Source organism: Polyodon spathula, chromosome 5 (assembly GCF_017654505.1).
Source record: "Polyodon spathula isolate WHYD16114869_AA chromosome 5, ASM1765450v1, whole genome shotgun sequence".
In the NCBI taxonomy this organism is placed as follows: domain Eukaryota; kingdom Metazoa; phylum Chordata; class Actinopteri; order Acipenseriformes; family Polyodontidae; genus Polyodon; species Polyodon spathula.
In genome coordinates, this window is record NC_054538.1 from 28,556,129 (window position 1) to 28,613,472 (window position 57,344).

The 57,344-nt window shown below is 39.4% G+C and overlaps 1 protein-coding gene across 2 annotated transcripts; it reads left to right on the forward strand.

Moving 5' to 3' along the window:
- The first annotated feature begins 1,816 nt into the window (after nucleotides 1-1,816).
- LOC121315800 (probable E3 ubiquitin-protein ligase RNF217) lies at nucleotides 1,817-36,834 on the forward strand. 2 transcript variants are annotated; one of them, XM_041250225.1, is made up of 6 exons: nucleotides 1,817-3,032; nucleotides 21,769-22,002; nucleotides 28,123-28,287; nucleotides 30,483-30,684; nucleotides 32,837-32,908; nucleotides 36,264-36,834. In XM_041250225.1, exons 1-6 carry the CDS (start codon nucleotides 2,130-2,132, stop codon nucleotides 36,341-36,343), a joined length of 1,656 nt encoding a protein of 551 aa, XP_041106159.1. In that variant the 5' UTR covers nucleotides 1,817-2,129; the 3' UTR covers nucleotides 36,344-36,834. The 2 variants fall into 2 exon arrangements, with proteins under 2 accessions (XP_041106159.1, XP_041106160.1); XM_041250226.1 differs by lacking the exon at nucleotides 32,837-32,908.
- The last annotated feature ends 20,510 nt before the right edge of the window (nucleotides 36,835-57,344 follow it).

The window sequence follows — 57,344 nt, forward strand, 5'->3', positions numbered from 1 at the left end:
CGACTGCCCATTTTACTGCGAGACACTCCTTCTCGATAGTACTGTATTTTTTCTTGCGGGTGAAGGAGCTTCCTGCTGATATACAGGACCGGGTCCTCACTTCCCTGCACCTCCTGAGACAGCACTGCCCCGAGATATCTCTGACGCATCCGTCTGCAGGGTGAACCTTCTACTGAAATCAGGAGTGCATAGCAGCGGCTTGCTACACAGCCTTCAAAGCGAGAAAGGCTCTCTGGCATGGATCCGTCCACTGAACCGTATTTGGGGCAGCCTTCCGGGTGAGGTCTGTCAAGGGAGCAGCGAGCGTAGCGAAGTTCGGGATGAACTTCCGATAATAGCCCGCTAGTGCAAAGAAAGAGCGCACCTGGGTTTTGGTTGTAGGGACCGGCCAGTCAGCCAAGACTTTCACCTTAGCAACCAGCAGTCTGATCTGGCCACTCCCTGTTTGATACCTCAAATAATCTGACTCACTCTTACTGTATCACTCCATTCTCCTCTAATTGGGTTAGCGTCTCTTTCAGTTTGTCTGTTACAGCATATGGTGTTTTCCTACAACTGATGATGGGGTCTGTGTGAATGTGGTGAAAACCAGGAAACTCACCCAGTCCATCAAAAACTGTGCTGTATTGACTGAGAAGCTCTTCTATAGTTCCTGGAGTGTTTTTAGACAGTGTGTCCACTTTTCTAATCGGGTCAAGTTCTGTGCATGCTGCTCAGTAGAGCTGTTGTGGAGCCACTGGTGATGAAGAACTGTAAGCTAGCCCGCTTGTGTGGACCCTGCACATTCAGTGTCACTTCTCTGTCTGGCTTGACCTGCGCACCACAGAGAGTATTAGTGTGTTTCACATTCAGCTTTCTTGGGAGCTGGTAGGCTATTACTTTAGGAAGTACGCTTGCTTTTTCCCCGGAGTCCAGCTTGAAGTATACTGACTGTCCTCTAATCTGCAGCTTTGCCACACCAGCCTTCATTGCTCACAACATATCTCTGTGCCTGTGTGACTGCTCCAATAAACAACACATTTACATCTTTGGTTTTCCTGTTTATCAGAGTGTATGTCGCTTGCATCTTGCACATGTTTGCAAAGTGATTTTTCCTGCCGCATTTACGGCACTCTGCTTTACACACTGGGCATTCTCTAGGCTTGTGCATTTTGCCACATCTCCCACATACAACTACACAATATTTCCAGCAAGTTGGGCACTGTTTAAGTGAGGCATTTCAGAATGATGTGCTTGCCTTTTTTCCTTTTTTTTTAAACGCATCATGAAATATGTTTACTTAAGAATGTCATTCTGATCATCCATCAACGCTTTGTACAGCCAAACTGTGATGCCCTGAGAGAAATATATTCATGGGTTTAACTTAATTGAACTGGCACTTGATTTGCTTGGTTATTACTGTAAATGTTATGCATAGATAGTCCTTTTCTTATTCTTTACACAGCAGTTCCTCACTGTTTACACACACTAGTATTATAAATCGACATGACTCTGTTTAAGAACAAGCATCTCTCATTGGAGCAGCAGAACACAAATTTTTTAACTTGTCACCAAAAAACACTTTTTTGGGGGTTTTGTGTCAAAATGATGCCACTATTATTCTAAATGTCAGTTTATTGAAGCTTACAGTATATACATAAGTAAACATTTAATACAACTATATATCTATATGTGTGTGTGTGTGTGTGTGTGAAATATACTGCATTATTATTGCGAGCGCTTATATTATAGGTAATACGACCAGGAGACTGAACAGCACAACACACAGAATTACCTTGCTGAATACTGAAATACAAAATTATGAACGTAACAGGAACTCCCGGGATTGCGGAACATTATATAAAACTTCTCCACTTTAATTATCTTGTACAAGATGGAGAAAAAAAAGGTATCTGAATATTGAGATTACTTATTTTAAGTGCTCAAAGGTCTATGTTAATTTTGGAAAATTAAATTATGGTCGCTTAAAATCAGTTTTTTCTTTCGAGTAAAAAAAAAAAAAAAAAAAGCTCGGAGTGGATTGAATTTGTCATAACATAAGAGGGACCCGGAAGCAGACGCAGCATTGCTTTTTAGTGTGTTGTTCTGTGTGTTTATATACTCAGCTGGAGTAACTAGGCAGAGCATACATGGGAAGTTACACATCAGGAATGGACGATGGGCAAATCTCTGTAAACGCTGTGGAGGAAGAAATGCCGAGTATAGGCTCTAACGATTTGGACCCGGAGAGAGCCAGGAACTCGAAAGACGATTCTGTCGACGTTGGTTTAGAAAATGCACACTTTGTTAACAACGGCCAGCAAAGGAAAGTTATAAAAACCGATGTTGTTCTGGATGTGCACAGGTTAGAAATTTGTGTTGACCAAGATGAACCAAGTGATCAGGAAATTGTAATGAGACAAACAGCTGTTGACATTTTAAAGAAAGGCTTCGGAACATCGACACCTATAACAAGTAATAATATTAATGAGAACAGTCAAAAAGAAAGCCGGGATGCCTCTTCGGATTTAATTCTTAAAATAGGAACAGACCAACATGGAAAATGTAGAGAAAGTGGAATTAAAAACGAATTTTGTATAGAACAGCATCAGGACAAGGTAGAAAATGTCACACTGACTTCTAACGATTACGTGAAATGGACTTGCACAGACTCTGATAATGACTGTGTTACCAATAAGGAACATATTTACTGCACCGTGTATTGTATGGCAAACGACAATTACAGGAGATCTCCATTGTTAGACAGTTTAAGAGAACAAAACAGTATGTCTGAGGAAGGGCAAATAATCTCACCATCACCCTTGAGCAACCACACAAGTGGGAATTTGCTGCAAACGGAGTCGGACTTGGATCTTTATTACAATGAGCCTTTCAACATATCGACTGTGATTGATACGAATTCTTTGGGGGACTACAATCCCTTTATTGTGCTGACTTGTCGCGTTTGTCTGGAAGACAAGCATATGAAACCGCTTCATTGTTGTAAGAAGGCAGTGTGTGAGGAGTGTTTAAAAAGGTACCTGAGCTCACAGGTAATCACGATTTAAGTCACGCTTGTACATTTGGTGCGATACAAGTATGACGATTGTTAATGTGAGTTACTCAGATTTCATAATTCATCCTATTAGTGTACATTAGACGTGTTGATTGTGCAGGTCAATATTTTTAATGCATAATTATCACTCCCTTACCGTTAAACTGTGCAACTTTGGACCCCCAGCTTCACACAGGTCACCAGTTGGTCCCAGCATTTCCTTACTTTTCAATACTACTGGTGTCTGATAACGAGAGTATTTTAAGTACCGCCACATACAATTTGAGGAAACTCAGCAAATTATTCTATGTGAATATACTTTGTCAAAGTTAACTACTTTTACAAACTACTAACTTACGATTGGTTTAAGTATTGCAAGTGTTATCTTTGGTGGGTATCCAGTTTTGGTGAAACAGTAGCTACTGGGTTCTTCTGCTTGTCTTGGACAAATAGTTGTACTTGCGGTACCCATAAAACTGGCCCATGCAGGCTGTGAACCTTAAACACACTCTTTAGAAAAATCTGTTGGCCTCAATCCACTGAATTATGATACAGGTACAGGCTTGCTCCTGAGTGTCAATGTTAATTATGGAATAAGACATTGCATTTCTTTTTTTTTTTTTGTGCAGACAAAATGAAATGGCATATGTTTTCTTAAAACAACAAACCGATTTAGTTTTTTAACACTCCATATGGAACTGATTTTATGAAAACAAACCTAGTTTTAAAAAAAAGTCAATTTCACCCAGAAAGTTTTATGTCTTACCTGGGCCCTGTATTAACTTTTATTTATTTTTTGGATTGTGATTTAATAAATACCTGAAATTGCACACTGTAATCAAAATAGAAGCATCTCTGGGGTACTGAAGCATATAAAAGTGATACTTGATATGGGTTTTCAACTGCAGTGGTTTGCTTTACATCCTTGTTATGTAGCTTTCATCAGCTTGTATCAAAGGTATTCCCAGGTTGATCAAGATCAATTGAATTGGCCTCAGTGTGTCAAAACTTAGGGTTTCTGGGAGTAAATGTGTGAGCCTGCAGCTGAGGCTTCTTTCAGTGAATCTCACCAACTGGATGAAGTGGTGCACAGATTGTGAACAATGGAACAATTGGAAATAGCCAGCCTGAACAATATTTCACCTTAACTTTTGTTAAATTATGAATGTTAGGGAAACCGTGAATGGCTTGACGTCAGTGTAAGGCAGAAAACGGGTTGTTTTTTTGAGGTTTTTTTTAGACTGCATTATGTTCATACTCTAGTCATGGTTTGTTATTAATTAAAACTGAAACAAAACCCTAACTGATGCTGCAGGTTGTTTGGAAGCAGACGTGAATAGTTCTGCAATAGCTGTTATGCCCGTTTTGCTATAGTGTAGGAGTTTTTTTATAGTAGTTGTCCATGTTTTGTGAGCACTGTAAATTCAGTGCTGTTATTGTTCCAGGCTTCGCTGTCCTTTATTTACACAAAGGGAACCGGCAACCGCCTAGCTTTTACCAAACATTTGACTTTTGTACCATTTTGTTGTGCTTTTTTATTTTTTTATTTCATTCTACTTTTTCCACACATGAAAAGGCTTAAAATACAGTGCATGCACTGTTATCAATTTTTTTAAATGTAAACTATGTACTGTGCATTACATACTAATGATCCAAGAATACCGTTAAAGTATGTGATGCCAGCTTTTAAGGAAGTCAAAAACCTCTTGCTGGTGGTGTGTTAACAGTAATACTCTTAAAATGTTCTTTTGAAAGCCTGTGTGTTTATGCCAAGACCCTCATTTGACAGTCTTACTGTAGCGCTCTCATCTACAGTACAATACATATTTATGTACACTTAGAAAAATGCTGTATAGTAGAATAGAACACACTGTATCTCTTCCTGTGTCCTGTCAGTGTTAACATCCTGAGCTGCTACATAGGAAGATATTCCAACACAAAACTCCAGCACTGCTAGCTCAATAAATTGAATATATTTCAATTTATGTCGACTTCAAATGTACATCCAACTGTTTCTCCTGTGATCATTCTTGGCTAAGTTAGAGATTTAATTACAAGTTCTTTAGGATTTTGTACGTCTTACACAGTGGACACTAGAATAGTTATCTTGTATTAGTGTCTGAAAACGGAATCTCTGTTCCAGCTGGTCGCAGGCTGGATTTCCAGATTGTCAGTTCATAGATTTTTTTGTGTATCAGAATCTTGGGTTTTGTGTCGAGGGCCCTGTTTGAGTGTCGTGCTCATGCTTTCGTAATCTTCTCTTTACCCCTGTGATTGGGTAGTTTGGTTATTTTGGGCATTGCTTGAGTCCACGTGAAGTGTTTACCATTGGTTGTTCTCGTTCCTAGTTGGCATCTTGTTCTCAATTGGTCCTCTATTCCGCCCCCTGTCGGCTGGATTTGTGAGATGCACTGTTTTCTGTCCTGGGTGTCAAAGCACCCCGAACTGTTTGGCTTGCGGTGCCAAAGGAGTCATTCAGCGATCGTGAAGATAAGCCATTTGTCCAGCAGTTAGTTTATGACTCTTTTTAAAAGCATTCTTTGTCAGTGGGGGAGTTTGTAACCAGAAACCAAGTAGACACAGAGAATGGGCTTAACCCCCCCCCTCTGTATATTTCAATTCTGTTACTTTCACACACAGAAGGATATTATGACCCACTCTGATGATACAACTGAATTGTCAGCTCTCTTTAAAAACATACTTTCTAAGACAACACAAAAACGGTAAGGGTCAGATCAGAAGCCTCTATTTGGGTGTTATGACACTGTGAGTTTTGATTGAAAGAGGGCTGCCTGATTGTCTGAATACACCCAATTTCTTTCACTTTGTCAATACTGCCGTGCTCCATCTCATCTGCAGCCAGCCTGAACCACAGTATATCTGGCGGTGATGAGGCTGACCTAACCTGTCACTAAGACATTTTGAAAAGATTATTTTTCTGTTTTCTGGGTTAGATTAAGATTATAAGCTATTAAAACTGGGCTCCCTAAGGAGCCTGATGGTTTATTGATTCAGTTTGGTGCAGCAGGGTCTTTCATTTTACTAGGGTAAGAAAAATAAAAAGAAATTGTTGCATGACCTAATACTGTCAGCATGCCTTTTTGAGAGGCATTGTATAGGTCTTATGTAGTCAGAATTGGTAGGCTTATATCTACAGTATTTATCTACAGCAGTGTTCTTCAGTTGACGTCCTGCAGGTCCAATCTGGCCCACGAGAGCCTTCCATTTGGCTCATCGAGCGTCAGCTGTCCTTAATTACAAAAGCTGAGACTGCAGAAACATTGCTGCTACAGTATCTACAGGGCATTTGTGTCCCCTAACAAGCTGTTTTTTGGCAAACACGTCATAGTGCAAGTCAGCATTGCACTTTATCTGGTAATAATCCTTTTCCTTGTTTACAATTCACTCTGTATGTAAGCTACCATCAATCAATAAACTCTAGTTCACTATTTTAAAGTTTACTGTTATGTTAACTTATCCAAATAATTACTCCTCTCCTGTAACTTCTATCTATCCTTAAGGTCCCTGACTCTGCTGACTTACTGAGCTAAACACTTAGTTTGGTTACCTAGAGAACCACGATTAGATCTATGCTTTTTATTTTAAACATGCACATTTGTGAGGTAAAGAGTAATTCAGCGTCAGTAACCCCAGAGAGCGAGAGATATACAGACAAAACAAACGACGAGAGAAAATGACAGAGTAAAAAAAACTATTCAAGCACAGTAAGTTAGCCAAAGAAATCAAGCGTGCCAAAGATATTGTATTTGGGCTTTAAAAAAAAAAAAAAAAAACTTTGGCAAAAGTAAGAAATTCTACTATATGGCATGCTGGTCAAAGATGCCATGTTGGATATGCATAATTTACCCTCGGTTTGCTGACATGCCATGCATTTAATTTAGAAACTTTTCATTCACATTTAAACACACTGGAGTTAGTTGATACATATTTAGACTTGCAATGCTACACTTAATCAGGGGCTTAATAAGATGCTTATGCAACATAAATAAAGCGATGAAGAATTGACAGGCTTTCATTAGTTAACGTGAATACTTGCTGCGCAGTCATTTTCCGAAAACGCAGAATTTTCCGAAGACGGTGGAGGCAAGTGTCAAATTTCAGGCAATAAGAAAGGGAAATTAGATGTCCATTCATTTCTCATGAATTTAACCTATAATTTTAATAGTTTTAATAAAATAATTAATAGCTTTGATAGATTAATGGGATTTGTATAATTAGTTGTTTGCAAGATGCTGTTTGAATATTGTAAGGAACATATCAGGAAAAATATATTTTGTATCTTTTATTATTAAATAACGATCAAATATTGTATCATTGTAAGTGGTTATTTATGAAATGCATTAAGCCCCTTTCACACTGCCATTCTCTGCCCCGTTTGGACCCAATTGTGGTCGCGGGTCGGCTACGTGATTTTAGACTGCTTTTGAAGAAGCATGGTCGACCTGGGTGACATAAGCAAATGCACAACACTTGATGCAATACCCCAGAAGCAGTTTGTTATGGAGGCGTCCATCCAAGCTTCCCTGGATTGAATCGCTGTACCAAATGTTGATTAGAGCAAATTTTTCTTCGTCCCTGCTGCAATCTGGCTCATGGTGTGTCTCAATCGACAAAATAGGGCTAAACATAATGAGCAGAAATGCTCCTTGTGGAAGTGAAACCTTCACGCAGGCGTGGCTGTTTGTTATTTCATCGGCTTATGAACGGCCATCATGCATTTTGTCTTGCTTGACACTGGTCAAAGCGTATTGACCCACATCCTGAGGTGGGTCGCAGCAGACCCCGGTACGACCCAGGTATGTGATTTCACACTACACAGGACTGTTACCTGGGTAAGAGTGCCAGTGTTAAAGGAGCCTTAGTTGTTTGGTGCAAGTGTAGTGTTGCAACATTTTGTTATGTAAAGTGTGATTTGCATGGCCGTTTAAACAACCCCCCACCTCTATGCACCTCATGAGTGCCCTGTGGCCCCCATGGTTTGGACATTGTCTAATCTTGTCCGCCAGTGAATGCATTTGAATACCACTGATCTGCTGGTTCTATGAGTAGATATTATTAGAAAAGCATAAATACATCATTAATTGCAAGACCAAAGTTTACACAGTTTTTGGATATGTAACCATTTATGTTTCTTATGTTTGGTTCAACAGGCCCAAATTAGCATCTTGGGCCACCTACAGATACAGTAATATTAGCTTATTCATTGTTATTATTTATTTCTTAGCAGACACCCTTATCCAGGGTGACTTACAATTATTATAAAATATCATATTACAGAATATTACATTACAGATAAGAGTAGTTATAAGGTACAGTAAAATCAGTAGAAAATAAGATCGAATTCAAACAGGAGCAAAATGAAGAATACTGTAAATAATTACATGTAAGAGTGAATTCGACTAAGAGCAGTTCACTTATAGTAAAAATATTTGCTTATACAAGTAAAGTCCTTAACATGTAGTAAGTACGATAAGTGGATGAGAACGATTTCAGATAAGGGCAATTGCAAAAAAAACGTTAATATGGATACCTACTACAGTAAAATCAAGTACAAGGTACAGGAAGTAGTTATAATTAACGGCAGCAGTTGAATATGGCAAGGTATGGAGTAGTTTAGTGCAAGTTCAAGCTAATACAAGTACTGGAACAATTGGGTGCCATATAGTCCAGTATAGTTGAGAGTTGTGAGGTTTACAGATGCTGTCTGAACAGGTGTGTCTTGAGGATGCACCGGAAGGTGGTCAGGGACTATATCCATGGGTAGGATCTGGAAGCGGGGGAGCAGAGGGGGGTACAGCTAATCTGCTGGTGACAGGGAAGTGGAGGGGGCGTAGACAGAAATAATAGTCTGGAGATAGGAGGGAGCAGAAAGGTAGAGGCAGCAATAGACGAGTACAAGAGTTGCATGCGAGCAGCGATAGGGAGCCAGTGGAGGGAGCGGAGCAGCGGTGTAGCGTGAGACAAATGAGGACAGGAAAAGACAAGGTGAGCAGCAGAGTTTTAGATGAGCTGGAGCAGACGGATAGCAGAGGCAGGGAGACCGACCAGGAGGGAGTTGCAGTAGTCAAGGCAGGACAGTACCAGAGCCTGAACTAGGAGTTTGGAGTAGTCGTAGAGGAAGGGGCGAATTCTGCATGTGTTGCTGAGGAAGAAGCGTCATACGTAAGGTAAGGTGCTCCAAGATTGGTGTGAATTGCTGTCTGTGAGACCAGCCAGGAATGAATTATGGTTTATTAAACTGGATATAATAAATTCTGTACTGTATCTGGCAGAAAACTTTGTGTTTACTGTCTGTGTTGGTCAATATTTTACATTCTTTATTGATAAAATAAGACATTATAGGTAGGGCCCTGTGAAATTCACAGGAAAATTAGAACGACATGTCTAACCTGCAATTCTGTTCTAAACTGCAAGATGTCTGTGTAGCCACTCTAGCTAAACTGATTAAAAGAATAATTAAGTAATCAATCCATTAAAATCTGGCTAATTACGAGGGACAATTATTGACATTCTAGAAATTGAGGTGTTTAAAGAACAAATAGAGGCACCAACAAACTCAAAAAGCATTTCTTTGAGAGATCGCACGTAGCTATATCCACCTGGTTTGCTGTACCCTGATGGGTATAACTTATGCTGAAAGCCATAACATTTAGAAATTCATCAAACATAAAAAAAAAGTTGCAGAATTAATAAGTACATATCGAGCACTGGCATAAGAGTTGGACAGAATAAACAGTGTGTTGTTAAAACTTTCCACGAAGTTTTGAAATACTGACAAGTTACTACCACCCTAATCAATACGGAATAAAACTCTGTTTTATTTAACCAGCTCACAAGTTTTTAAGGGTGTGAGGATTTTAGACCCACAACATGTTTGTAGTTTGGATAAAGAACCCCTGCCATTAGTATATTCTAGGGTTTGATGCTTACTGTAAATCTGAAATGGAGGGATATCAATGTGCAAAAAAAGACGGTAGTGGAATTTCTTTGACTGAATTTTGGAGAAATGCAGAACTGTTTTCCAATTTAGCAAGAAAGGCTAAAATTTGTCAGTTGTTACCAATTCTGTGGATGCTGAATGAAGTGTTTCTTCATATGGACACATTTTCACAGAGCAACATCAATCCATGAAAGAAGACCGGCCTAACCAACTGACGATGCTTCCGTTTAATAGCAAAATTATTAATGCACAAGAACTGAGAATGGCATTTTTATGTCTTTCATGCAAACATAAGTAACACTTACGGGCTTTTTTTTTGTTTGTTTGTTTGTTTACATTATATTCAAAGAACAAAACAAAAACAATTTAAAAAATAGATAAGTAAACACAGCTTACATATGTTACAGAATCTATCAAATGCACAAATTCCAATAAATGGGTATAATATCTATAGTGTTCAGGGATTATGCCAGAAACGGGAAATCCATAAAAAAAAAAAAAAAAAAAAAAAAAAAAAAAAACAATATCATCCCTTCTGTTGACGAAATATATATTTGTGCCCGATGAGATACAGATATAAAGAAAATGGAAGTCATTTTTTTAGGAAATGATTTGCGTAGAAGGGTACTGGAAAATTAAAACCTATAAATAATGTATGACACTTATATTGAAAGAAACGTCCTTTTAAAATCCTGTTATACTTATTCACAGGGATGTAAGGGTTACATAAATGTCAGTAGCCATCTACAGTGTTCTGTTTATGAATCTGCTAATACATACTTTTTAGTAATGGGAGGAACAATTCAGATAGTTAAAGTAACGTACTGGGATGATGTTTGTTTAATGATTTCTCATTGTGTGGCTTACAGTGGAGGCTGTATCTTGTGGCTGTAGGACAAATTACAAGTTAAAAGACAAGTCTATAGGACAGTACCCTTTGAGTTCTTGTCCTAATGTTTGGTACACAACTGTGTTCTATGGCTGTATATGGTAAGTTATGTTTTGGTTTTGTTTAGTAATAATTTCTTTCAACAATGGTGCTCTGTATTTTGTGCTGCTGTTTGATGTTTCTGATTATATGCACCTTTATAAATATTCAACTTCCAGACATTTAATTCCAGTTTTATTTAAATTTGCAGTATTTATTGATTTATTATTTTTTTTGAACAGATGAAAGCTATGCAAATACAGTAGGTTGTTTTAGGTATGTATCTTGCATTCAACCTTAACCTTTTGAAGGGAAATACACATTTTAAAATTAATTCTTTCTTTTTATTCCATGCAGAATATGATTTTCAAAGGGCATGTTTTAGATGGCATGTGCAATAGTTAAAGTGATTGCAGCTAACAAAATGATTTCTATAAACCTGTTTTGCACTTCCATTCATTGAATAGATCCCAAATACTGTATGCAGCTTTGAAACAAATTTAATCTTTCTCGTCATTAAGCCAACCAATCTCTTCCCTTATTGATTGGCATGCTCCAAGGGCACAGGAACTAGGGGTGCTGCGGGTGCGGCTTCCATCATATGCAGGGTTTACAGTGTTGTTCAATGGCTTTCAGCACCCCCACTATAAAACTTGTTCCAGCGCCTCTGGTGTGCTCTCAGACCCAGAAAACACTTCTGAGGTGAAATGACCCGGGTATCAATTTAACCTAACGCAGTATCAGGTGTCGTGTTTTGAAATGAATGTTTGGATGTCTTTCAAAACTGCACATTTAAGATTACAGGCAGCATGTACAGTAGCTAGCAGAAGTGAAAAACAGGTATGATTTAGAAAAATGCTAAAAACAGTTCTTAATCCCAGGAAACTAGACTTCAAGGATTGGAATGAATTAACTTCCTGTGCAGTGGGAGTCATGATTTCCTTCCCTGGAACTCGCCATAAGTGGGAAGGCAAAGGCCCTATTCAAATCGAGCAGAATAATAGAGTCTGTCTCTGCAGCAACATTTCACCATTAAACCTACAATGTCTTCAGTTCTGATCTTTCACTAAAATTGGTATGAAATCTGGCTGTGATGGGTTTAATTTTCCTTAGTTTGTGCTTTGTGGATGGTTGATTCCTCCACCCTTGCAGTAAAGGGGCAACATTTAAAAATCCACCTGGTGTATTGCAGATCCACGTGTTCAGATGTTGCTGTTGAACCTAATGAATTAGTCTGCTGTTTTTAAATACATTACCACTTGTCTTCAGCGCTCAAAGGGAGGGTAGAGTCTGAATTATGATGTTATGCAAACGCAGTCTGTAGAAACAGACACGCTGGAATTGCGTTCTAGTTAGTCACCGTAAATGTAATTACTGTGATTTAAAAACAATCTTTGGAGCTCAAATGGCTGCACACAATACCCTTTGCATTAAGTGAACAGTGGGTTGAATACTCTTTCTGTATGCAGCCACCTGGGTTGCCAACCCAAGACTTCATTATAAATAAAAGAAAAGCACTCAATAAAACATCTGAGTAGACTGTCAAGTAATTGTCACTCATGCATGGTTAACTAACTCACCGTTGTCAAAAGCAAGTTTCTCACAGGGAGCTTCCAGCAGTTTAGGCTCTGTAGTGCTTCTTTATGTTGAATATGACCTGCTGTACAGTATGTTGGGTTTTACAGTTCCTCCAGGAACAGTCTCCACGACCATTTAGTATGCCAGCCACTCTCTTAAAAAACAACGAGGCTGTATTGTCTACATTGTTCCTTTTTTCCCTTCGTTCTTCCCTTTTTTATTATTAGTGCACATTTCTGTATTAGAAATGGCTTAATATGTAGAGGAATACTGATGTCCTTCCCCCTCAAAATCAAGGGAGTTCTAGGTGTAGGTAAAATATAAGTTAGCTGATTGGTAATTTTAACGAAGAGAATTTTTCTTTTTTAATCTAGTACTATCTACAATGTAATGGAAAGGGTACTGTTTTTAAAATATGTTTTCATAATACAGACAAGTCTCAAAAGAGTGAATGACCGTACTGTAAAACTTAGCAGAGCTGTTAATGGGATCTGGTAAATGGGATCTGGTAAATGCCTGTTTATTCACATACCCTACATTTCACATGCCAGCTACATTGTCTACAGTACTGTATGTGTATTTAACTGCTAAAACAAAGTAGCTGTCGATTTGGCTGTATTGTATAAAAATTTTATTTCCATATAATGTTCCTTGGCTAAGAATGTGGATAATGTTTTTTTTAACCATGCAATAATTTGTGCTCCAGGATTCTGGATTTTTACAGGGAACTGTACAGTCCTCAGGAGTTTACCAAACTAATCTTAAACGGTTTATAGCAATAGACTGTAGGTCTAATTATTATTCTATATTTAAATTCATTTATTTGGTTTCAACTTCTCCCTTACTACCACCTTTGCCCACAGTTGTACTGTAGTGCAGGCTTTTCAGAGGTGAATTAAAAAGCGAAAATCTATTTTCTGCTCAGGCAAGTGTTACTGTTCACAGTACATTAGTATCGCTTGTCATACTCCAAGTTAGTTACAGCATAGCTCCTGTTACTGCAGAACACGGAAGCAGAAGTACAAAACACATAACCCAGCCATTTTAATATATTTTCAAGTTGAGAAATTCTAATTGATTTTTTATAATTATTATTATTAAGAATTTAGAGTGCCTTCTATTTCTCACTGCTACTGTTCACTAACATTTTGAAAGAACAATATTACATATCTTTCTGTACAGTAGCTCAGAGTTTCCCCGAATTACTTGGGTTATAACCTATGGGAGGTTCCCTTAATAGTGATAAGAAATGTATACTCACAAATGCACAGTGTTTATTTAGTTTTTTCATACAGGCTGCCAGCTGTTTCATTTAGCTCTTGGTGTACTGTAGGCAGTTTTGTGGCATTACTGGTATGTCCTTACGTATCCTAGAAAAACTAGACAAAGTCCATGTTAAGTATACCACACTTAGCCTGTTGACTAGTGGCCTCTAAGCAATCTCTGACACGCACCAGATTCAAAGCATATAGAGATTTATTGTATGTATATCACTGCTGCTATTACAAGTTAAGAGTTTCAATAAGGCATGTTGTTTTTTTTTAGCTGATATTCTGTCCTAATTTATGTCTAAAGCCAATCACTGTATGTTTGCTGACTGACAATATTGGGTAATCAGCTTTTTTATGTTACTTTTATTGTTGTGTTACTAAAAAAAAAAAAAAAAAAAAAAACATCAGCATTAAAAGAGAATTTCTATCATCTGTGCTGAATATTTCTCAACTGTACACTGCTTTGAAGTCCTGCCCAGGAGAAGCAGAGGTGATGCCTGGTGCCACCGTATAATCACTGTGTTCTATAACGCTTGCAGCATATACTGATTTTGTTCAAGGAACAGGCCATTAGGGGAACTCACGCTGTAGGAAAGCTTTATATGTTTACAATTTAGCCACAGGGACACCAGGACCTGCCTGCTGACACCACTCTGAAGTAACATTAAGTGCAGTAACCAGACTTTTTCCCATCGAATACAGTGAGTACATGTTTACAAATGTTACTGTAACTGTGCAGCAACATGTGAAGGCTGTGGCTGTACACCGCGGTGAAAAAAATACAACCACAAAAATAAAAGAATCCTGCTATTTAAAACTTTTATATATTTTATATTGTATTGCACTGTTACCAGACACCAGCGCTATCCCTGCACCCAGATTTCAGGCTACGTTTTGTCCTTCATTTACAGCAGGTATGTTATTTAATTGGTCATGCTCCTGGAAATTAGACCCTAGCATACAGCACTACAGTATCATAAGAGTGTTACAGAATCAGACACTTTGGTCTGTAGGTGATTTTAGGTAGCTGCTGTATGAAGAGTGGAGGGGGCAGTTTATTAAAAAAGTTGAGGATTGATTGAACAGTGATCTGATTTCTGGACACTGGTTCATTGTAAACACTATACCTACTGTAAAATCCAGTACAGTATTTACCATATGAAAGACTGGGTGCAGGGTTTCACAGTGGTGTTTGACAGTGTAGCAAAACAGTAGCTTGTAATGCATTTTTTTTAGTTTTTGTTTTGTTTCCTGTCCCTTATAGTACCTTTTTAGAGATTTGAGTTGGGTTGCTTCAGTATAGATTTATCTCATTGTACAGTAGTTGTCTTTAACCACAGTAGCTTTTAGCTAAAAGAGATGACATTCTCTACTGTAGTAAAATGTTTGTTTTGGTTTAGCTCCAATATATTCACTCAGTATTTGAGTTTTTGTCCTTTTTAAACAAACACAATATACAGTGAGTACAGTGTGGTATCTGGGAAATCTAACTAGTCAGACATGCATCAAGAATCACCTGTAAAGTGACCACTATAACAGTACCCTGTGTATTCTCACAAAATTGCTTTTCTATGACTTGCTGTCCATACTTACCTGTGTACTGTATTGTTCCTAACGCATTCAAGACTGCAGTAGTAAAACCACTGCTCAAGAAATCTGCCTTGGATCACAATGAACTGTCAGGTTGTGTTCTGTCTTGATTTTGATCCTATCTCTCGAACAGGCTACAATTTGTTAAAATAGAGGAGGAGACCTCTTTTTTGTCAAAGGTTATATGCAGGATCTCGCAGGGCTCAATTCTTGGCCCAAGTGTGTTTTCATTGTATATGGTGCCTCTGGGCAATATTATGCATAGCTAGGGGGTTTATTTGTATTGTTACGCTGATGATACACCGCTATATTTATCTATGAAACAGTGTGACTCCTCGGCTGTAAATATTTTGAGCACCTGTCTTGATGACATAAAAAAATGGATGCTTGAAAACTCAGATAAAATAGAAGTGATGATTCTGGGATCTCAGAAACAACAAATTAATATGTCTGATTAACTCTTGGTGGCTTCTCTTATGAACTTGCGGACAAAATGAGAAATTTGGGTGTAATCTTCAACCCAAATCTTTCTTTTGAGACACACATCAGGAATATTGCTAACATTTATTTTTATCATCTAAGAAATATCACCAAATTAAGTATCCTTTTCCATTCCGATACTGAGAGATTGATGCATGCTTTTGTATAATCTAGAACTGATTATTGTAATGCCCTATTCTCAGGTACTCATAGCCATGTTATATCTCAATTGCAAGTTATACAAAATGCTGCAGTTAGAATTTTAACCGGGGCTAAGAGACGTGATCACATTACTTCAGTGCTAGCATCTCTGCATTGGCTTCCGGTCCGATTCAGGGTAGTTTTTAAGGGCTTGCTTTTAACTTCTAAGGCATTAAATGGCATTGCACCATCGTGTTTAAATAATCTTTTTTAATACCATATATTCCTAGATGAAGCTTCAGGTCGCAGAATGCCATGTTGCATACTGTCCCACAAATTTAAAAAAAAAAAAATTCACAAGTAGTAGAGCATTCAGCTATAGGGTCCTGAGGTGGGGTACATAAGAACATAAGAAAGTTTACAAACGAGAGGAGGCCATTTGTCCCATCTTGCTCATTTGGTTGTTAATAGCTTATTGATCTCAGAATCTCATCAAGCAGCTTCTTGAATGATCCCAACAATATTACTGGGGAGTTGGTTCCAGACTCCCAAAATTCTCTGTGTAAAAAAAAAAAAAAAAAAAAAAAAAAAAAAAAAAAAAGCCTCCTATTTTCTGTTCTGAATGCCCCTTTACCTAATCTCCATGTGTAACCCCTGGTTCTTGTTTCTTTTTTCAGGTTGAAAAAGTGCCTTCAGTCCACATTGTCAATACCTTTTAGAATTTTGAATGCTTGAATCAGGTCGCCATGTAGTCTTCGTTGTTCAAGACTGAACAGATTTAATTGTTTTAGCCTGTCGGCGTATGACATGCCTTTTAAACCCAGAATAATTCTGATTTCTCTACTTTGCACTCTTTTTTTTTTTTTTTTTTTAGCGCAGCAATATCCTTTTTGTAGCGAGGTGACCAGAACTAAACACATAATTCTAGATGAGGTCTTACTAATGCATTGTAAAGTTTTAACATTACTTCCCTTGATTCCCTTTTCACTATATATCCAAGCATTTTGTTGGCCTTTTTTATAGATTCCCTACATTGTCTAGATGAAGACATTTCTGAGTCAACATAAATTCCTAGGTCTCTTTCATAGATTCCTTCTTCAATTTCAGTATCGCCCATATGGTATTTATAATACACATTTTTATTGCCTGCGTGCAGTACCTTATACTTTTCTGTATTAAATGTCATTTGCCATGTGTCTCCCCAGTTCTGAATGCTGTCTAGATTATTTTGAATGATCTTTGCTGCTACAACAGTGTTTGCCACTCCTCCTATTTTTGTATCATCTGAAAATTTAACAAGTCTGCTTACTGTACCGGAATATCATTAATGTAGATTAGGAAGAACGGAGGACCTAATACTGATCCATGTGGTACTCCACTGGTTACCTCGCTCCATTTTGAGGTTTCTCCGCTAATCAGTACTTTCTGTTTTCTACATGTTAACCACTGCCTAATCCATGTGCATGCATTTCCTTGAATCCCTACTGCGTTCAGTTTGAGAATTAATCTTTTATGCAGGACTTTGTCAGAAGCTTTCTGGAAATCTAAATAAACCATGTCATATGCTTTGAATTTATCCATTGTCGATGTTGCATCCTCGAAAAAGTCAAGCCGGTTATTTAGACACGATCTCCCTCTAAACGATAGCCCCTATCCTGTGCATATTTTGTGTTGTATATGGTGTGTTATTGTTTACATGTATGTATACAGTGGTGCATGGAGTGTGGGTTATGTAGCACACGTGATCTTAAAATATATATTTGTATTTAGGCACTGGATTCCACAATCACTTCACTTGCAGAGCAAAGTGTGTATTTGAGTGTGGGCAAGGGGATTGCACAAATTAGTTCCCATGCAGACTGTGCCTGAGATTCAAGTGAATGATTAATAGCCAGCAAGCCCTGGAACAGCTGTAGATAAAAGCAGCACAGATTACTCAGTCAAGGCTTCAGTGAGGAGAGAACAAGAGTCAGGAGGTAAAGAAAGAATTGAAGGAATTAATAATAATAATATCATGCATTTGCTTTTGTTAGCCTAATAATTAGCGGCTTACATGCGTAGGGTAATGCAATCACACGACAAAGAAGTTCTTCAATGAATTAGTTCTAGTGGAAAAACACATAAAGCATTGCAAGTAAAGATAACACAGTTGTGTCGCTCCAGCTCCAGCGCAGAATGAGTGAGTGATTTCACTGTCTAAAGTAGGGCAGCCCAGCTGCCTGCTCAACTCAGTAATACTGTTTATTTAAAAACATAAACTTAGATAAAACACTGAACTGATTAAACTACAAACACTGAATATTTAAACTCCAGAAAGTAAACATACCTAGTAAATACTACACATTTTTTAATATAAAAATTATATATTTTTTTATTTATTTATTTGTTTGTTTATTTCTAGCCTACAGACTGCAGAACCACAGCCCAGCGATTTATGTAACTTAGCCATGTATGCGCTCAACGCTCATTCATTGTCAGCAGTTGGCTGGGTGTTTATAGAGTAAACCTCGCCCAACAGAAAGGAAGCATACACCAGTATGCATGTGGTTTTATTTGAAAGAAGATTCTACATTGTTAATTTGATTGCTAAGTCTCAAAGTAGTTCAGTGTGGTAAAAAAAAAAAAAAAAAAAAAAAAAGTGTTCGCCATTACAGGATTTTTCTCGCGTACCACCTGAAGAGAGCTCAAGTACCCCCAGGGATATGCGTACTTCAGTTTGAAAACCGCTGCTGTCCGGTAATGAGGATTGAGAACCACAATTACCTTGTTTTCAGTGTTTACACCAGTCTTGAAAAAGGGTGGTCTACAGTAAAGCAAAACAGAACAACCCAAATGCTCAGCACCATTGTAAGTGATTAATAACAGTATAGTGTAATGGGCTGCTCTTGTTTGCCAGTTATGATTCATCCCAAGGTATTCTGACTCCAAACGGTCTTAATCCTGGCTGGATCTCTGCATCGTTTGTTTGAAGGCATTTTTATGCTGCTCTAAACTGCATTACATGAATTGGATGTCTGGATCCTTGGCAATACAGACTGCTTTCCTTTAATGTCGGTTGCTAGGAGCCATCAACGGAGTGACCTTTCCAGCATCTCCTCCATCAACAATTTTCATTCTACAAGGGCTGCAATGTGACCAGCTCAAAACGAAATGCTTATCTGTATTGTAGGTTATTAATTAAGACTTGTTTTGTATAGGTGGGGAAAACATTATGATTACAGTACACTTTAAAGTGTGGATGGGTCATTCCATGTCAAATCAACCAAAATCCAGGAAAACCGAGCCTCAAGATTTAGATTTTGTTTATATTTTATGTAGAGTAAGGTACAGGTCAGGTATGAAACCAGACCAAATATTTCAGCTCAATGATGAAGATTTGATGAGATACACCCCTTTTTGTGATGGTGGTGGGGGTGGGGGGGGGGGGGGGGGGGTATACTTGAAAAGCATCTCATTGGGGGTGATTTTGAGGATCTAAAAATAATACTTAAAATGCCAGTAGTTCTATGAATGCTTATGTACAGATAGCCAGGTAGGTCTTCTGTAGAAATGCAAAATAAATACCACCTCTGTAGTATTTCAGTGTTGCTGGGGGCCTTAAAATTGAAACATTGTCCAATTGTCAAATTCCTGAGTGATTTTTAAGTGCATGTTTCTTCTAAAGTAGAAGATATATCACTTTCAAATTGCTTAGGTGTGCTCATAATTTAAGTGCCTTTCTGTGTGCAGCTCTGCTACTATCTGCCTACTTTACTGTCTGATTTAATGACCCTGTATGAACAATCCTCCCTCCTCCTGGTTCATACAGTTGTACAATACTATTGCACACATCTCACTTGTTTTGATGCCTGGATTGACAGTTTGTTTGGGCTGATAGTGTGATTTAAAAAAAGACCTAGTTAGCACAGACATTTCGCAATAGCTTAGAGCAGATGTTTTCAAACTGTGGGACGCCAATACCTGACTTCGTGGCGATTTGTAAAAGCTTCTTGGTAAATGGCAGGCTTGGTGGGCCTCCAGGATGATAAACTCAATCAGCTACCCAAGCAGGGATCATGTTTAATCTGACCAACCCCCTGTTAAATCTGACCAATCCCTGTCCATAGAGTTTGTGTCGTTACAGACATATCGTAGCTCAGCAACTCTATCACCCAGCCCTCCTTCCTTTGAAAGTGCAACGGTGGCAGGTTTTAATGTCAAATACATTGTGTTCACAAATAAAAAATAAATAAAAAGTTGTAATAGTTATATTTAAAAAAAATAAAAATAAGCTGGTCAAACCATTACAATTACTATTTGAAACATCCACAGAGCTTTAGACTTTAGTATTAATAGGTTTAAAAGATACTGCATAGCAAAATGACATCAGTACTGCATCTCCAGCCAAGCCCCACCCCTTGTTCTTCAATACCTCTTCATAGTAGTGCATACTGATAAATCCTCTCCTGATCCCTCGCTTTATCACTGAACTCCTTAATAATGTGATCCAAGTCATTATTTTATTACTACAACTCAAAAAGCTCTGCAAATGCCTGTGGTATTCTTTGAGCGCTGGATGCAGAAGCAGCTACCTCCTTTGTTTGTGTCCGTGTTACCTCTGTGGTGCAGGGGCTATGTGTATTGCTCAGATACGCCCCCCCCCCCCTTTTTTTCGGCTTCATTCGGCTTTTATCGGTCTCACTCAGCCATTGCAAGGTTTTCTCTGCTTTTTCCAGAGAAAAAATGATTAGAGACCTGTGCTTGACATCTTTTTGATGATGTTGGACAGGGTTCGACATCGGGCTGGATAGGGAAAATTCTAATCTCGGACCTGGTCCAACAGGACCGCAAAGGGTTAAAAGAGAAGTAACCGGTGACTTAAAGTGTTAATTGTCAGGCCGTAGGGCAAGAATCCAAAGTGTTCAATCAGAAACATTTCATTGGTTCCTGACCCCTCTGCCAAAGATCACAACATGCACTTTACAAATCCCTGCCCGGTTAGAGCTGCAGATACAAGATGCACAGGAGGTGTACCTCCAACCATATGAATATTTATGTTTCTATTCAATATACGCATAATGCATTGTCACACTGAACACTTTATAACCTAGGCAGGGAAATCTGCCGTCTGTGATATTGTGTTGCTTAGTGTGTAGAGTTCTCACTTAAGGTTTTATTACTGGTTCTTATTCCATCCTAACCCATCAAAATAATGTCTTTACTTATTTATTGCCATTATATGGGGCTTGTCATATATATTCATAGACCTGTTCCCTCCCCTCTGAACCTGTACTGCAATGAGCAGATAGGACAGGTGAACCAATGACAATGCTGAACTTTGTTGGGAACCAATGAAATGTTTCTGATTGAACAAGTCGGATTGAAGCTGTCTGAGTTAAATTTTGACAGGAAGACCTGATGCTTAACCGCTGTAAAATGAAAATAAGCAGTCAAAACTGATTTTTAAACAACTGGATATGCTAATGAAAATATCAAAACCATTACGATTATAAAGATATTGTAGTAATACAGTACGTACAACAAATCTGAAAGCTAGGGAAAGTAATGCCTTTTGTTTCAAACCTACAGACTGCTCAGTGATATCTTAAGTCATTCGGTTTATCACTTTTTGAGGAAGTAAACTATTGTTTATGTGGTGAATATGTTTCTAGCACTATTATTTCATTGTGATTCTACTCACAAATGTCAGCTTGTTACAGTATATGCTAAAACACACTTTGCTGTGCAATATTTACTCTCCAGGAAACACAACACACGGTTTGAAAGTTTCTCTTGTCATCTGCAGGTGCAGCTTGGGCAGACGGAGGTTAAGTGTCCAATCACGGAGTGCAGTGCACACCTGGAGGAGAGCATGGTGGTGGCTCACCTGCCTAATGAAGATGTGGTGAAGTACAAGTACTTCCTGGAGCTGAGCAGGATGGGCTCCGGCACCAAGCCCTGTCCACAATGCAAGCACTTCACAACCCTCAAGAGAAAAGGCAATATTCACAGCCCTAGCAAAGCTGAAAACAAGTACAAAGTGAGCATGCCTCCTTGTAACAAAGTGCCCGCCCCTGTGTATATTATCTGTTATGTGTTGCGTGTGGTGTGTTTAAATGTTGGTGTATAGACATTGGTACACGGGATATAAACGGGTCTGTGTAACACGAGTGTTTAAAAATGTATATGTGTATTTAGGCACGAGGATTGCACAGCACTTCACGTGCAAGTAAAATGTAGTAATATGTGAGCACGGGGAATTGCACTTTATTAATTCACGTGCTGGGATTCAAGTGAATAATTAACTGGTAATTGAATCCCAGCACAATAGTATATATAGATGCACGTTGTCACATACTGGCGGTGGGGTGTTCGGTGAGCGGAGAACGGGATTGGAGACGGAGGAAATAAGTAAAGTAATAATAATAACGAAGTATCTGCTCACCGTGTTTGTTAAGTTTAGTCTGTTTTCGTTTGTCTATTTATTTTGGCGTAGAGTGCCGTGTCCTGTGTTTTTCGTGTTTGTGTAAACCTTTTATTTTGTATTAAACCGGCGCCAACAGCCGTCTTCATCACTTCATTTCATCCGTCCTGTGTTTTGTGTATTTCATTACCTTTCCTGGCTCTGACGCCGCCCACTTCGGCCGTCTCTGTGACACGTGGTGTCAGAAGTGGGATTTAACAGCGCCTCCAAGCGTCAGACCAGGAGAGGTTTTTTTTTGTGTGGGAGAAAAAAAAAAAAAAAAAAAAAAAGGGGCGTCTTTGGATTACAAAAAAAAAAAAAAAAATGGGGAGAAGCAGGAAACAGGATAAAGAGGTGAGGGACAGGGAGGAGGAGTGCCGCCTAAGGGCCAGACATCCCCGACGATGTAACCAGTCCTTGCCGGGGTGCCTCCTCTGCAACCAGGACCATCTCTTTGCCAATTGTCCCTTCCGCTGCCCCTACCAGGAGGGAGAGGAGGAACTGCCACAGGAAGAGGAAGGCAGAGGTCCCACCGCTGTCTCCACAGCCGCACCAGTCTCCTGCAAGGGAGGAAGAGCCGCACCAGTCCCCTGCAAGTGAGGGAGAGCCGCACCAGTCCCCTGTATCAAGGGGAGACTACACACCGCTCTCACCTCCACCACCAGGAGACTACACGCCGCTCCTACCTCCACCGGCAGGCGCAGAGCAGCAGGAGCTGCCTCTGCCTCCGCCACCTCCACCGGCAGGCGCAGAGCAGCAGGAGCTGCCTCTGCCTCCGCCACCTCCACCGGCAGGGGGAGAGCAGCAGGAGCTGCCTCTGCCTCCGCCACCTCCACCGGCAGGGGGAGAGCAGCAGGAGCTGCCTCTGCCTCCGCCACCTCCACCGGCAGGAGCAGAGCAGCAGGAGCTGCCTCTGCCTCCGCCACCTCCACCGGCAGGGGGAGAGCAGCAGGAGCTGCCTCTGCCTCCGCCACCTCCACCGGCAGGAGCAGAGCAGCAGGAGCTGCCTCTGCCTCCGCCACCTCCACCGGCAGGAGCAGAGCAGCAGGAGCTGCCTCTGCCTCCGCCACCTCCACCGGCAGGAGCAGAGCAGCAGGAGCTGCCTCTGCCTCCGCCACCAGCAGAGGGTGAATGCCTGCTGGGTCCCTGTCCACCAGCAGAGGGTGAATGCCTGCTGGGTCCCTGTCCACCAGCAGAGGGTGAATGCCTGCTGGTATCACTTCCCCCACCAGCAGAGGGTGAATGCCTGCTGGTATCACTTCCCCCACCAGCAGAGGGTGAATGCCTGCTGGGTCCCTGTCCACCAGCAGAGGGTGAATGCCTGCTGGGTCCCTGTCCACCAGCAGAGGGTGAATGCCTGCTGGGTCCCTGTCCACCAGCAGAGGGTGAATGCCTGCTGGTATCCCTTCCCACCAGCAGAGGGTGAATGCCTGCTGGTATCACTTCCCCCACCAGCAGAGGGTGAATGCCTGCTGGTATCACTTCCCCCACCAGCAGAGGGTGAATGCCTGCTGGTATCACTTCCCCCACCATCACGAGGAGAGGAGCTGGAGCTTCCTCTGCCTCCACCTCCATCAGGGGGAGAGGAGCAGGAGCTGCCTCTCCCTGCACCACAAGGGCCAGGACTAGATGCTGGCGGTCCTCAGCAGCCCTTGCATAGGCTGCTGAGGGAAGCACGGGGAAGAACCTCCCGGCTGCAGTGGCCGAAAAGAGGGCCAACACCCGCACCCCAGCTTGTCCTGACTGCCAGCCTCGCTTCGCCCAAGGATGCCAGCCTCGCTTCGCCCAAGGATGCCAGCCTCGCTTCGCCCAGGGATGCCAGCCTCGCTTCGCCCAAGGATGCCAGCCTCGCTTCGCCCAAGGATGCCAGCCTCGCTTCGCCCAAGGATGCCAGCCTCGCTTCGCCCAAGGATGCCAGCCTCGCTTCGCCCAAGGATGCGCCTGGCTTCGCCCGCCGCCTCTGCATCGCCTGGGGTTGCCCGCCGCTCTGCATCGCCTGGGGTTGCCCGCCGCTCTGCATCGCCTGGGGTTGCCCGCCGCTCTGCATCGCCTGGGGTTGCCCGCCGCTCTGCATCGCCTGGGGTTGCCCGCCGCTCTGCATCGCCTGGGGTTGCCCGCCGCTCCGCATCACAGCCGGAAGTACTGTGGCCGGAACCCCACGAAGGGGAGCTGCCGGCCACGAAGAAGGGGGAGGAGGTCTGGAGACCGCCAACCCCAGCAGCAGTTTCGCTGCCGGAGGAGGGGGAGGAGGTCTGGAGACCGCCAACCCCAGCAGCAGTTTCGCTGCCGGAGGAGGGGGAGGAGGTCTGGAGACCGCCAACCCCAGCAGCAGTTTCTCCGCCGGAGATCGTGGGGGAGGTCCGGAGACCTGCTCCCTCTGCAGTTTCTTCCCTGCAGGAAGAACGGTGGTTGAAGCCCCACCAAGGGGAGCTGCCGGCGCCGAAGGAGGGGGAAGGTCAGGAGACCACACCCCAAGCAGCCTTTCCGCTGCTAGGACTACCCTGGCAGGAGAATGCTACCCTGCTGACAGCATTACGACCTGTGGGCCCCTGGAAGCCTCTGGTCCTGGCCAAGGACTTTGGGCGGGACTTTTGGGCTTTTAAGGGGGGAGGTGGCCATTGAGGCCATGTGTGCTTTGCACAGGAGGGGGTATATGTAACAAAGTGCCCGCCCCTGTGTATATTATCTGTTATGTGTTGCGTGTGGTGTGTTTAAATGTTGGTGTATAGACATTGGTACACGGGATATAAACGGGTCTGTGTAACACGAGTGTTTAAAAATGTATATGTGTATTTAGGCACGAGGATTGCACAGCACTTCACGTGCAAGTAAAATGTAGTAATATGTGAGCACGGGGAATTGCACTTTATTAATTCACGTGCTGGGATTCAAGTGAATAATTAACTGGTAATTGAATCCCAGCACAATAGTATATATAGATGCACGTTGTCACATACTGGCGGTGGGGTGTTCGGTGAGCGGAGAACGGGATTGGAGACGGAGGAAATAAGTAAAGTAATAATAATAACGAAGTATCTGCTCACCGTGTTTGTTAAGTTTAGTCTGTTTTCGTTTGTCTATTTATTTTGGCGTAGAGTGCCGTGTCCTGTGTTTTTCGTGTTTGTGTAAACCTTTTATTTTGTATTAAACCGGCGCCAACAGCCGTCTTCATCACTTCATTTCATCCGTCCTGTGTTTTGTGTATTTCATTACCTTTTTTGGCTCTGACGCCGCCCACTTCGGCCGTCTCTGTGACACTCCTCTAACAGTACAGTGCTGTACATGTATTTCTATAGGCTGCTAGTTCTGTTGACACTTTTTTTTTTTTCAAAGGGAATTGTAAAGATTCGGTACAATTGTAGGTTCAGGAGAAATTTTTTGTCCTCCATTAAGAAAGTTATATTTATATATATATTATATATAGTACACCTGCTTGAAACCAGGTTTTTCATGATTATCTATGCTTTTAATTGTATAAACTTGTCTATAAACACTTAATATTTCATTATATGATACGTGTATTTATATAAGCTGATAATCATAAGTGAATTGCATTCAAAAATTAAATTTTTAAATGAAAATGTAAATCTTGTCAATTTCAATGAAATGGTCACCCAAAGCAAGGTGATTTCAGTCTGAAGCCCAAGTCAGTTAAAAGTCTGAGATGTGTATAACATGGTGTTAGAACACTGGCCTAAGTGTAAAAGTGTCTTTGTTCTCTGAGTTAACTAGCATGTTATCTAATTAACCTTTTGTCACCATTTATTGTTAACAGGTGAGGGTCCATGATTACTATAAGTATAGGTAGCATAGGCACAAGTTTGTCATTCCTGAATGTAAACAGAAAATGGCAAAATGCATTCAGTTAAGCAATTACTTAAGAAATTAAGGTCAATCTTTAAGACAGATCGCAAGAACTTTGCAAGTGTCTGTAACTGCTGTGGCCAAGAACATCAAACAATTTGAAGAAAATGGCACTCATGAGGACCGAACAAGATCAGGCAGGCCAAGGGTGACCTCAGAATCAGAGAACAAGTTCATTCGAGTCACAAGTCTACGAAACCGGCGATTAACTGCCCCTGAAATACAAGCTCAGCTAAATGCTACTAGAAGTATAGATGTTTCAACATCAACTGTTCAGAGGAGATTGTGTGAAGCTGGCCTAACTGGAAGAATTGCTGCAAAGAAACCATTGTTAAGAGTGCAGAATAAGAGGAAGAGACTTGCCTGGGCTAAAAAACACAGAAACTGGACGTTTGAGGAGTGGAAGTCGGTGTTATGGACCGATGAGTCAAAATTTGAAATATTTGGGTCCAAACCCGAGTATTTGTAAGACACAGAGAGGGTGAGAGCATGAGTTCTGTATGTGTGGTTTCCACTGTCAAGAATGGAGGAGGCAGTGTCATGGTCTGGGGTTGCTTTACTGGTGACAGAGTTGGTGATCTTTACCAAGTCCATGGCAAGCTCAACCAGCATGGCTATCATAGCCTACTTCAGAGGCATGCCATTCCATCAGGATTACGGCTAGTTGGGCAGTCCTTCATTCTTCAGCAAGATAATGACCTGAAACACATCTCAAAGTCAAGAACTATCTGGCGAAGAAGGAAAGTGAAGGACAACTCAATCTAATGATCTGGCCTGCCCAGTCTCCAGACCTTAATCCCATAGAACTTGTATGGGATGAACTGGACAGGAGAGTCAAAGCAGAGCTACCCACAAGTGCTCTACATCTCTGGGAATTGCTGCAGAAGAGCTGGGAAGACATGTTGGGTGATTTCCTGCTGAAACTTGTTAACCGAATGCCTCGTGTTTGTGAGGCTGTTATTAAGGCAAAGGGTGGCTATTTTGAGGAATCCAACATTTAGAGACAATTTTCATTTCTCGTGAACATTACTTTGATACTCCTTATGTTTTTTTCCAACATGTGTTTTCATTTTCAAGTATTTACAGAAACGTATACGACGTAAAACATTGTCATTTATGAAAAAAACCTAGTTTCCAGCAAGTGTACTCAAACTTTTGACTGGTACTGGATAGTCCATGTGCACGGTATATCATCACTGAGTTATGGTGTATATTTGTAGCTAGTTCATGTTTCATTCAAGTAATCCATTTATATGGGGATTCATTTCTTAATCTTGTTTAACAGAGGAGACTAAGATTTTATTATAATGGTAATAATATGGGAGGAGCATGTTGACTTAGGCCAACTGTAGTGGACTAATTAAGCAAATAACAAGGTAAATATATTTGTTCATTTGACTTTTTAAAAGAAGAAAACAAAAACAGTAATTTCTCTCAGAGGTCTCTGCTCTCACCAACTGGATACAGTACATTTTTTAAATGGTCTAGCTGCTGCCAAATTTAAAAAAAAAACAAAAAACAGAACAAATCGATTGAAATGCATTTCGCACACCTTAAAGCTACTGTAATATGTTTCTGTTGCAGTAATATAGACTGTGAAGTATACAATCTATGAAATAAAACCCACTTGTGCTGGGGTCAATATTCAATCAAGCGCTGCTTGAAAGAATATTATAGTCTCTGGATGTGTGGTACTGTTTCCCTCTATATAGTGATATTTTAATCGAAATGTGGGCATACTGTGTAAGTGTTTTTTTTTCTAATGAATATTTATTTTTTGTAGTTACCGTCTATGTTTGTGTTTCTAATTGAAAACGCATCCTTCTGTTTAAGGTCCTATGTGAAGTGTGCCAACTTGTATGGTGTTTTAAGTGTCACTCACCTTGGCATGAAGGTCTGAACTGTAGAGACTACAAGAAGGGAGACAAGTTGCTGCACCACTGGGCCAGTGAAATTGAACACGGACAGAGGAATGCCCAGAAATGTCCCAGGTGCAAGGTGGGTAGCAAACAAAAATGGATCATAGATGAAACAATTAATGTTGACAATGTTATCTGCTTGTGCTCATATTTGATTTATCTACTGGCACCAAAAAAACACATTCTGGTTATGTACAAGTCAAGTAGGATCAATGAATCTATGCAGATAAATCGACAGAGTACTAAAAATAACACTTTTTCGTGCTTTTATTGAAAAGTCAGTAGGGTTTATTGAAAGTCCAATTCTAGAATGGATTTTTAATTTGTTTTTTTAATTTGTTTAGTTTACGAAGCTGGTATACTGTTTTAAAGCATCAATGTAGTTGATCTTATTGTTAAAATCCTTTAAGGAGTGGTTTTAAAATACATACAGCGATGCCTAAATAACAAAACAACTATTGTATTAGTTATGCGTTTCCTAACAAATGTCATTTCCAGGGTGTTGCGCACATATTACGATGCAGTTTTATCAGCAAGGCTAATTTATGACTAGAAAAGCACCCTTTTCAGTGTGGTATTTGAAACTTTTCTTTCATAAGCAACAAACTTGGTTAGTTCTGGCTACTCTTGTTTGACTAGAGGTACACCATGTTAATTGGATTTCAGGGCATATCACTGGTCATGATTATAGTATGCCATTTATATTTTACATTAACAGAAGAATTGTACACGGAGACAATTAAAGAAGGAGAACATTTGTCTTATAATGTGATTTTTATATATATATATATATATATATATATATATATATATATATATATATATATATATATATATATATATATATATATATATATAGCTCTGGAAAAAACTAAGAGACCACTGCAAAATTATCAGTTTCTCTGGTTTTACTATTTATAGGTATGTGTTTGGGTAAAATGAACATTTTTGTTTTATTCTACAAACTACTGACAACATTTCTCCCAAATTCCAATAAAAATATTGTCATTTAGATCATTTATGAAAATGCTCAAATGACAACTGGTCAAAATAACAAAAAAGATGCAGTGTTGTCAGACCTCGAATAATGCAAAGAAAATAAGTTCAGATTCATTTTTAAACAACACAATACTAATGTTTTAACTTAGGAAGAGTTCAGAAATCAATATCTGGTGGAATAACCCTGATTTTCAAGCACAGCTTTCATGCGTCTTGGCATGCTCTCCACCAGTCTTTCACATTGATGTTGGGTGACTTTGTGCCACTCCTGGCGCAAAAATTCAAGCAGCTCGGCTTTGTTTGATGGCTTGTGACCATCCGTCTTCCTCTTAATCACATTCCAGAGGTTTTCAGTGGGGTTCAGGTCTGGAGATTGGGCTGGCTATGACAGGGTCTTGATCTGGTGGTCCTCCATCCACACCTTGATTGACCTGGCTGTGTGGCATGGAGCATTGTCCTGCTGGAAAAACCAATCCTCAGAGTTGTGGAACATTGTCAGAGCAGAAGGAAGCAAGTTTTCTTCCAGGACAACCTTGTACTTGGCTTGATTCATGCCAAAGCTGCCCGATTCCAGCCTTGCTGAAGCACCCCCAGATCATCACCGATCCTCCACCACATTTCACATATATATGTGTGTGTGTGTGTGTGTGTGTGTATATATATATGTACTTGTACTTGTTCTATGTAGGTCTGAACTGTTGTGACTGTTAGTATAAGTAAATACTGAAAAGTTTCACTGAACTGTTTCTAAAGGTTCTGCAAATTTGAATGATCAGAAACTTTGAGTCAAATTTCCATAGTCGGCTAATCAGAAAGCTACAAATGGTCCTATCATGTTAATTAAACTTGGTACTTCATTTTTGTTAGAATTTAATTGAAAGATTAACACTATGAAATCACAGAATTGTAAACTGTTCTACAAAGGAGAATCTGCCCCTAATCATCACGTCATCAGCAAGCGCATAAAAGCTCAGTGTGTTATTCTTTATTATTTATTATTATTCATTCATGGTTTCACCCCCTCGTCTTTTTGGGAGGAGGTGGCCACAGCCACTTCCTATCTGCGGCACTGGGATGCATGTAAATGTTCGTGGTTTTCCAGCCGGCCTTAAAATTCATTTTGTTTTTTTGTTTTTTTTACAGACTTTCTCCTGAATTTCTCCTTGCTTAATCAGCCAAATAATAAATTATTCAAGCTGTAATTATATAATATTGAATCCATATTGATGATCAGATGTAGCTCTAGTTTCTAATATTCTGTAATATGTTCCTCAGATCCATATCCAGAGGACGGAAGGCTGTGATCACATGACCTGTTCTCAGTGTAACACTAACTTCTGCTACCGCTGTGGAGAGAGATACCGCCAACTTCGCTTCTTTGGCGATCATACCTCAAACCTTAGCATTTTTGGCTGTAAATTCCGCTACCTCCCAGAGAAACCTAATTTACGCAGATTAGTGCGTGGTTCTGTGTGTGGTAAGTAAGCTTGCTTTTCATTGCACTTCACACTCCTGTTCATACCTTTCTGTTCTAACCAACCCCTCAGCAAAAATCCCAAACCTTAGCATTGCTACATGTTAACCAGTGGAGGCTCTTTAAAAATCTCAGGTAACCTACTGAGTAACTTCAGATTGCATGGATTGGTAATTTAATCAATGCAGTATTGAGACAGTACATGTTTGTACTCTTTAGCACAGTCTTTCCCTTTCACACTATACTGCAGTAACTGTGCAAAACAATAGTCGTGTTTGTGCTCCCGCTCAAGGTTATTTGATGTGCTGTAATTAAGCACCAGTCATATCTTAAATATGTAATCAGTTCACTTTGCTATGAATTGCTGCATGGTGTGTTTTCCAGTAACTCAGTAAAAGGAGAAAGGTTTTTAATTACAGGTCAGCTCATTCTTGTTTAGGTAATAAAGATTGACAATTTTAGTGTCCCCACTCCTTGCTGGAGATCTAATTGCTTCACCAATTGTATTTCTCTTGAATGTGAATATGTAATGGCTGTTGGCTTGGAGTGCATTGCAAGTCTATAACACTATTAAATGATTGTTAATATAATAGAGAAAACCTTGAAAGGTCAACCTAACCCCAGAACTGTCACTGCCATGTGACACATTGACATAGCAGGTGATTAGACAGTATTGTATGACACTATTGTATTGCTTAATATACAAAGCAGTTTTGTTAGTTATTGTCAGACTGGTCTGTATTCCCAAATGCAAAGGATAATGCTTTTAGTTTTTTTGCATCATTTTTAGGCTAATAACTAAAAACAAAGTGTTATTTGCTTTATTCGATTTATTTGTTTGACATCTAGCCTTTTTCTTGGGTTTCTACAAGAAAGGGGGGTAGAACAGTATTTGTTCTGTTTACTAACACTGAAATATCAATAAAGAAAACTTCAGAGAGATTTCAACACCATTGCCAAACCTTTCCCCTAATTCCTGTTTTCATCCAGATCTAGCAGTAGTAGGTTAAGGTAAAAGTAGTTGAATAGTTCGATTTTAGTTGCTACATTAAAAAAAAATAAAGAAATATTTATTAAGTAATCTCTGCTGCAGTTTGTGAATGCACTGTTTCGTAACACTTTGCTGTTTGTGCACTAGCTTTTTAAAAGCATGTCTCATTTTTTTAAAACAATGTGTTCATGTTCTAAAATGTCATTTATATGTTAATGGATTGCAGCTGCACTTCCGTTCAACTGAAACCGCAGTCTTCACAATTACTTCACAGTCATGTGACATGCCAATTTGTGAGGTCGACTGTCCCTTTACTGTATGACCAGTCGACTATTCAGTGCTAACACTAAACTGAATTGCATGATTTCAGGTTAAAGCTCATTAAACATACAAAACCAGTAATGGGCAGTTTCTTGTGAAGTATCTCTGATTCATTTTCAGTTTCCCAACAGATCAGATGGCCTGGTACTTTGTGGTTTTCTTTAAACATTGGTACAATTAAGCACCTTTTACTGTACTTTGACAGCACCTAACAACTAAAATATTGATTACTTGTTATGCATTACTATGACAACACCTCAAAACTGCAGCATTGCTGTTGTCTGTAAGCGAAAATACTCTGTTTAAACATTTATTAAATAACAAAACAAAAAGAAGATATTCAAGTTTTAAAAGGAGAACACCTAAGCAAATGTGTTATGCATACCCAGTTCAGCTATTGCCAAGCTGCTGATGCCAGGGAAGTGTTCTCCATTTAAAACTTGACTATCCATTTCCCATGTAAAGTAATTGTTGCTAATAAATTTATTCCATAAATCTTACCCATTTTTACCAGTTAGCTACAGTCTCAGGTGTGTGTTTTTTAAAGAAGCCTACATTACTGTATAGCAAACTTGTATTTAATTTTAAAGCAGGCCTATGGTCCAACAATAAGCTCCCAGTTTGCTTGCCTTGCCTTTCAGGAAGTCATTGCTGCTTTATTTCCTTGGTCTTTTCATTATGGGTAAAATTCTGTTAACTGGCTGAAAGCATGTCAGTTAATAGGGAAAGCACCTCCTAATGACTGACATGGTTACTGCCAGGAAGGAAACCAGTGAAGCAGTGGGAACAATTTCGCCCTCCAATTTGCACTAACAGTTTCTTGTTTTGGCATTTATTTTCCAGCAAGCAAAATCCTTATTGCTCCTCTGGTTATAGTGCTGGTGCTGGTGTTTGGAGCTGTATCTCTTGTAATAAGTAAGCAGAATATTATTATTATTTTTATTATTATTATGATTATGTATTATTACTTGAGCAAGACACACTTGTGTCTGCTATTTGCTATTTCACAAAAAAAAAATAACAATATGAAAATGAAACAGATCTAGTCCAAAATATAATTTGTGCATTAGAAAACTTACTGTTTATACCCACCCCTTGTTATATCACCCCTCGTTATACTGAGAATTCGGATATATCGCAGTCCTGGAGTTGGCTCCCCATTTTTACAGTCTAACTGTCCATGCCTTAGCTACAATATACATAGGCACTTAGAATTACTGTTCGTTTTATTTCATACTGCACATCACAAACAAAAATATACAAAACAATTAAAAGCAAAGCATTAATATCATACTGTTTTATCATATACACATGCATTGCACAATAACACAATGCAAATTTAATATCTACTTGCGGAAGCAGTTTTTGAGTGATAACGAGACTGGTACAAAAATAACAAAGTCTCTGAATATCCTTGTGAGCACCGGTCTACTCGATCATCAAGAAATGGAAGGTGTATTGTATCACCCAGACACTGCCTAGATCAGACCGTCCCTCCAAACTGAGCAGCTGGGCAAGGAGGAAACTGGTGAGGGATGCCACTGTGAGGCCAACGACAACTTTAAAAGAGCTACAGAGTTCAATAATTAAGATGGGAGAAAATGTGCATCAGTCAACAATATCCAAAACACATCACAAAAATAGCCTGTATGGCAGGATGGCAAGAAAGAAGCCATTGCTAAAAATAAGCTCATGGCGTTTGCAACAAAGCACCTGAGTGATCCTTCAAAAATGTGGCAAAAGGTGTTGTGGTCAGATGAAACCAAATTGGAACTTTTTGGTCTAAATGCCAAGCGTTACATTTGGCGCAGACTCAACACGGCACATCTCCCAGTCAACACCATCCGTACAGTGAGCATGGTGGTGGCAGCATCATGTTATGGGGATGCTTCTCCTCAGCAGGGACTGGAAAGCTTGTTAGGACGCCAAAATGTGACACCATAGGAAGGGTCTGAATACTTTTGCAAGGCACTGTATATACACCAGCGCTAAAAGATTGTTTTTCAGTGTCTTTCAAAGTAGGGGTGCCTTGTCCAAGGAAAATGTATCAAATAAATACCTTCCAACGGTGAAACCATGGAAAGGAAAAAAAGACGGCAACTCCCATCAACAAAACCCAGATCGGTAGCAGATGTTAATAAAACAAACTTTATTCTTACATTGTCAGATCAAAATAGTATTTTACTAACGTGTTTCGACAAACACATGTCTTCATCAGAGTAAATGGTAAAAAGATGCATCTCAGGCATTTTATACATTCCGCACCTAACAACAATAGTTAATCATTAATAATTAAACACACACTCATTTTGTGCTGCTGAACAATAAATACTGACTTTAATGCGCCTCCCACGTTAATTGGAAAGAAAACTAAAATAAACATTGTCCAGTACAGTCTAAAAAAACAAGGTGTAGATTTTCCTTTGTATAAGGATATAAGAAGTATAACACTTAAATAGGTTCACAGCACATGCAGAATTAAAAAATGACAACTCGCAGGTTAACTAAAATCAGACAAGGGGTTCCCAGGATATTTACCTTGATACTCAAATAGTGAAGTATAAAATGTAAGATCACTAGATTTGTGGAGCCCACAGGCAAGTGTATAGGGTGTGCAGGAGAACAATGCTGTACAATATCATGGTATGTTTTGTACATACTGAACATTGTCATACATTAACAAATTCACTGCATAGCTACATTTAGCGGTACTGAAGCAGAACCTGAGGGTGACTGTTCTTCATTTTTCAACCAGAAGACTGAAAGCTGGCCGTCCCCGAACGCAGAGTGATTTAAAGACATTCGGAACCTTCAACTTGCATACAAAGGCTCTTTGTTTGACTTCAGTGGGATTTTTTTTTTCCTTTGCTCAGTCATGTGAATAATCCTTTTTTTTTTTTTCACTTCTCATTAGTAATTGCACAGGTTTCCATCACCCTAATCCAGTGTTTTTGTATATTTTCTTTTGTTTTTTGGTTTTCATTTGTGTTTTCATTTGTTTTTGCTTCAAATGAAGTAAAAGAAATATAATCAAGTGGCTTATCAGGTTTGATATGTTTTTGTAGGTGGCAGATCAGTAATAAATAGAGCAAGACAATTGCAATGCAAAATATCTGGGATTTTTACTCTTAAATCTAGTGTTCAACTAGCTTTTGTTCAGTTAATTGCACAATGGAATTGGATAACTCAAAACAGACAAGATAAAAAAAAAAAATTATATATATATATATATATATATATATATATATATATATATATATATATATATTGATATATATATAAAAACCACCTCTGCCAGCTCTGTACCAGTGTGTCTGGAATGATACCCTTTTTTTGTTTGGATGAACCTTGTACCAAAAGCTGAATACTCAGTTCTTTATTTGTTGCACTCTGGTCCACAGATACTGTGATTTGGTTTGCTAACCTGCTTTCGAGATTTGGAGCACTCGATTAGTCTGACAGTTAAAATGAGTGGAACTTAATTTTTCACTCTAATGCGTTGAAAAAATAAATGTTACTTGGTTTCAGGCAGCGTGTTGCAGCACATGGTTTAATTTAAATTAAGAGGAGTGTCTCACGAGTGGAGCCCCTTTTTCTCTAGCTTTTTAATGGAATAACTTGCTTATTGCAGTCACTTTTACAAATGGGTCAGGTTTTGTCAGGTGAAAGCAGCTTCTGATTATTGGAAGAAAGAACTCTCTTCAGGTTACCCCATATGTATCATTTTAAAAGACTTTTGTTTTGTTCAGTGTGAAGTGTAATTGTATTGTAATCTACGACTGTATTGTAGTATTCCTTGTCATCGTGACTCTGCATAAGGGTTTGATATCTAATGATCAATGGGCAGTGTTCCTTTTGTTAGATTTCACATGATAAAGATGGCCTGCGGTTGAATACTTTTGTTGTTGTTAACTGTACAGACTTGGAATGATTTTATTGTGTGGGAGAGAAACTGCAATAAATAGGTTGCTTTATGTCCAAGGAGGGACTCAAGCACAATAATCACATAGTCCTCACGCATAATGGGAAGAAGATGTGTTATGATTTGAAAAAAATAAATAAATATGCACCATTACAAACATTATACAAAAAAGGGTTATTACAGTAAATTTTAATATGCAACATTCATGCTGTTCACAGTAAATCTATACATGTACACCATGGGTGGATGGTTGGTCTAACCAGTGTTATTATTTGTGTTTGTTTGTTTTGTTAAACATTTCACAATGTTATATATAATTAATGTCTTTGTTTTTTTGTCTTTTGACAGGTTTAATTGTCTTTCCTATCTACTACCTTTGTAAAAGACACAGGAAAAGGTCTCAGGGTAGCGGGAGATGGTTTTGGTGATGGAAACAGGCCTTGTAAGGACACAATGAACCTGCAGAACAGAGAGCAGTTGCATGTACCAAATACCCACCCATCATCTTTGAAATCAACTCTTGTCAGTTCTGGTCTCGAGTGGAATGTAGCACCACTTCTCCTTGTGCACTCAGAGGTGTTTGCAAGACAAAGGCCGGATGGCTTGTTATTGACGTGCCTTTGTTTAATTTATTATTTCACTCTATGTAAATGGATACAGCCAGTCCCTTCAATTTCCACACCTCACAACAAATCCCCAATCTTCCGTACCTGGATACCAAGAATCCACAACTCTGCTTTTGCCACTCATCCTATTACCTTTAATTCAGAAAATCTACTTCAACATTTTGTATACAACTGATGCTGGTAGTTACGAGAGGAATGCAGGCTTCAGAGCTTTGCCCAATGTGTGTATTTTATATAAAGCTATGGCCAAAATTTTTCCATCACCTATAATTTTAGGATTGAGACATAATAAAATTAAAAGAACAAACTATATGAACATAATTTAGATATTTTATTTAACATCATGTAATCAAAGAAACTACAAAATGGTATCGCAAAAGTCTACCGCAAGCCATCATAGTAGTACGGTATTTCATGTTAGATTTCGAAACATCACGTTTTAAAATTTGTGTTGTATATGGAGAACTACAAAGCAGTGTGTAATTCATTATGTTAATGTAACATTATGCAGCAGGTTTCATTTAACTTTGTTAATTCTATAGGGTGATGCAAAACTTTTGGCCAGAGCTGTACAGTACAGGGTGGCTATATGTCATAGGGCTTGGACTTTTCTGTTTTTATTTTTCAAATCTCTACCTCCCTTTAAATGTTAATTAGTAGCTGTTAAGCTGTCTCTGCATCCCAATAAAGAGAAAAATACTAATTAAAGACTGGGTTTAAGATTTTTTTTTTTTTCTTTGCTACATATCAAGGAGATTTCAAATGATGGAGCTGCTATCAGTGTACTCTCCATACTGGGTACTTTATGCTGAAAAGAAAATCTGTCAGACAACTCTGTTAAATGAGTGAATAAAACAAAAGCATAACGATAAAATAGGCTATTGCAAGAATGCTCAGTCAAGATATAAAGGTAAAAACAAGTGACATTGTTTTGTAATTAACAGCTTTTTCTGACTTTAATTAGGAAACAGAATCAGCTCAAAACCCTGAAAACTTTAAGCCCTAATCGTATATTATTTATAATCAGAGCACTTTTAGTTTAACTAACACATTTAGTTTTGTAAGTTGGTGTTTAGTTGTACATGTATGCGAGAGGCAGTAAGTAGCATACTCTAAGAATACAAGTAGCTTTGCATTTTAGCTTCATAAGAGTGTATTGCATCAGGACTGTGTGAGTTACTGTAGCTTCAACATTGCACCCTGATGGTTTTTAGCAATCACATTCTGTCTGTACCATGAAGGTTCCTGAAAGAGGTGCCATTGAAGAAATGTTACACCTCTTTTGCATATCTGCCAGTAATAATGGCTATTATTATTATTATTATTATTATTATTATTATTATTATTATTATTATTATTATTATTATTTTACGCAATGTGTTTAAATCAGTTTTAGTGCTTTATTTAAAAGAAGAAAGCTTGATTTATTTTCTTCCCCCTCAGTGGTGTTATTGCAGTTAAAATTTGTTATACCATACTGCCCCCAACTGTTCATTCTAATCTGTATGCAGTTAAATAACCTAAAAATACAGCAAAGGGCAAAAGTTAAAATAAATAATTAAAAACAAACAAACAAACAAAAACTATATGAACATAATTTAGATATTTTATTTAACATCATGTAATCAATGAAACTACAAAATTATGTTGGAAAGTCTACCGGAAGCCATCATAGTAGTCCAATATTTCATATTAGATTTCAAAATGTCACATGTAAAAAGCAGTATGTAATTCAATATGTTAACATAACATTATTTAGCAGGTTTCATTCTACCTTATGTAAAATGCTTGAATTCTTCTATGGTGATGTAAAACTTTTGTCCATTGCTGTACTGGCTCTTGTTATTTCACAATCTGGCCTAAACACTATGTTGAAAACAGTGAATTAATAGTGGGCCTTTATGCAGTGTATAGTATAAGTGTCAGCACAGCCTAACAGATTTAATCGATAAATAACAAGGAAGCACTCCAGTGGATGTCTTTGGTTTTAAGTGGCCTATTGTAACGGTATTGTAACCATACAATTCTGTACATACAAACTATACACACTCAATTCCAGTTTAGTGCCGTGTGTGTATTACATATAATATGAAATATTCCTTTAAAACATGTCAGATGTATTTATGTTTGCATTATTATTGAAATAAACACTATCATATGCCAATAGAATCGTTCTGCTGGACAGGACCCCAAAAAGACAAAACAAACAAAAAAATGTAATTAACCTTTTTATACAATGGCCTAATTTTAATTGTTGTCTTAGAATTCTAGCTTTACTTGTTGTGGACAACAATTCCTTACTGAGTAATACAAATCATTTGTCGTGAATAAAAAAAAATGAATGTTGTAACAAAAATATGTTTAGAACTGATTAACAGTAATTACATTGTTTTCAGGGCTTTTGTCTGTCAGAATTAAAGGAAATAGATTGCATACCAAATGTACTTATGAGGAGAGACAATAAAATATTATACATTTCATTTAAGTCTTTTTTTAAGTTCAAAATATACTAATGGTCACACTTTTTTTCACCAGCTTGAACTGCTTGTCTGAACTGGTTTATTATTATTTTTAACATTTTTCATTTGTGTCACCTCATTTGGTGGGTACAAGTTCCCTTTCCGATAAACTCTTGTAATACAAACCTTTTGGATAAACTGGTTTTACTATTTATGTGTGCACTTAAAAAAAAAAAAATGTATTGATTTTAAAATAGATTATCCTAATTTCTCTAAAGGTTTTGTGCCCATTAACCAGCACCATTACGTCTCCTATGTAAATTATTAAAATAGAAAATGCGCGTAGTCATTCTTCTGAATGGCACAAAATATATCAATAGTGAAAAGTAACAAACAATAAAGGTAAGAAGACATAATAACATGTAATAGTCATTTCTTCTTGTAGCCCCCTTTTAAAATTCTGAACAAAATCCAAGTCATGACACAGGAGTATTGGTCAGAAGATCAGGGTACTACTACACGCTAGGGTTGGGTTTGCTCATCAAAAAAGAAACTTTATAACATAGGCCTGTCCTTTTCATCCCCACTTTTTACTCCCTATTATTCTGTTCTGTTCAGCTCCACTTGCTACTCCTCTTCAACTGATATGTGGCAAAATCATTGTAGGTAATTTAGTTCTCCCAGTATCATTTTCTTTGTTATTACTTTATTTTAACAAGGTTGTCTCTGTCCAAAATAAACCTCCTAAAGGTTGATGTCTGCGCTTTTATTTGCTATGGGGTAATTCCACGTCAAATGGCCCCACCCTCATCTAAAATTATTTTGTACTTGAGAGAACTGTTGATCCACTGTAGTTATCACCTTCACTGTAGTTTCTCTGTTATCTAACAACAGCAAAGACTACACATGTAATGACAGTGTCACAAGGTAATTGGTTTCCGAGCTAGAATCCTCCAACATGGAAGTCGGGCCAGAAATGGCATCCTTCCAGCACCCCAGAACTCAAAAGGGAAAGCAGATGCACCTCTGTGCTTTTGATATGTCTGAAAGCTAATTTTTACACAAAAACACAGCAGATACATATTTGTGCTTTTGATGTGTCATGAAGCGCATCTTTTCTCCCTCAAAGCTGTTTTTTTTTTTTTTTTTTTGGGGGGGGGGGGGATTGACATAACAACCTCTTAGTTACAGGAAGGCGGAGTCTCATTGTTGCTCAGTAATTTCAAAACAATTACAATTATTTTATTCCTCTTTAAAGATGTGCATTGATCTCAACATGTCATGTTCTTCCTCTTTTAGTAGACTAACATGCCATAATGAAGCAATACAGCAAAATACAAGTAAATGCAACTTTATATGCAATGTCTTTCTGTAGTTCTCCTTTTTTCTTTCTTTATAAATTTACTGAAATAACATGTGCATTAAAAAATTACTTTTACTACTGAAACCATCTCACAGTAACTTCATGTGACCAGTCTAGAGTTGGTTTAACTGCCAGACATAGCTTGAAAAGTTAACTTACAGGACTGGGTCACTGAGAGCATAAATTTAGCTTCCAGTTGGTCACAGATATTGAAGAATTCACCTAGAGCAGTAAAGCAGAATACAATATAGTAACATGAATATTAGTTAAGTTAATTTTATATTTATTTACATACATACATACATACATACATTACATATATGCATGCATACCTACATACAGAAAAACCACACCACCTCTCTCTTGCAAGTACGTCTTAACGAGGGCTTCTGATTTTCTGTGTTTTACCTTTACTTTTCTACTCCTTTATGAATTCAACTGATACCGGTTCAGCCATTTGTGTATCTCAGTCACAACTGTTAATAGTTAATAGAAACTTGTTAAACCACAAAATGGACTTTTAAATTGCCCAAGCCTTAATTAATATAGCCCCCTTATCAATTTTGGACACAGTTGCATGTCCTAACAATAAAATATGTAAGCAGAAACACTGCCCGGGTGTACAGTCATTGTATAACATACCCCTCCTTGAGTGTCTTCAACACACCCAATAAATGTATGTATTGTATACGTATATATTACACAAAGGGATATACAGCCTTGAAAGCTAAGGAAGGGAAACGAAGCCATGCAGCCTTACCAATGTGGTTGTGATGTCCGAGCCATGTTTAACATAATAAATCTGACCATTCATTTGACAACAAAGAATCAATTTCCAGTTGAAAACTCAAGCAGCACAAAAATAATAATTGAAAACTTATTTTATCTTAAGGACTTGAATAAAATATAAAGAATCCAGCAGGCAGACCATTTTCAGCATTACCACTTTAAAGAGACAGCTCTTACAAAGTGCTAGTTCTTTTGTTTGTTTTTGACAGCAGTCCTGTTCGTCGATTCCTGCATTGGTTTCAACAAGCACATTCATGGAGATATTCAAAATTACTGTGGGGTGACATTTAAATACACTACGTGGGGAGGATGTGACATGAACAGTGTAAATGGATCTTTGACATTTCATTTGTCTAGGACTAATACAGGGAACCACTGTACAGAAAATACCTCATCATTGGAGGTAACAGCAATCATCTAAACACAGGAGCCTTTGCTAAAGTACAGGGTTAAATTTCCATTTCTGCTAAAGAGGTACCTCAACTCTTTAAATGAAGCTCCTCTTTAAATGACCTTTATTTATTTGTTTATTTATTTTTTTAATACAGCTTTACCAGACCACTTTTGGGGGAATCAGAGAACACAAATCTTACCAGAGTTGGTTAAAGCAACATATTTTCAAATCTATATTACTTACCTCACTAGCTCTTTTGGTGATGGTGTATACCTGTTTTTATAACAACATGAATATCTTTAACCCTCATAAGGACACGTCGGAAAACTGACTTTCCTGGTAACCTGGGGTCCAACCGGACCCTAGCAATAAAACAATTTATAACTAACAACTGGAGTAAATGAATAAATGAAAATGTGTATATGAACACTATTTTGCTTTTCCTTTACTTCTAGCCACCGTTTGGTATAATGTGTTGTTTATGCTATGGAAAATGGATAATACGCCCAATGTGCACAGCTGTCTCCTAGTAAGTGAAGGCACCGCTGTATTCTGGACGCTGTAGTTTATTCTAGGAACATGTCACCTGGACACGTGAGATATCATTGGAAAGCCGCAAGCCGCTTCTTTCATTGTGTTCCTAGCTCTTTCCGTTTTTGAGATACTTGCACTTGAACATACCAACCGATTAGCTGCGCGTCACAGCACTGGAGCGCTGAATGAGGGGGTGGTAGAAAGTATGCATATGGACGTGCCTGACGTCAATAGAAAGCGCAAAGCCTGTGCTTTTAAATGACATTGAAACCGGACCGCTATCTGTTGAAACGACGTAGTAATAGGCAACAAACAAAACTTAGGAGCTGACTCGTGTCACATGACTCAAGCCTTAATTTTGGTTTGATGTAGTTTCACTTAGGAACATGTGTTCAAGGCATACGATAAAGCTCCAAATCTGTACTTTCAAAAAAACAGGAAGCTAGCTATTACGGTGCCTGAGATATTCATGTCAGAAGGTCGGCCCGCCGATACACTACGTCTGGGGTCCATACAGACCCCAAACCTAAAACTATTTGAGAAATTCAACCAGGCTACCTGGACTAGAATTATCCTTTGCATAGTGTAACAGGATGGGTGCTTGACAACTACCTAAAAGGAAACAAAAATCGTGTCACTAGAGCCACATAATAACTGATACTAAAGCACCGTGGGGTCTGAATGGAAGATACAGTGCAATGGACAAATGGTCTCCTACAGGAATGGTTCTATGTACTGAGTATGCATCAGAAGTACCTTAGCACCACACACAAGTGCAAATTGAATCCTTGGATCTGGATTCCTGAGAGAAAACTGGAGTTGAGGATCTTAGGGGTCAAATTGTGTCCTAGACGGATGTGGAGAATTATCTTTGGGGCCGATACACAATGCTGCAAAACATGTTTCATGATGAACAGCCTTAAAAGTAAAATGAACCCTGACATTCATTAATGAAAGAAATGCACCCTCAGTATTCCATGCTCGATGTCACCCAAAGGTTAAAACCTCCAACGTGGGCTCCCAAGTAACGCATCCAGTAAAGAAGCTCTCCGCATGGAGTGCAGGATGCGCTCTATAACCTGGGGATTGCTGGTTCGTGTCCAGGTTATGTCATCGCCGATTGTGACCGGGAGTTCCCAGGGGGCGGTGCACAATTGGCCGAGCGCTGCCAGGGTGGGAAGGGTTCAGGTCGGCAGGGCAATTCTTGGCTCACCACACACCAGTGACTCCTGTGGCCAATAGGGCATCTGCGGGTCTGCTATAGAAACCACCCAGATCTACATTGTCCTCTGGCACTATGGGTCTGGTGGCTTCACAGTAGACCTGTAGTGCGAAAAAAGACAGCTAGGCAGGACACGTTTCAGAGGACATGTGTGTCTGCTGCTGTTTCCCGAGTCGGCGCGGGAGTTGCAGCGGTGAACCAAGGTTAAAATAATAATTGGGCATTCTAAATTGGGGAGAAAACCAGGGTTAAAACCATTGACACCGGCTAAAAATACAAAAAAAAAAAAAACTCCCACATAGTACACTATACTCTCCCAGAACATGTTGATTTCCAACACTGACTGGGGTATAGTGTTAGAAGCTGCTATGCCACGAATAGTACCGTAAGTGCATTTTGAACATTTGTAATAAAGGTTGTTAAGGATATTTTATTTTGTGCGTTTAAAAATTAATCACAGGAAGTATTCATAAAGTAAATCAATAACAGTGCAGCCAAGATGGAGATGCCATTCAGTGATTAAACCCAAGGTCCACTTTATGAAGGCATTAATTCCACATAGAGCTATCCTTGATGGATGCTTTTATTGAACATGGAATGTTGCCAAGCATATAACAGTCCTTCAGCTTCTAAAACAATTCTATCTGTGTGTCTTGAAAATGTCTGCCAAAGTAATGGCTATTCAGCTGAATCTGCTGAATCTTAGGACCTATAACCTCAAGATAGTACAAAGTGGTATCAGTAGTAAAAGCATAGCAAGCATAGAAACCCAGAATAGTATGCTAAGACATTGTAAAAAAAAAAAAAAAAAAAAAAAAAAAAAAATTATTGCATCGTGCTGTAAATGCATACACTGAGTATAGGAGAATTCTGATAAACTGCAAAATGACCAAGCACACAGTAAAGGGAAGCTTGTCCCTTCTGTGCATGTCCAGTACTTGCCTTTCAACAACTTAATTGTATCACACACAGTCATACTTCATTAAAAAGAATGTGCTTGCTTTTCAGGGCCCCTTAAATACATCCCGAAAAGTTTAATGTAAATGCTGCAAATATACACTCTCAGCCACAAGTGAGAAACAAAATGTTTTGTACGGTATGGTGCCTATAAAGTGTATAATCTTAAAATGCAAAAAGGTTTGATTTCCTTGATAATGTGATAGAGGATGAAGTGGGTCAGAGATGAACAGAGTTAGCAGCTCAGAACAAGACTTCAGTCTGTAGAGATGTGATGGTGAGGTAAAACATACAGAATATGTGGATTTAAAAAGAAAAGCCCCTAGCAGTTAAACAAATGTATGCTTATAAGGCCTAGCAGGTAGAACTAAACAATGTAGTGTATTTATTACCTTCAGTCATGAAAACCATGGCAATTGTTGATATAAAACAGAGAGTTTATGCCCAACATAACTGAACCCGTTCATAAACAATCCTCTAGTACGGACATATAAGGTTCTACTGTACATTCATGTGCCACTCTGCAATACAGAAAATGGGTTAACATCCTGGACACTGAATGTCAGCTTAAAAATATAGTGATGAAGAAAGCCTTGTTTTACTCCCCTGGGCTGCTGTTTTAGCAGAAGGTACCTCTGGAATGAGTCACTCTCCCGCATAGCTGTGTAGCTGATTCCTTGCCCAGCTTCTGTCATGTATGCTCCTTTTAACCTGCAGGCACAGAGTTATCAATCAGTGTCCCATCTCAGGTGCACTGTATGATTCATACAGCTGTGATGCTTGCGTACATGAGCCAATACAGTGTTATTGGAATTACATTTTATTGAAAGCGATAAGGCATTAACAGCTAGAGATATGGAAGTCAAGCTCTCAAGGGATTGCAGTGACCTCAGTTTTAGGCCTAGATAGAATGACATCATGACAACCACAGTAACAGACTGGACATAATTCTATTGGGGAGGAGGTGATGTCAGTACATATATGTATTTAGCATTCCTTATGTAAGCATCTCAACGGCCTTGACTTGACTTAATATGAAGGCAATATTATTATAAATGTCTTTAAACAGAAACAGGAACATGGCACTGTATTAACTAGTCTATGTGGGTTAGATGTTAACCTGAGTCATATTTTTTTTTTTATCTCCTACATACCTGTCAACTTTTGAAAATACAAAATCGGAAGTGAGGGGGTGCAATCTGTGATATCTTTTTTTTTTGTACTGTTTCCCGTGTGGGTGGGGAGGGGGGTGGTTGCAGGTGCAGGTGCATGGCTAATTATGTGAACTTGCCTCACACATTGAAGTAACATTTGCAGTAACCACACCCCGGCCATGATGTTTGCAAACATTAAAGGTTTGCTGACATTAGGGGGTATAACAGTAGAGTGTCAAGCAAAAAATAGGAGAATCTGTCCCAATTGTCCAGGAGAAGTGTTCAAAAAACAGGAGAGTCCCGGCAAATAAGGAACAGTTGACAGGTCTGCTCCTATTCAGCAACTGAATAACTAAATGCAACTAAACACAACAACAACTAAATGCAATTTAATTTTAATTACATGTAATCATATAATTACTATGTTGTTCATCCTATTCCAATGCTAATATTATTAAAATTGTGGCTTTTTTATTTGTACACTTCTCTTGATACAAGCTCAACAGATGCTGCTCCATGCTACTCCCTCACTGGAGAAACAAGGTTGGTATCAGCATTATGACTGTACAGTGCATTTCACAGTCCAAATAACTTTTAACTGTAACATATTGAACTTTTATTATATGACAAGTAGGATTTCTCCCAGTCTTTCCTCCCTCTCTCCCAGGATGTCTTCCTATCACACGGCTCTAGAAATGTCAAAACCCTTTCTTAAATGAATTCTGAGCCTAAACAAATGAAAGCAAAAAAAATAGCCAGTTGCTGCCAAACCTTTTCAGACTATAAACATGTTTATTCACAGGACTCCTTTGATATTTTGTTCTGTCAAACAGACAGCAGAGGGTGCAAAAGTACCCAAAACATCTAATTGTGTTGAAATGTTGTGACAAAATCCACATTGTTGCTCTATGATTATACAGTAAAAAGTACATGTCATATCCTTTTCAATAGCAAAACATTTCACAAATTTTAGAACTCAGCAGTACTAGAATATATGTATACTCTTGTTCTAAAGAGAAGCAGTCTATAATTGAGGAGATCATACAGCGGAAGAAACTGAAAGAGCACACAGACCGACGGGTCTCGCATAAGGAAATGGAAATAATACAGACCAGGCAGGAGCTGAAGTGCCAGCTAATGAACCTGAAAAACAATGAGCACAAAATCACAACACTAGAGCGGGAGGTACAGAGGTACCAGGCAGAACTCGTGTTTAGCAAATACACATTTGGCATTTTGCAATTGTCTGTCTATAAATGGCAAAATTTATAGAAATTGCATTTTAATTATTACCATTTGAAAGTAACTATTATGCAAGAGCTATACATTTAGAATAGTCCATATAATATGCTGCTCAGTAATTCAAAGTGTTGTTATATTTCATGCTCCAGCTGCAGCAGAGAGAGGAGCAACACAAAATAGTGGAGCTGCACCTCGCAGAAAAGAGAATGGACCGGCTGAAGGTGCACTCAGCTCTGCATGAAACAGAGGAGAAATACTACTAAACACAGCTGCCATGCAAGACTATAGGTTCTATACAAAACAGAGTGTGCCTGCTGTTTAATAATATTTAGAATGTAAATACAGCATTTGGTTTCCCTTGGAAATGCTTTAAAGTACTACATTAATAATAACATAAAATTAGTATTTCTGTACATGGTTCAACTCACAACTACCGGGCAATATGTTTCTTAGAAATTATAACTATGGGCCTGATTTTGAAGCATGTGCAAAGTATGTCCCAAATAAATAAATAACAACATTATTGTTAGTGCTGCTTTGGGCAGTGATTCTTGTCACTTGTATATAATTACAGTATATAATAGAGAGCCAGGTGGTATTGATTTCTTTTCTTTTTTTTTTTTATAAGCAGAAATGAGATTGGTATATTCCACCAGCAGCAACGACAGAGAGGGAGAGCTAAAGGCTTAGCAGCATAGACTTCTGAGAAACTAAATGTCAGACGATTGCTGTTCTGGCAAAGGAGAATGGGCTCAGTGGTGGAGGAAGAGGAAGATGAGCCCCACTACAAGACTTTATTGTGGGCCCCCCTCCTCAAACATTAATTTAACCCTTATTTATAAACATCAAACATGCCAAATCAAGTGGTCAATATTTAACTATATTTGTCAGAATGTTAGCATGTATGAAACAGTACGTAATAAGAATGTTTTCTTCTCGCCTACTTTATTTTATTTTGCATACATCTTTACATCCGACACTATTTTTTAATCATAAACAAACAGGTTTAATCACTAACCCTACCAGGAATCCCCAATTCTGCGATCACAGAAATGATTACAGAATTCACAGTTCTGCACAAACATTTGCAGAAATTGTCTCACATAGGAAACAGTTTGTTTATTATTATTATTATTGTTTTTGAATCAGAAATGCAGGCATGTTGATTTTCTGTAGTTTATTTTGGTGCCCACAGCAGCACCCAACAGCTTCTGTCTAAACTACAGGATGAATCTTGCACACAGAATATAACTGCAAATGTCTGTGCTGAATAGTAGCCCAAAACCTTCCATGAAGACATGCCTCATACCAGCCTCCGGGAGAAGAAAGTTAGGATAATTAAGACAATAGCGATACCTGTTGAAATGAGGGAGGATATAATCTGAATCACTGGCACTGCACATCGACAGCCACAGTGATACAAATGTGTAACATCTGCAAATATATATGCAAAGGATATTATCATTGTTCAATAAATAAATAAATAAATAACTTTCAACCCCTTCTGGGGTCCTCTGAACTGCATAAACAGTTAGAAAGGATGAGAAGAGAAGCCTCTCGCTTATATGCGGTTTCATGTTTGCAGTATGATATACTGAATTATAATATAGCTTTCAGCTTCAGCACATGCCCTTAACTGACAAAGATGTATTGTATAAATTAGGGTTGCCAGAAGGGGTCAGGTACAAATCTGGTCAAATGAACTAAAGCAACAGAGTGAAGTACGTCTAACAGGGATTTCCCTAGGGATAAAAAACAAATAGCTTTTCCACATATCAAGTACATTGCACGGTTTACAAATACTTTTCTCTCTAGATATGTTTTAGAATTTCTTCCAGAGGTATAACCTCACTTTTTTTCAGATGGCAGATTAGGATTTTGGGACTTGGGATTTTAAAAGTAGCCACATTATTTGGTTTTAGTGCGTAGATAGAGTTTCTAACAGAGCCTTCTCTTCTCCAGACTGAGCCACCCTAAAGTTTGATGAAGAGTACACTGATGCTGGTTGTAATCGGCATTCAGAATAAATCTTGCCACAATTATTGATGGGAACCATCTTTTTTAGAACTGTATGGAATGCGCTCCTGCATATTGAATCAGCACAGTCTATTAAAGATAATATTGCCTGCTTTTGGTTGCCCGGCATGGTGTATTGTTTGGGCCTGTTCCAGTCAAAGTATTAATGTGAGATATCAAACTGGCAAACCAAGAGTTTTTTTTTTGTTTATTTTTTTTTTACATTATTAATTAAACAGAATTTATGAATGTGAAATATATTTCTGCTAAATATGATTGTATGATCTACACCTCTCCTTCTTAACTAAATGACCATGTAATTTGGCAATAACTCTTTAAATTTTATTTGGTTGGAATACAAAAACAGATTTACAGCACACTGTCAACCAAATCAGATGTCATTTTTTGCTAATAATTGATTTCTTTTTTTTTTAATGATTTTTATTTACTGTCATACTTTTTATTCATAAAAAATATAAATATTATTCTTTAAATGACTTTAAATAACTCATGAAATAAAGCTTTGTAAATAGTGCCAATTATCATGAAAACTATGTACTTCCTCTTGTTCAAAATTTGTTCTAAACTGGCAGCCATTTCATTGCCACTCAACAGTGTTGTTTTACAGTCTACAAGATAATCTGCTTACCTGCTTTGTTCTGTCGCATTTCTATTTTTAGGTACAAATTTTAAAGGAAAAGAGCAGCTTCCAGCTTTCCAGCAGCATTGTTCAGCATTTTTTGCAGTGAAGGACCGGGAGAAGCAGCTACAGTATGAGGTCAAAATGCAGAAGGAAGTGCTGGTCCAAGAGTAGACTAAATGTAAAGAAGTTATGGACAGGGAACAACAACAACAAAAGCATGTTGCTTATCAAATAAAACTGAAGTGCATTCAATTTAGTTTATACTTATCTTTTTTTTTCTGACTCTAGGTTGTTATTTTTTAAAAGAACATGTGGCAATTTTTTGTAGACTTTATATTTCAATATATACATGTCAAATTTATGTATTTTTATTTGAAAATGATAATGGAGTTACATTCTCATTTGGTTTGATAATCATGTTATTGCCTGTGCCGAAATTGTTTGACCAGATTTTCATGCTTGAACATGGGAAAACACCAGTTGAGATGCATAAGGCTACATTACGCAGTCATCTGGCTGATGAGGAGGTCATGCTGACTAAGGAAGAACAGGAGAATGTACAGCTATGGAGAGACAAAATCTTCTTGGTGGATCTTATTTCTGATATTCAAAAAAATACAAATTATTATTCTCAAAATAACTTAATTATTACAAAATAAACATTACCATGAAAGTTTCTTAGTACAGTCATTTTTCATGACTCTTCTTTATCAGTGCTATGCAGATCATTTTGATTTAAAGATGTTTAACATCACTTGACTGCTATTGTAAAAGTTATGCTGCTGGGTCATAAATAGTTTGATTTTAATGTTTTTTTTGCGCAGAGCTTTAATGAAAATCATAAAATCCCAGCTACTTGATTTTCCATACTTGGCATACTATACATATTCATATTTTAACCACAGCTGAGCTAAGCAGTAATGTACTAGCTTTTAAATATGTTACAAAAAATAGATGGAGGAACAATAGCATTGGTTTTCTGAGCACCAAGAATACCCAGGCCTAGTCAGAAATTGAATTGGTTATGGATGTAATCCTTGTTCTCTGAAAGAGATTACGACCACCAACCAATACCGTTGGGATATGTCTACACAGGTCAGGTATTCACTGAGCATTTTATATCAAAGCTGCCGATAGACCCCTCCATGGAGTGACATCCTAGGTCCCGCCTCACAGAGGTAATAAATAGTCACCATATGGAGAACTTGTTCTCTTTTGCACTGAACCCGCAAATGCGAGTGATGCGACCTTGCAAGGCTTAGAGGTCACCAACTGGTGTCAGTGGGCAACTTCAAGGACCCTTGTGCCCAATGAAGGCATAGAGGGATCTACTGCATTAAGTCGGTAGATTTGATGAATGTATGTCCCGTAGCCCAACTAGCTGCAGTACAAATGTCAGTCAATGAAGCTCCTCTAAAGAGGACCCATGACGTAGCATCACCTCTGGCCATACATATTAGTATATGCAGTCAAGACTGTATCCACAATCCAATGGGACAGTCGCTGTTTAGAGAGGGCTTGACCTTGGGTCTTTTTACCATGACAGACGAAGAGCTGGTCAGACTGACGCAGCGCTCTCGTCCTATCCACCTCATCTCTCAGAGAGAATTTAAATTCCAATGTCTCTTCCACAAATGGAGGGGGAAGGAAAGCCTCTAGTTCCACTGACTGATTCAAATGAAAAGCCATAATCACCTTACGGAGTGAAGCAGGGATCTCCCAGGGCTGGCTCCGCAGCAGCTGGCAGAGGTTTGAAAACCTGAATTTCTGGATCCATCTGGGGACCACCAGTAGAACTGTTGCCTTGTCTCTCATGACCTTCTCAAGGAAGACAGGGAGCAGCGGTGTTGGGGGGAAAGTGTACAAAAGCACTTGGGTCACTCGTGGGCTAGGACATCAACGCCTAGTGGACCTCCGCAGCCATGGAGGGAGAATCACAGGGGGCAATAGGTCGTCTCTGCCCTGGCAAAGAAATCAACATTCCCAAATGCGCCATTCTGATAGATGAGAACCCTTCCTCGAGAGGAGGTCTGCTGCCCAGGTCATCATGGACAGCCCGGAAGGATAGTAAGAGCCTCTCTGCCCAGATCAAGAGCTGAAAGGCTATGCGGTGTAACCCCGGGGACCGAAGCCCTCCCTGGTGGTTCACTTACACAACTATTGACATGTTGTCTGACCAGGGTCCGCTGACTCTGCCTGCGCAGACCACCCCCCAACCAGAATTGGATGAGTCTGTCATCACCACTTGAAGATTGTGTATCACTTTTGCCTTCGCTCAGGTGAGAGGCTTGCCTCCACCAGCATAGGGCTTCCCAGCATAGGCAAGACTCAGTCAGCTGACAGTGTCTGTTGTACTTGGAGTGTAGCTGAAAGGCATTGAGCCATGCTTGGATCGGGTGCATGTGGAGTAACCCCAGTTGGATGGCTGATGAAGCTGCAGCCATCAGACCCAACAGTTTTTGAAACAACGCCAATTGTACTGTGAACCCTTGTTGAAACAAGGCCAGACAATTGCAAATGGCAGCTACTCTGTCATCTGATAGGTAGGCTCTCATCTCAGCAGACCGTACTTTGCACCGGTATTAATTGGCTCTTGACATCATTCTGGGTGAGACCCAGCCTCAGCAGATGCTTCGTCACAATCACTGTGTGGGCCACTCTGTCAACTTGTCAACCAGTCGTCTGGGTAGTTTATCACCCTGATCCCTTGCAGCCACATCCATACACTTTGTAAATGTGTGGGGGGCTAAGGAGAGGCCCGAATGGCAGCATAGAAAACTCGAAGATGTTCCTCTGAAAGGCGAAGCAGAGATATTTCCTGTGTGCTGGACGAACATGCACATGGAAATATGCATCCCTTTGGTCCACTGTTGTAAACCAGTTGCCCAGCCGGACAGACTGGAGGATGTGGCGATGTGTTACCATATGGAACCTCTTCTCATTCAAGAACCCGTTGAGGTGTCTCAGGTCTAGGATGGGGTGGAGGCTGCTGTCCTTCTTTGGCACCAAAAAGCATCTTGAGTAAAACCACTTTTCTTGAGAGGTGTGTGCTACACGATGGATGGCTTGTTTGAGAAGTAGTTTGTCTATTTGTCTGAGGGACAAGACCTATAGAGGATCGTTCATCGTTGTAACGAGGATCCCTCGAAAAGACAGGACGTCCCGCGCAGAAACGGTGTATACAGTGGTGGGCACCCAAGAGTCTGAGGTGCAATTGCACCAGTATTGCAGCTGGTGTTGTGTGAACGGGTGGGTCTGAGGCCACAAGCCTTCAGGTCCCTTGCTGAGGCTGCTGAGGCTGAGGCGGAGCCTGTCTTGGAGGCTGCCTGTATCGGTTAAATTGGAACTGTCTCCCTGAGCGCTAATATGCTGGGGCCCCACGTCCAGCATTTCCCCACCCTTGCTGACGGACCTGTGAATTGGCTGCCACAGAGGCCTGAAGGCGATGTCTCCCCCTGGCGCAGTGGGGATTGGAACTGTCCGGGTTACCATAGTAACTGCCAGAGGCTCATACAGGAGCATGGGGGGGGAGCATTGTAGCAAGTTGTCAAGATGTCTCCCGCTCTTGCGTTGCAATATCTCCTCTAGCACTGACCCAAAGGTATGGCCAGGGGAGATAGGTGCGTCAAATAAGGTGAACTTGTCTGTATCGGGGACCCTCACCTGAGACAGCCACAGCTGTCTACATGACACCACCAGGCCTACCGGGCTTCTAGTTAGGGCTTGCACTGGTGCAAGGAGCATTTAAGCACCAAGGTCGTCGATGCACCGAGGTGTCGAGGCCCTGGGACATTGAGGGTGTCAAAGGAACAAAGCTCTGGGGCTCTGGGGGTCGAGGACATCAAAGATACTGCTGCATGGAGCTTTAAAGCACCACAGGTGTGGAAGTGCCGAGGCATGGAAGCACCGAGGCATTGAAGCGCAGAGGCGTTGAAGCACCAATGAGTTGAGTCCTTGTGACACCATGGGTGCCAAAGCACCAAGATACAGAGGCTATGGAGCACCGGGGCACCGAGAGTGCCAAGGACACAGGGCACTGATGCACAGAGCTTAAAAGCCTTGTAGGCGTCAAAGCATCGAGGTGTCAAAACCTCAAGACACCAAGGTTGCCAAAGCACAGAGGTACCGAGGCTATGGAGCACCAGGGCACTGAGGCCACCAATGAGTGGAGCAGCCCTCATAAGCCATTCAGATCACGTGCAGTACACAACCTGTGCAGCACGTAGCATGCAGCAGGGTGGCACAGCCTACAGACGTGGACAAATGAGAGACATAGAGAGAAAAAGAAACAACCTGTAGGGGCGCTAGGCTGTGCACAGCGAGTGGGCGTGCCGAGGTAGCCCAGAGTCCTCGACTCAATAGTGGTGAGCAGAAGAGCTGGGTCTCGTTGGAGGAATGTCTCTCTCTTGGTTATTTTTCAAAAGGTGCCAAGTGGCAGAAGAAAATTTAAAAAACACACAGGCCGCAATCTGCAAGGTTAGTAAAGCAGACTGCAGTCACCAGGCGATGTAAACCAAAACGCAGTTGCGCAATGTTTAGCTTAGGCTTCAACTGCTGAGTCCTGAGTCTGGGTAAGTGGCAAGCCGACTTCCTGCAATAAATTGCCAAGGAACTTACAGAAAAACTCAGAGTTATACCCGCCTTACCTACATGGTTGTGAAAAGCAAAAGAGAATGAATTCTCCATGTGGTGACTATTTATTACCTCGGTGAGGTGGGACCGAGGACATCACTGCATGGAGGGCCCTATCAGCAGCTTTGATATAAAATGCTCAGTGAATACTTAACCTGTGCCAGCATATCCCAAAGGCATTGGGTTGGTGGGCATCTTCGAATTGAAAGGGAACTATTATTATTGTAGCATGTTTTCTAGTCATCAGTTTTTTGGGGGTTGCCAATTCATTTTATGCAATACACTTACAGTATAACTGAAACTTGCTGTTAATAGCAAGTTGAACAGCAGAGGGCAGTATAAGGAAATTGAAAATACTGATTTGAGGCATTGTATTGAGTTTACCACAAAAAAGCATTAAATGGGTATAACCAGAGAAGAATATTTTTGTGCAACTTTGTTATTAAACAAGTTTCTTGTCAGCTCAATATGTTAACAGCACAAGATGTCTACATAAACATTTTTACAGTTCTTATATTGCCCTGCACATCCGTCACAGAAGTAACAGATTTTTCTCGGGCACATCCCAGATTTGTTCTCCAAGAACCTCAAAAGATACTTTTGAAAGAGATAAACAGCGACTGTGTCATGAGTCATGCATTCTGATATTGCATCATGTGAGATGTGCTGAGAATTCCGATCTTTGTCTTGCTAATAGCAAACAAAAGAATGCATGGTTGCCCAAGAATTGTTCCAATGGTGTGATTGTGATTCATCATGCTTGACGAAAGTGAAGTTTTCTGCAAAACCACCAACAACTAGGAATTCATTTTCTTGAAGGAGTTCATCCCTCGGCTGTTGATAATATGCAGTCTGCATCTTTGCGATGAAATCGTGTTGACGTTGGAGATGGCTTGTGAAAGTCTCTGATCAACAGGTTAATTGATTATCTGAAGGGCAGATCTGTCAGTTCTAGTCCACTTCCAATACTCCATTGTGTCCAGCAGGCTATCTTGAAAGAACATTTATAGATAACATTTTCCTAAGCGGCAATTTACTTTAGGTGGAGAAAATATTAGATAAGAGAAGCAATGCTTATAGTGATTCAAAGGCACTTCTGTACTGGCACTCAGTTGTGGAAGCTTAGAACAAATGAACATCAGCTTTACATTCTAGTGTGTTGTATAGACACAGACAGCACGTGCACAGCTACTGCCTGCTAATACATACTCCTTTGGTTTTAGCTCTGCAAATTTGGAGAAGTCAATCTTAACCCTCCTATTAGGTTTCGGGTCTATTTGACCTGACTCTAGTTTCCAATTAGCTTAAATGCTATTTTTCTTTTCATTTTCTGTATAATATTTGATGACTTTTCCTAAGTTGGGATCATGAACTTATACACAGAAAACAGAAACTTTGAGATGTTTATGTTTTTTAGAACAGTATACAAATAAGATGTTTTGGGTCATTGTGACCCATGGCATTTATCTATGTAGATTTGTGTGCAGGAATAAAACAAACTTCTTCAACATGTTATTTTATTATTATATTTGTATTATTATCTCTGGAAATGGCTGCACCTGTCTGGAGATATTTATAAACAAAAAAAAACAATAAATATATATCTACAACGCAGAGCCTAATTTTCACTGACAGTATTGCAGCAGCATCTCACTGGTAAAGACACTCCAAAATGAGGAGTTCCCAGGTTGGCAGTCAAAGAAGTTTTATCACAGCTCCTGGACTAAAAGAGCAGAAAAGATTAAAACCTTTGCAAATAAAAACAGTTAATACATTTAAATCTCTTTAAATTAGTCTGAAATTGCATCGGGTCAATATGACCCAAAACATAACAAATGTACCTAAATTCTGAACATAATAGGAGAGTTAATGTCAGGATGCTGTAATCTGAAGAAACGATAGGCCTCTGAAAGATTGCAGAGAACAAGTCGTTTTTGTTGGTGTTCCCTCCTTCCTCACTCTTTATTGTAAACAAAAGCAAAAATTTGCTTCTCGGCCTTGAGTCGACTAACATTTTGTAGAACAAATTTACCATTTGAGCAATCTCCTCTGTTAGCTTTCTCCCCCCATTTTTGGATTTGGATCCGATAGGCATCCCTTCTTTTCCTGTAAAGCCTTGGCTGTCCTAGACATGTGGTAGGTAGCACCAAACTCAGCAGCAGTCCTCAGTATAGACCAAGACATTGGGACAGCTGTCAAAATATGAATTTGCTGACTTTAACAGATATTTGAATAAAATTTAGCTTTCACGTTGTTTGTCTTGAACAACATGAGGTCTAGATTATCTGGAACTGGACTCCTTGAGTTGACTTTGTGTTGAAGATGATGTTTGGCCTTGGTCAGGAGGGCGATGAGCTATCAACTTCACACAAGGGTAACATAACTTCTGGCCATACACAAAGTTCAGCTTCTGGTGGTCTTTGATCTGCTTCTTTGCTAAGGTGTGACCTTTGGTGCAGCGCACTCCACGGTGCTTTGCAAATTGGTCACAGCATGCTTTGATATCTTTAACGCCAAGAAAGTCATTGGAAATACTTACCATTTATGCAACAAATTGTCTTCAATATCAAATAGACTGTATTTTTTGCTACAAACATTTAATGTCAAGAATGTTAAATTGATAAGTATAATATATAAATGTTTTTTCGATGAGTACCATGTTTAATCTTCAACTTCGACGTTTCACAGCACGTGAGATTGAACAGTACATTGAATGTTATCCAATCAAAGAAGTTGAAGGCTGAATCTGGTATAGAAATGATAGGATTACCATATAACTGGTGAGCAAGTTTTTCAATGGGCTCATCCAGTTGATATTTCCCATATCACACTCGCTCATTAATACCAGAAACAGAGGGCTACCCCAGCGCAAGCTTTCAAACTGTCAATCACCAACACTTCCCCATAATTTTCTAGTTTGTACTTGATAAAGAAACCACTTCAGATCCCTCAACGTCCAGTGCAAATCAGGTAAATCCAAGAGAAACTCACGTTTCCAACATCAAAACTATCTTGTCAACAGGCTTTTTGCTTTCAATCTTCAGGCCAAACTACATTTAACATGAGGGAGTCATTTTCTATCAGTCGGCCACCTAAAAAATCTTCCGTCCACCAACGAAGGTGATAAATAAGAATTGACCCTAATGTAGCATCTCTCCCTTGGGTGTGCATTAAATGCTCATATCACACACTACCCAATTCATTCTCTCTCTCTCTCTCTCTCTCTCTCTCTCTCTCTCTCTCTCTCTCTCTCTCTCTCTCTCTCTCTCTCTCTCTCTCTCACACACACACACACACACACACACACACACACTTTATAGAAACAAAAGACACAAAATGTACCATCTGAACACCCCAGATCCAACTGAACATGCTAAATGTAAATGACTAATACAGTC

Bases quoted from the DNA above. Each gene is read 5' to 3' on its own strand.
- LOC121315800 (XM_041250225.1), top strand. From the start codon at position 2,130: ATGGGAAGTTACACATCAGGAATGGACGATGGGCAAATCTCTGTAAAC. The intron at 3,033-21,768 runs GTAATCACGATT...TGTCATCTGCAG, and splicing joins AAAGGTACCTGAGCTCACAG to GTGCAGCTTGGGCAGACGGA. The intron at 30,685-32,836 runs GTAAGTAAGCTT...TTTATTTTCCAG, and splicing joins AGTGCGTGGTTCTGTGTGTG to CAAGCAAAATCCTTATTGCT.